The sequence below is a fragment of the Balaenoptera musculus genome, chromosome 20, assembly GCF_009873245.2.
Source record: "Balaenoptera musculus isolate JJ_BM4_2016_0621 chromosome 20, mBalMus1.pri.v3, whole genome shotgun sequence".
Lineage (NCBI taxonomy): Eukaryota > Metazoa > Chordata > Mammalia > Artiodactyla > Balaenopteridae > Balaenoptera > Balaenoptera musculus.
The window spans coordinates 49,158,587-49,229,118 of NC_045804.1; the positions used below are offsets into that span (position 1 = coordinate 49,158,587).

A 70,532-nucleotide genomic window follows, 5' to 3' on the forward strand; every position below is an offset into this window, starting at 1 on the left:
GGCTACTGAGAACCATCCACACACGGGGCCTTAGCACCTCCTTACCCAGCATCTGGGAGCACGTGCCAGGGGTCAGGGGCCTTGCTGGGTGGAGTGACTCAGCACAATCTGGATGCCCCCTGATCCCATCATTCCACTCATCTGCATGCCTGGCTAAGGTGCAAAGGAAACTACAAGGCCGTTTGAGCAGGTGACCCTCCACCTGGAAGGAGGGGAGGTTTCCGGGTACCTGGCAGCCGGGAACGGACTCACGCATCTACCAGGAAGAACGAGCCGGTGCCGCTGTTCTCCTGACCCCTGGGGTGATGGGGGAAGCCCAGGGGGCCAGGCCCTGGCTGCAGTCCTGGTCGGTCCTTCAGCTACTCCACTGCCCTTCACAGACTCCCTGGCATATGAGTCTTCTCCCTGGAGGTCATCTGGGTGGCCAGGACAGTGAGGGCCAGAGCCAGGAAGCCGGTCTCCGGAGGAGGCCAGCTTCCCTATTCTCCATCACTCAGTGCTACGGTCTCCTACGAGACTTTAGGTTTGCTCTGGGATGCAGGTATCCCCTGGCCCCCTTCCAAGGCGGTGTGGAAGCTCCTGGTGGGTTTCAGTTACACCTACAACTCAGGAGAACTGGCCTCGTCAGGGGCCGTCACAGACTTGGCCACGGAGCCATGCTGTATCAGTAATTGTTTATAAAGACCCTGGCGTTTCCAGCTTTGAGCTGAGCCGAGTGCTGCTTTAGGAGGGTCTAAAACAGCGTCGGCATCAGTGTGGGTCTGGGGGAAGCCTCAGGAAGAACTTGGAGGCCACCAGGAACAGATACTCGAGGCCATTCACTGGCAAAACCGAAGGCGTGGGAGGCTTCCCTCTGAGGAAGGGCAGCTCCGCCAGGCCTCTGGGCCCTGCCTTCCCCACTGGGAGTGGCCCTCAGCTCCCACTGCCAGCCAGGGAGCAGAGGGTCTGCCATACCCATGCCCGGCTTTCCCAAACCCCTCACCCCCTTTTCTCCTCCTGATGCAGAGGTCAGACCAGCAGGCCCAGCGCAGGCCTGGAGAAGTTGCAGAGGGGCTCAGGGGCTGCCCAAGTTCAGGCCCGCCCACGTTCCTCCCTCGCAGGGGTCAGTGTGCAGCTGAGCTCTCCACAGCCCGCCTTGGGTCTCAGCTGTCCTGGGCTGTGCTCCTGGGCTCAACCCCACCCTCCAGACTTGAGCCCCTGGTCTCCGCAGCCCCATTTCTGAGCCCCAGACATGTAGCAAAGGGCGACCCAAGAAGGTAATTAGCATCAGCACCTCTGCCCCTCCCAGGCTGAGCACTAAGTGGCTGTAAGGAGAGTCCCTTTCGGTGTCCCCTGCTCTGTCCTCACCCACCCACTCCCATCCTCCTGCTGCACAGACTCAGAGAGACACACGCCCCACACCCACTCACCTCTTCTGCAAAACATACAAGGGTTTTCCAAGCCTCTGAGCCTTTGTACATGCTGTTCCCTCTGCCTCAATTACCCTTCCCCTCTGCGTGGCTGGAAGAATTCCTACAGGTTCCTCAAGACCAGTTCAAAGCCACTGCGATGCATTCCCTGACCCCCTGGGAGCCCGCACAGCACACACGCTCCTCTGTCACTGGGTTTCTCACTCCCATTTGTGACAACCCCTCCCCAGTCCCCACTAGACAGTGAGGGGAGGGGACCTTATGAATGCACCTTCTCAGGAGGCCTGTAGGCTTGTACACAGCAGCAGGCGTCAGCGCCCGGGAGTTCCCTTCCCCTTCTTGGATGAACGAGTGGCAAAGATGTCAGCCTCACAGAAAACAGAGACAGAGGGTGTGACAAAGAGGCCCAGTGACAGGAAGTGGTGGGTGAATAACAGAGAGACAGAGAGGGCTGGGCCAGTGGGGGTCAGACAGAAGTTGCAGCCTTGTTGACAGGCCATGCCACCCCCCTTCCTCATGAACCCAGGGGCGACCCCGTGGAGAGCAGGGGCCTGTCAAGACAGGGGGGACCACCAGCCCCAGTGGCACCCAGACTCATCCCTCCCAGGTCTGCCCATGCCCACCCCAAGCCCCATCCTGCTGGCATTGCTGGCATACAGGCCCCTCAGGTCTAGGGCTCCCCTGGAGGCCCAGCCCCTTCCCTGCCCTGCTGTCTCCTCGCCCCCACACCCTGCTTCTGGGACATGGCACGAACCCCCAGCTTTACGGGGACAGTCGGAGAAAGAAGCCAGGCAAGGAGGCGCCCACTCCAAGGAGTGCTGATATTGGACGGGGGGTCGGGGGTGCACAGAACTTGTGGCCGGTCCTGAGGTGCGGGGTTTGTGTGGGCAGCTCCGCTCTACCCGTGGTGCCACCAGCCCACCCCCGGCGAAGGGAGAGGCAGGGCTGCAGAGTTGGCGGCGCCTGGCCATCACACCACACACGCTGTGGGATGCAGGCGCGCGGTCAGGGCCGCCTGGCCCGGCGGACACAGGCTGTGAGCCCGCCTCCAGGCCGGGGTCCTGGCTCCTCAGAGCACTAAGCTCACCCAGCCCAGTATCCCCCATTCAAAGCCCCTGACCAGCAAGCCTGCACTGGGCTGGAAACAGGAAGCCCGGGGCCTCCGAGAGCCCAGGGTGCACGCGTGTGTCAGTGCGTGGGGGAGACGGACAGGCAGCCCCTAGGAACGCACAACCTGGCGTCTGCACGCCTGCGTGAACGTTCGCGTCTGCAAGTCTGGGCGTGTCTGGCACAGCCGGGTGGTGGCGCAGGCGCGTTAGGGCACCGTGAGCAGCGAGCGGCAGGTCTAAGCGGGTCTGGCTAGGAGTGCGTGTCCCTTTGCGTCCATCCTGTGACATCGGGTCCGCCTGGCCGGGGCTCACGTCCAGTCTCCCCGTGCGGGAGGCAGGCAGCCCCGGGGTGGGGGACCTCGCTGCAGGTGGCATCGGCGCCCGAGCATCCCAGGGGGGCACCCGAGCGTTTGAGCACGTGCGTAGCCCCGCGGGGGCGGCCGGCTCCCAGCGGGGTGGGCCGAGCGGGCCGGGGCCTATCATCTGGGCACGTACTCCCGGGGCAGCCCGGCCCAGTTGTGGTCACGCAGGGCCCGGTCCACCGTCCGGATGTAGCCGTTGATCAGGTCCTTCATCGCGGGGGTGAAGGGCTCGAGGTCGTGCGGGCGCCGGCCGCGCCGCCGGAAGCTGCCCTCCTTGTTGTTCTCCACGCAGAGCAGGCGCTCCTCGCTCACGGACACGTTGAGGAAGGCCACCACCTCCCGCAGCGTGGGCACCAGGCTGCGCCGCAGCTCCTCGTAGTGAACCACCAGCAGCCGCTTGCCGTACTTGAGCCAGTCCAGCACGTGCGAGGACCACCATGACGCGTAGCTGTTGACAAAGTCCGGCCACTCTGGGTGGGCGAGAAGGGGCGCCGTGTCAGGGCCCGGCCCCGGGGGGGCTGCTGGCCTCCTGGAGGCCAGGATACTCCGTCGTCCACCGCCCGGGGCCGACCTACCCGATCTCCCCCGGAGGGAGACCCTCTTGGCGACCTCGTGTTGGGGAGGGTTATAGCAGGCTGGGCTCTGAAGAGCTGCAAGCCCGCCTGGGAGCTGTGACCCCAGGTCCACCTTCCCCCAGCAGTTTCCTTGGAAACACACCAAGTTAAGACGAACGGGGACTGTGTGTTCCAAGAACTGGTTCTCTCTCGGGTGGACCTTGACCTCTGGGACTGTCCCTGCATGGCGAGAGCCCAGGGTCTTGGGCCTATGGGACATGGTGGAGTTAAAGACAACCAAGGCGGGGCCTCTCTGTCGAGATGACCCTCGGTTCACCTTGATGTTGCCCTGGCAGCTCTGCACATCCAGTCTGGGTAATGGGGGCCGAGCAGTGTGTGGGGGGCAGCTGCTGTGCCTCCCAGTCAGAAGAAGACGCTGTGCAGGCCGGATTTCCTGTCCCGGGGCCTCCTACACAGCTACGTGAACGGGGTGCCTAACTGATGCTTCTTGTGTCTTGTGGGTGCGATCGCCGGTTTAACCAGTGACGCACAATGAGGCCACAGGCGGGGCAGCTGCGATCTCTGGCAGGTGATCTGCTCCATGAGGTTTTTTTTCAGCAAATTTAGAAATTTGGTGGGTCTTCTTTTTAAGTGGGGAGAAGGGTGCAAATGTCAAGAACCACCCCAACAAAAATAGTTTCCATAATTGGGCTATTAAGACACCTCAAATGCTGTGGGAAGCATCTGCTTTCTCTAATCTTCACAACAACCCTATGAGATGGGATCACCCTTGTTTTTAAGGTGAGAAAACCGAGGCTCAGAAGACAAGGTCTGCAGCTTGCCTCGGGTCACTGGGCTGGTAAGAGACCCAGGAGGGGTCAGAGCTCAGCCTGCCTGCGTCCTCAAGGGGAGTCAGCAGGAGGGCAAGGATGGCTGACGGGGGCTGGTCTAGAGGGAGGGTGATAGGGAAAGGGGGGGACACCCACCAGCCTCAGCTGATCCGGAGTCACACAGGGACGGAAGCACAAGCCTGCCCAGCCTCAGGCCCCGCGTCTCATCATGCCACCCACTCTGCTGGACACGGCTGTATTTCTGATGGCTTCATTTTATATCACTCACTCTCCTGACTTGCGTCTCTTTAATTCATCGCCCAAAGTCTAAACTGTGCGTGCCTTGAGGGCAGAGACTGTGACCCCTGTAGCCTGGGCTCCTGGCGCCTTGCCCAGTGCCTGGCACATAGTAGGACTTCAGTAAGCGTGTATCAGCAGACTGACCCCAAGAATAAAGTTGCAACCGTTCCCCCACCCCGCCGGCCCCTTGTGCTCACCTTTGCTCTTCCAGTTGCGGTCAGCTGCGTAGCCCAGGTGCCCGGCGCACTTCCTGTTGAACTCGGCCACCAGGGACCTGTACGGGTTCCGGATCAGCAGGATGGCCGAGTCGAACATCTCAATCTCCCTCCTGCCACTCTCGTGGGTCTTCACACAGATGGTGCGCCGGCTCCTCCAGTGGTCCTTCTCGCCCTTGAACCCTGCCCGGGAGAAAGGCATCGTGGAGCCCCCGCTGCCACGGCAGCAGACAGGTCTGAACGCCAACCTGCACCCCTGAGGGAGAGCCGACATTGGGGGCACAGCAGAGGGCACTGGGATGGCCTATGGATGGCGGATAGGGCCTGACCCTGCCCAAGAGACAGTGAGAGCAGGAGGCATCTTAAATGGGGAAAGATGGCGTCTGCAAGAGAAAGAAGATACTGCACCTCCTGTAGATCCCAGCAGTCAGGAGGCAGAGCCTGACCATGCCCTCTAGACGCTGTAGCTGCATCCATTTGGGCATCTGCATGGCTGTGTCACCTGAGCATTGCAGATAACCCTGTGAGTTGACCACAGCGGCAGGCATAGCCAGATGAAGAGACTGAGGCTCAGAGTGGGTATGTGACTTGCTCAAGATCACACAGCACCACAGCATCAGAGCCAGGGCTCTCTCCACGTGGCTTTGTGTGTCCCTGTGAGGCCTCCGTCTTCTACTCACCTCCCCACAGAAGGGGCAGGATCCCCATCATCAGGCTCAAGGGCAGTCAGCAGCTGTAGCCCCACCCTCTGACCTTATGCCACAGTCCTATAACTGGGCTCCAGCCTCGCACCTGTGGAGACTCTACCCATCCCTACACAGAGTCACACATTTACCAACAAATATCATTGTGTGCCCGTTCTGTGTTGGACTTTACACTGGGGATAAAGGGGTAAGACTCAGACCCTGTCTTTAAGCTTACAGTCTAGTGGGGGGTTAGCCCAAGTGTAATACAGAGCATAGGGGCTTATGGGAACAAAGAGTAAGGGGGACTAGTTTGGGAGTGTAGTGGGATGTCACAGAAGGCTTCTTGGAAAGATGTCCCCTGAGCCTGGTCTCCTGGCCACATCTCAACATAGCCCATGCCATCCAGCTCTGGCGACAAGCTCCAAAATTGCCCATGAGCTTGCCTCGGGCTCTTGGAAACATAAATGAGTCCTATCCCCCCACCCCCCTTCATGAATGGTTGGGAAGTATTTGTATCTACAGCAAGTCTTTGATGCCTGAAAAATGCAAGTGTCCTTTGAGTCTGTAAGTCTGGGGTCACCAGCTGAAACTCAACACGTTTCAAATTCATCTCTGCCATGGGCCAAACACCAAAAGTCTTTGCTTTGATTCATTGTGTCAAACAGCTGGGAAGTTCCAGGAAAGAATGAGTCAAACCATGAGCCAAGTAAACATGAGATCTGGTCTTTGACACCCTGAGGCCCAGGGTGCCTTTTGTACTGCCTTGGCCTATTTCAACAGGCACCACTTTTCCTTATAACTCAGACCACGCTCACCCATGACGGTTTGGCATTTTGGCATCGGAGCTTCCTTGCGAATTTCACGTGAGTGCACGTGTGTGTGTGTGACTGCTCTGACAGTGCTCTGAGGCCAGCGGCTACATCTAACCAGTCTCGTAAGGTTCAAAGATGCATCGGGGATCTCTAAAGCCATTCTGAGGCAGTGGCAACCCAATCCTTATTATGCCCAGCTATCGAGCCATTGGGCCACTTAGCCATTTGTAGACTGAGACAGCCAGCTGTTTGAATAAGGTAAAGGCCTTCTTTCTAGATGAACACGGTGGGTAGCTGCAGCCTGTACACATTAGGTGGTTCCCAGGGGACTAGGCCAGAGTGGGCAGGTCCATGTGCTTCATCTGGCCACTTCACCTGTAGCTGCCATAACACTCAAGACTCCCAGGGGTGATGAAACTGGGTTATATGGACACCCTTGGCTTTTTCCCAACCAGACCAAGATTGCTGTGGGTGATTCTAGAACCCGCTGCCACCTCAGGAAGTTTGTGTTTTCTCTAGGATGTTACTGATAGTATCCTCTTTTCCTCAACCAAACTCTAAGAATCCCAGAGAAACTGTTGTAACACTTGACAACAGAGAAATATATTTCACCAAATATAGATCCCACTTGGCTTATCTGAGGTTCTTAGTCTTAAACAGTGCACAGATTTGAGCCATTTTAAAGTTCATTTACTTGACATAATGAGGCCTCTTATTTCTACAAGAGAAATATTAGAAATCATTAAACTCGGGCTTCCCTGGTGGTGCAGTGGTTGAGAATCTGCCTGCCAATGCAGGGGACACGGGTTCGAGCCCTGGTCTGGGAAGATCCCACATGCCGCATAGCAACTAGGCCCGTGAGCCACAATTACTGAGCCTGCGCGTCTGGAGCCCGTGCTCCGCAACAAGAGAGGCCGCGATAGTGAGAGGCCCGCGCACCGCGATGAAGAGTGGCCCCCACTTGCCGCAACTAGAGAAAGCCCTCGCACAGAAACGAAGACCCAACACAGCCATAAATAAATAAAAAATAAACAAATAAATAAAAATTAAAAAAAAAAAAAAAGAAATCATTAAACGCTTGAAGATTTTTGGACCTCGTTTTAAAAAACCGTACTTTGATAAGCTACACTTGCCTCAAAGAAAATGAAAAAAGAAAAAAGAAATGAACACATGAAGTCAGTTTCCCCTAATTATTGAGGGTTCTAAAAATTAAGGAAAATTCAAGAAGTGTTTACAGAGAGGGAATCTAAGCTACTAGGCTTTCCCTTTGAATCCAGAACAGATCTTGTGAACTTTCTCTCAAAGTGTGGTCCTAGGGCTGGCTGTGTCAGCACCACCTAGGAGCTTGTTAGAAATGCCAATTCCTAGGCCCCATCTCAGATCGACTAAATCACACTCTCTTGGTGGAGGGGGGTGTGCAAACCAGGAAGCTATGTTGAATTAATAAGCCCTCAAGGTGACGCTTATGCACGTTCAAGTTTGAGAAGCACAGCACTAGAGCTCCGGGGAGGAGCTGGGCTGGAGAAGCTGCAGTCTGGGCGCTGGGAACTGCCCTCCTCCCTGCCCTGCAGCCTTCACTAACCTTTGTTGTAGAGAGTGCCATCAAAGTAGTAGCTCCCTGTGTAGAAGCCGGTGGCGTGCTCGATGAGGTGCCGCGCCCATGTGTTCCCGGCTCCCGGGAAGCTCGACAGAGCCACGAACACTTTGGATTTGGTGGGCAGGAACCTCCGGTCCGTGCACCGGGTATCTGAAAGTCCAGAAGTCGTCTCAGGGTTACCCACCTCCACTGCGACTCCCAGACTCTCTCTCAGACTTCCCTAGATAGGAAATGCCAACCCAAGACTCCCACTGGGAGATGAATGGGAAAACTGAGGCCCAAAAGGGGGAAGGGATTTGCCACCTGGACCTTGGCTGCTCGGGTCCGCGGCTGGCCAAAGAAAGCCCCAGTGATGATGAGACCTCCCAGTGTAAGAGTCTGGTGGGAATCAGCATCCTGCAGACTCCCAAGGTCAGCTGGGGCAGACCTGCTTCTCACACAAGGAAGATGCTGGAGCCTGGGCACACAGCCTGGGTGACTTACTGGTCCCCAGGTCCTGGACTGGCTCAGGGAGGCCCCCGTGGCCACTGGGCTGCCATGTCACCCCGCCCCACCACCCTGCCACTGCTATCCCTCTGGACCCTGCCTCTCTGCTCGTCCTCAAACCACCTTCATCCCCAGAGAGACTCAGATGAAGGTCAGGTGCTCTTCAAGCCGAGCCCCGCATCCTGTGTCCAGCCTCCAGGGATGGTGGAGGCCTCCTGTTCCCGTTAGCCCAAGATAGGACCACCCACCAAGACGCCTTCCCCGCCCCAGGACCGCATACTCAGTCCAAACCCCCAGACCAAGTGCCACAACCAGTGGTAGACACAGGAGGAGGGCCCCGCACGCCTGTCCACCTCCGGGGCAGAACTCACCCTGCACGGGCGTCTGGTAGACCTCGCAGTACTCCGCTAGCCTTCGGGCCTCAGACTCCTGGCCACACAGCGAGCTGTCCACAGCATCCCGCAGGTTGAACTGGGGCGTGGGGTAAGCACAGTAGCACTCCCAGCCCCTGAGGATGGCCAAGGGGAACTCCTGGAAGAGAAGCATCCTGGGTGAATGCAGGGACCACGCCCCCGCCGCTCAGGGACCAGGGTGAGCGCGGGGGATGTCCTGCCAGCTGCATGGGATCTACAGGGGTGTCTGTCCGTCCTTCCAGCGCTGGGCTCTGGGCCCAAACCCAGGGGAGACAAAGCTCAATGAGACGGGACCTCTGCCCTCTGGCAGCTCACTGCTGGCTGGTGACGAGCCCACGGTCTTTTGTTTGTTTGTCTATTTGGTTTTGTTTTTTATGATAATTACAGTCTTTATTTATGTAACTGGTCACATAGTCATAGCTGGTATTTATAACTACCTTCTTCTATTACCCATTCTTTATATATATGTGTGTGTGTGTGTGTGTGTGTGTGTGTGTGTATAAATTTTTTTTTTTTTGCCGCACCACACGCTATGCAGAACTTCCCCGACCAGGGATCGAACCCGTGCCCCCTGCAGTGGAGTCTTAACCACTGGACCACCAGGGAAGTCCAGAAAAGTCCACTGTTAATAGCACCGGTGCTATTACAGAGGGGTGACTCCACTGGGGGGACTGGACCTGGATTTTGGAGACATCTAGGGGGTCGTCAGGAGTGCTGGGGAGGGAACGGCATTCCAGGTGGGGAAACCACACGTGTCTGGGTTAGAATGGGACAGAAAGGCCCACCCAGGGCAGCTCAGCATTCAACATCTTTAACCAACAGACTGTGAGCCCCCAGTGAGGTCTGGAATTCCCGCCAGCCCTCCCTGGAAAGAGACAGACCTAACCCCTGCTTCTGCAGTCCTGCTGCAGGGTGGGGTGCAGGGCTGGTGACAGATTCTCACACAGCATCTCTCCAGGACAGGACGGGTGGGCACGGCCAGGCCTTTGCCGCTCCGAGGTGCTCAGGCTGATGGGGGCTTCCTTAGATCGGAGGGGCCCTGCCAGGGTTAGAAGGCCAAGCCAACTCCTGGCAGTTTTTTACCTATGTTTTCTTGGTTCCCTCTGGGGAGAAGGTTGCACCCACCGCACAGCAGCGACAGCTGGGGCGCTGGCACTGGGAAGGCCTGAATGTGAATTCAGGTTCACAGCCTGGGTGACCTTGAACCTTCCTGAATTTCGCCATTGAACAAAGGGAATAAAACCCACCTTGCACATCGGTTGTGAAAACTAGATGAGAAAGGTCCAAATTGCCCAGTGCTGGGCCCGGCACACAGTAGGTGCTTTCTTCACAGAGGAACGGGCCATCCTCGGCCTCCTTTCCCTGGTGGGCAATTCCTCCACTCACCTCTCCCACACATTTTACTTGAGCACCTACTATGTACCAGGCACCAGGTAGGACACTCAGCCCCATTTCCACTCTGCCTCTCCGTGCATCTTGCAAACAGGAGATGCGAGGCCCCCTGGAGCACCGAGAGAGGAGAGGAGTCAATTGAGTGTGTGCTTGGGGGCGAGGGAAGCAGTAGGCAGAGAAGACTTCTCGCTGCTAAGGGAAACGCTGAACAAACCTTTTTGTTTTTTGCCCACAGCAAAAATCTCATAAAAAAAATAAATAAAGGAAAATCAATAGCGTCTTCTGAGAGTGGCTTGGCAGAGCCCAGGATCTCGGCACTCAGAAAAGACAGTGGATGGTGTCCCAGCCAGGGGAGGGCGATGCAGAGCCTGGGGCCGGGTGGTCCCTTAGGAGGTAGGAGGGGAGGCTGCCCCCAGTGGAGGGCTGTTCTCCTAAGTGTAGGTGGGATGCTCTCCCAGAGACCTCACAGCCCCCACAAAGGCCTCTTCCCACCTCCCTCCTCCTTCGTCAAGGCTCGGGGCAGTTTTGCCTCTGCCAGCCCCGCGTCCCTCTCTCAGGGCTGAGCTGCCATGTGGGGACAGGAGAGAGGATGTTTTCACTATTACACTACACACCCCTACACACACACACACACACACACACACAAAATCTGCTTCCAGACCTCAGTGCTCACTTTGGCATTAGAAATGCCCTTAAACATTTTATGGGACCATAAGCAAATCACCTCCCCTTTTGGAACCTTAGTTTCTCCATCTGTAAAATGGACATATTCCTTGAGTTGTCCTGCCTGGAAGAGTTGGAGGATCTCATTTCTCTCCCTCTGATCCACCGTGAGGGCCAGTGAGACTAGGACATTTACCCCCATGCCTTTCCTGGACGAGGCTTGAGTTGCAAATTTCTCCCAGGACAGGGGGCTAGGGGTAGGCAGTCATTCTGGGTGTCCACGGGCTCATGTCCAGAGGCACCAGGGAGGAAGCACCCAGTAGGAGAAAAAGCACCAGGTTTACAATCCAACAGACCTGGACTCGAATCCCAGGGCCACGGTTGAATATCTGTATGACCTTGGACCAATCACTACCTGCCCCCCAAGTCTTGGCTGTCTCATCTGTCATCTGGGGGCAATAACATTCACACCATAGAGTGCTGGGAGAATGAAGGGAGGATGACGCATGAAAAGGACCCAGCACATAGTAAGGGCTCCCTTACTCTTAACTCTTAAGATCTTAAATTGTACTAGAGACGGGCCCCAGACCACCCACCTGACACTCAGAGTACCTGAGAGTTTGGTTCCTAACATTCCTCTTTTTGGCTCCCCCTCCAAGGCCCCAAAAGCTCAGGATCAAGCAAAGGTTGGAAGTCCCTCCCCCAAGCAGCACTTGTGATTCTTAACCTCGATCAGACACATAGAGAAAAGAATCGCTGGGACTTCCCTGGTGGCACAGTGGTTGAGAATCCGCCTGCCAATGCAGGGGACACGGGTTTGATCCCTGGTCCGGGAAGATCCCACATGCCGCAGAGCAACTAAGGCCATGCGCCACAACTACTGAAGTCCACGTGCCTAGAGCCCGTGCTCTGCAACAAGAGAAGCCACCACCATGAGAAGCCCGTGCACCTCAACGAAGAGTAGCCCCTGCTCACCGCAACTAGAGAAAGCCTGTGCACAGCAACGAAGACCCAATGCAGCCAAAAAATAAATTTTAAAAAAATATTAAAAAAAAAGAAAAGAATTGCTTTGAGGGCTCAGTGGCCACAATGGGGCCCTAACCCTGGAACCAGGACCCACTCAGCCACAGCTGCCGTCACTGTCAGAGTTGCGGTGACGTCCAGCACCGGCAGCTGGGGCTGCTGGGCTTGGAGTGAGGAGACAAAAGGCTGGACAAACCCCATCAGTACCTCTGGCTAGACTCCACCCACCCTGGGGCCCCCATGTCATTGCTCAACAGAAAGCGAATCTGTGTCCTGACCCTCAATCAGAATGCCGTTGGCTTTCTGGAAGCAAGTTCTCCTGCTGATGTGAGTTAGTGAAAAGCCACCACAAGAACTGCAACCTCTGGCCTCTCCCACTGCTATCCATCCTCTCCCGAAAAGCCCTCATCCCGCCTCGTCCCAGATCAATACCTTCATCACAGCAAGCGGCGGGAACAAGCAGCCTGGGTACCACGGCAGCAGCAGAGAGCACGCAGCTGTCTGCGTCTGTGTCCCCCACACTTCCATCCACACTGGCTCTTATGGGCTGAATTGTGTCCCCTAAAATTCATATGTTGATGCCTTAACCCCCAGCACTTCAGAATATGACTGTATTTGGAGACAGGGCCTTTAAAGAGGCAATTAAGTTAAACTGGGGCCATTAGGATGGGCCCCCATCAAATCTGACTGGTGTCATTATAAGAAGAGATTAGGACCCAGACACACAGAGATGGAGGAGAAGGCCATTGGCAAGCCAGAGAGACAGGCCTCAGAAGAAACCAACCATGCCAACACTTTGATCTTGGACTTCTAGCCTCCATAACTGAGAGAAAATAAATTTCTATTGTTTAAGCCACCCAGCAGTCAGTCTGTGGGTATTTGTTATGACAGGCCGAGCAAACTAATACTAGCTTTCTTACCAGTCCTTGGCCACTGCAGTCTCACTCCCACCTCAGGGCCTTTGCACTTGCTGTGCCCTCTGCCTGGAATGTCCTTTCCCAGATACCCTCACGGCTTTCTTTTTTTTAATTAATTTATTTTATTTATTTATTTTTGGCTGCGTTTGGGTCTTTGTTGCTGCGCGCGGGCTTTCTCCAGTTGCGGCGAGTGGGGGCTACTCTTCGTTGCTGAGTGTGGGCTTCTCATTGCAGTGTCTTCTCTTGTTGCGGAGCACAGGCTCTAGGCACACGGGCTCCGTAGTTGTGGCTCGTGGGCTCTAGAACACAGGCTCAGCAGTTGTGGTGCACGGGCTTAGTTGCTCTGGAGCATGTGGGATCTTCCTGGACCAGGGCTCAAACCTGTGTCCCCTGCATTGGCAGGTGGATTCTTAACCACTGCGCCACCAGGGAAGCCCCCCCAGATACCCTCATGGTTTTCTCCCTCACTTTCTGCAAGACCTCTTCCGTGAGGCCTTCCCTGGCCACCCCATTTCGAGTTGCAACATCCCTCCCGCTATCACCGACACACCCAATCCCTTGCTGTGTTTTCTACTTCTGTTTCAGTGGTATAACTTACCTCGATGGAACACTCTGACCCTGAATGTGCCACCCAGTCTGTTCTGATGAATGCCTACCAGGACACACAGCATTTTCCTCACACCAGTTTCCTCGGCCCCTTCCCACTCATACCCCCCTCCCCCAGAGCAACCCCTAGTCTGACTTCCATCACCACAGATGAGTTTTGTCTATTCTAGAACGGCCTATAAATAGAATCACTCAGCACATATTTGTGTGAGTCTGGTTTCTTTCAGAAAAATATTTGTTAAGTCCACCCATGTTGTTTTATCTGGCAGTGGATTGTTGCTTTTTATCGCTGAGTACCATTCCGTGTGTGGACACAACAATTTGCGGACTCCTTCACTTGATGAATCCCTGGGCTGTTTCCCGTTTTTACCTATTACGAATAACGCTGCTATGAACATTTCTTGGGCAAGACTTTCAGTGGATACACATCTTCATTTCCAATGGGGAAATATGTAAGGTTCCTGCTTCATTTTTCTCCACTGGTGCTTGTCACCATTCAACATACTATATATTTTACTTATTTTCCCTGGTTTACTGTCTGCCTTTACCCACAAGAATATAAGCCGGGATTTTTGTGTGTCTGGTGTGCTTTGCTGCATTCTCAGTACCTAGAACAAAGTCTAGAACATGGTGGATGCTTAATGAATCTTGGATGGATGCACCAACGAATGAATGAATGAATGAATGTCCCTTCCAGATCCCAACTCCCCCCAGAGTTGTTGGCAACAGACTTGGACATGAGTCTTCCGTTGGTCACTTGTGCCCGGCCATGAGTAAAGAGAAGAAAGCCTGTTCCATCTAAGCAAACCCTCCTTGACAACAGGAACCCCAGGGGACTCTGCCATCCTGAGATTCCTGTTCAGACAAGAACATTTTACCAACACAGTTACAAAAAAAAAAGTCTGCTCAGGGCAGGCTGGGTCTGTCTCCCTCCCCGGTGGTAACGGCTGATGCCTCACGATCCTGTATCCCAGGGCTGGGGCCAGGCTGCCCCCACCAGTGACCTGAACCTTTTTGCTTCCTTGAGTGGATTAAACTGTCAAGTTCCCGGGTGTTTGCAGAGCAACGGGAGAGCTGCAGACAGTAATGTGGTTTTCTTTACAACATAACCTCTTCAGGAACATCATTGGATTCCGAAAACACAGAACAATTTTCAGCCCCTTGGGGATTTCTAAGACATGATTTCCATAAAAATTAAATATTGATGGGTCTTATCTCTCTGCCAACCTTGCTGTTCCCCGGTACCTCCACCTCAAGCTGCAGGGAGAGAGAGAGAAGAGGAGAAAATGAACCAAGACAAGGCAGAAAAACAGGAACACAGATGTGATACCGCTTCAAACAGGTGAGGAGTCCCGAGGGCAGGGTGGGTGCACGCCCTGATCCCAGTACTTTCTCTACAGCCCGAGCCTGGGTGTCCAGGATGGGGGCTCAGGCGGGGACCGGGTCTGCAGTGCGTCTGGGCATTCAGCCTGGAGCCGGGTCACGATACAGCCAGGGCTGGGCTCTCCGGGCGGCGGGGATCCACACGCCAAGGCCTGGCCATGGCCAAGGGGTCACGGAGCGGACATTCCAACAGGCGAGGAGTGAGGGCTCAAGAAGGACCCCCTCTGGGGTCTCCTCTTCTCCATCCTCGCTCCTCCTTGGGCACCTTTCTCAGGATCTCCAGGATTACACAGAATTACCAAAACTTCAGAGATGAGAACTTCCGGTTTCAGAAGGCGAAGCTGAGGCTTGGAGGCCGGCGGCAAGCAGCCCACGACCTCAGGCCATCAGGGTGTGTGGCAGCAGACGCCAGCCTTCGGGACTCCCAGTCCGGGGCTTTGCCACACACCACACTCAGCCCCTGGGAGGCAAAAACGTGAATGCGGTGGGTCTGTGACGAAATTCAGGAACCGGCATGGAGGTTGCCTCTGACCAGTCTCTTGCCTCCAGAGGCAGAACTGGGGAACATTCAAGACACAGAAAGGAGAGGCGAGGCCCACGAAGGGGGATGTGGGGATGGGGATGAAAGGACCGACTCTTGCTTTCCGGCAAATGTCAGTTTGAATGCAAACCCGTCCGCTGACCCTGTAACTGAGAGCACGTTTCCCTGTGATCTGACTGCAGGTGCGGGGCTGTGCGGTTTGGAGGGGCAGCTACGGGAGGTGGACCCAGTTTGAGGCCTGTCGTCAGGAATCCTGGGCTTTGAATCTCATTTGTGTGATTGTCGACAAGCTACCGGGCAGCTGTGAGCCTTGGTTTTATCATCTGTAAAAGGGGCATAGCTTAATGATTAAGGGCTCTGGTGTGAGTTAAATTTAGACGGCTTGAGTCTTGATTTCTTCAGCTGTAAGGGGGATTTTAGGATGCAATGAAATACGGTCATCTCTTGGTATCTGCAGGGGATGGGTTCCAGGACCTGGCACAGATACCCAAATCCGCGGATCCTCAAGTCTGTGGTTCCGTGTTCGTGGATTCAACCAATGGCTGATGATGTATACTGTGGTACGAATTTATTGAAAAAAATCCACACATAAGTGGACAAGTGCAGTTCAAACCTGTGTTCTTCAAGGAACACCTATACTATTAAGGGGCCTTTCAGAGAGCAGACCCTCAGCAAGTTGGCTGGTCCAAGTCCGGAGGAGGCCAAAGGCATGGGGTGGGGGCATTAGGCCATCTCTCTGTATTCAGTCTTCTCCACAGGAAGAGCCAACTCACCAGCCCTCTTCCACGTGTCCAGCCTCAAAGGTGCTGCCTCAGGATAACTTTGAGCTAAATGTCAGAGTGTCTCCAGGGGCCCCTAGGGGATGTCCCCTTGGGCGATGGCTCTCCGCAGACTGGAGCCCCAGACAGCAGACAGAGGTAGTAATTCACAAAACCCAGACCCACGCAGGATGGACTGCCTCTATCGAGATCCAAGGGGACGTGGCCAGAGCCACCGCCCAGCAGAGAACAAGCCGGCTCCGCGTTAATGCGTGCCTTTCCATCCCGCAGGCAGCTGGGTTAGCGCCTCCTTTAAACGGACAAAGGGGAAACCTCAGAAGAAATGTCGATGGGAAAACATCCAGGTGATCACTATTCTGTATGAAGAACTTATACACCCCAAAGAGGCTAAAAGAGGGCAGGCAGAAAGGATAACACCTCTCTCCCTGCGATGCCTTTCTCAGTAGGACCACTAGCAGCTGCTGGGAGAACAAACCTCAGAACACAAGGTGTAATAGCCGAAGCTTCAAACGTTAGTAACCTATTTGCAGATGGTGCCAGATTTCACCCATCAGTCCCACCGCAGGAACGCACACTCCCACAAATGGCCTATCTACTCGAACACCAATATGGGGCTTCAAAATTAAGGACCCCACGTCCGAATGGGTAGCAATGCAGACACCTAAGATCATTTTCACCTTCTGTTCCAGTGAAGGAGGTGATAACATCTAGAGGCCTGAGAAGGAGCGGGTTTTCTTCCATCCCCAACACGATCGCAGAAAATTAGACAAGATCATTTTACTGTGTTTAAAAACACATTACATGGGTCAAGTCGCCCTTGCTGGCAGAGAGTGAGATCATTAAGATGCTGATGTGGCCCAAAATGTTCTTTCCCTGTCAAACTACACTCTGGGAGCTCCCCAAATCCGTTGTAACTCACTAGCAAAAAACAGTAGAGATTTTTATCGGGAACCACAGATAAATCTCAGATGGCGCTCGAAATTGGGGCATGGCACAAAGAAGGCTCTCCCTCTTTTCCTGCTTGCATGCCCCACCTCTGGCATCTGCTGTCTCCCGGCCCCCCTGCCCAGCCAGCCCTAATTAAGCCTGTTGTCCCCACCCTCAGGTTTAGCTCTGCCCCATTTAACAGTCTGCTGTGAGCATTTTCCATCATAAAAGTCGTTGAAAACATTTTCAGTGGCTGTATTATAGTCCACTGTATGGCCGTGGCGTAATGTAACCATTCCCACATCGTGGGACATCTGAGCTTGTCTTGCAGCCAAATTAGGATGAGATGAAGCTGCCACTGGGACGTCTCTGCAGCCTCGGTGCCACCAGCCTTTCCGGAGAGGAAGTGCTTGGCACGTCGGTCAGGAAAGTACAGCCAGAAATCTCCAAATTCACCTCTCTCACTCACCCTCAACATCCAGGAGAGGAGAGAGAAGACCCTTCCTGCAGATAGATCCCCTGGCCTCTGCAGGCCTGGGTCAGCTGAACTTCCAGCTGATCCTGTATCCACCAGACCTCAACGCTGGAGGCGGAATTTGCTTCTTCATCTTCCCTAAATAGTTGTAAAAGACACTCGATCACCAGGATTCAGATGCGTGGGGAACGTGAACCGGGCCTGGGTATGGCTGAGCCCACACATTCCAGGTGGCCCTCTGGGACAGTGGTTCCCCTGCAGGGGACCCCTGGCTATGTCTGGAGACAGTCTGGGTTGTCACAGCTAAGTGGGGAGTACTATTGGTATGTAGTGGGTAGAGGCCAGGGATACTGCTAAACATCCTACAATGTACAGACAGATCCCCAAACAATTATCCAACTCGAAATGTCAACCGTTGCAAGGATGAGCAACCCTGCCCTAGAGTGAGATCAGGGTCCCAGCCCAGCTCCCACTGGGAACCTGAGAGCTGATGGGGATCATCCAGAAGGCTTGAGTCCAAGTCATACCAACAACCACAGAGCAGGACGAGAGATAAGGGAGGAACAGACATTCTGGGAACCAAAGGCTCACTCTGTCAGGCAGACGGTGGTCTTACTTACAAGCATGACATCTGGGGCACCATCCTTGCCCTACCTGGAATTCCTAATTCCAGAGCCAGGTCACAGGTGGACTTCAGTCACAGTTTTGCCAAGGTGTCTCTGGGGGTGGCCCTGAGGACTGCTGTCTCCCAAAGGGATCCACAGAGAACACCCCTCACCCCAGAGCATCCTACGCACAGCTATGAAGTCCCACGCCAGTCATACGCTCCCTCCCTGCCACACCATCAGTAGCTCCCTCTTACCCGCCGAAAAACATCTGGACTTGGAGGCGGGCATCCAAGGCCTGTTGCAGTTTGTCCCCGTCCTACCTTTCACATGGCACCGCGGAGCCCTGCACTCTGGGCGGGCTGGCTGCCTTCCCACTACCTCACCCCTGCCCAGCCACTGCCTAGTTTTACGATGCACTCCTCATGCCCTTCCTCTGCCCGCTGACACGGCCCCACATCCTCCAGCTCTAACCCTTCCAAAAAGTTGCAGCCCTCCTACCGAAGCCTCCCTCCAAGCCTCCTTCATCCCCATCAGGCACTGACCTTCCTCTGCTGTATGTCAGAATCACCCAATTCCTGTCTTAGCCCTTCTTCAAGGGTGAGCTCTATCTCATGGGGGAGCTGGCACCCCCCCATAAGTGTCAGTGCACGTGTTTGGCCCCCGTCCCACAAGTATGTCCTGCCAAGACCTGCTTTCAACTTGAAAGCTGGAAATCGTGACTCTACTCCTTACAGCTGCAACATTCTGTGGATCTAAACAATGGGACTCGAGGAAACAGCCACTGTCCCTGCCCCACCTGACAGTACAGGGGAGGCCAGGATAGGAGCCAAGCTGTCAGCACGGATCCTGACGCCTGTAGGGCAAAGGCCATTTCTGAGAACCCTGGACGCCCTTTCATCCTTGTTCTGACCTCAACAGTTCGCAGCATCACTGCCCAGAGCCAAGCAAGGAACCTGTCCTTGAAACGCATCTCGAGGGGAGACGTACAAAATGCAAAGGTGCAGAACGGCATAAGCTACCAACAACCCTCAGGTATCTTTTGGCACATTGCAGCGACCTGCAGCGAACTCACATTGTGAGATGTGCAATCTCACATTGCAGCGACCTGGATTTCTGTCAGTAAATATGAAGAATGGCTGGAAATAGGAGTTGAAGAGTTTAAAATCTTCAAGTTCTGTGTCTGTAACCACAGGGCAGAATTCTCTGGGCCCTTGTGGGCTGCCCCAGGGGAGGCCTCCCCAGAATAGCGGGCCGTCTACCTGGGATGCTGCTTTGAAGTCATCCTCTCCAAAAGAAGAGGCACGAGGATGCCTTGCTTCCCTCTCATGCAGAGCTGGCGGGGCGTAAAATTAACACAACCTTTGCCGAGGGCAGCATGGCGAAGTTTACCCACAGGACAAGGACAGACGGCCTTTGACCTGGCACCTCCTAAGAATTTGATCTGGCAGGTCCGCCACCGACACAGAACGACCCACCCACAAAGACAGTCATCACAGCCTTGTTTGTAAAAGCAAAAGACTGGAAACAACCTAAACGCTTAACAGCGGGGCGTTGGTCATAGGACATCCATGTAATTGAATAAAAGAGTGGGAAAGCGCTTTCTGTGCCAATGTGGAGCAACGTTGTGGAGAGAGAGGAGGGGATTGTGGGGCAGAGCAGTGCGTGTGGCTCGTTACCATCCGTGGGGTTTGTACAGGCATCGTGACTCTGTAAAGGAACAACCACTTGAATATTCATAGAACCTCTCTGAGAGTGGCTGGCCGAGGTCAGGTCCGTCAGCTGCGTCCAAGGAAGGACACTGAGTGGACGACACACAGGGGTGAGAGGAAGACTTTCCCCTCGACCCCCTTTGGTGTCTTTTTACTGTGTTCCACGTGAGCATGTTATCTATTGAAAATAATTTAAAGCATCAAAGAGGCAGAGCCGTGATGCTGTCCGCTCCCTTTCCTCTTGTTTCTTTTCCTGTCTCCTGTCTCCTCCGGCTAACTCGCCTGTCCCCTTCCCCCGCCGATGTCACACCGAGAGGCAGAAGCATGAAAAGCACGGGGCGTGGTGTCGAGAGTGGGATGTAAAGCCCGTCGCTCTGTGCCTGCATGTGAGAGCTCTCGCTCCTGCAAACCTGCACCGGCTCCGCAGCAAGCAGGGTCAGACTATCCCCGCCCACGGAGCGCTGGGAGGATCAGAGCCGACCACCAGCGGGAAGCCTGCAACCCAGCGCCCGGCACGCAGGAATATGCCTCTGTGTCTGCCAACCGGGAGGCTGGCCTTCAGCAGGCCCGGACCAGCTGAGTTCCTCTGATTCCAGCGGGCGGCTCTCCAGGGAGCCGCTCGGAACTGCAGGTGTGAAGGAAGCCCAGACCGGGCGGCTTGCTTCCCTGCTGGGCAAGCAGGTGTCCCTGCCATCTCTACTGGCTCTGCTCCCACCAGGGGGAGAGGGGAGGAAGGGGTCCCCAGGCCAGATGTCTGTGAATCAACAAACAGTCTTTTCGGCTCCCAGAATTGTGTCTCATGAGCCCTGATGCCTAAGACGTCCTTGGCAGTGGCTTTGGAAATGCCGGAGATGTCAGAGAGCCACTTCAAAGGCCGCGACTGTGCAAGAGGGAAGCGAGTAGGAGAAAGGCTTTGTCTCCCCCCGCCTCCAAGGGAAGCATCTCAAGAGGGCTGAGAGCACGGCAGCTCCCTGTAGGTCGGGGCCCCATGGAGGGAGTGCTTCTTTGTGTCCAACTACATGTGCTTTCACTGAGGCCCACGTCCTATACCCGTCTAACAACCAGCAGGCTACGGAGCTAAGCAGAGTTCAAATCCTGGATCTCCCCCTTCCTGGCTGTGTGACCTCGGGCAGAATGCCCAAGCTCTCTGTTTCCTCACCTGCAAAATGCAGTTAAGCAGAGCACCTATGGTTGTCAAGAGGATTAAATGGGTTAACACATGTAAAGTTGGAACAGAACCTGGAATAAATGATCAATACCTGTTAGCTTCTGTTGATAAATATCATCATCGTTGCCAAGGCCCTCCTCTCTCCTAGCCCTACTCTGTTACGCTGCCACGTACCACAGTCCCATCAAGGCTACTGAACCCCAGCACATCGGAGCAGCCCCAAATCCCAGCCTACTGCCACCCGGGGCCATTTCCAGGGCCACAGCATCCAGCCCAATCTGGAGACCACGGGTCTCCAGCCCCAGCTCTCAAAGCTCTTTGGGCGGCCCGCCGGTCCCACCAGCCTCGCTTCACACCCCATCCCCGGTCCTGCTTTGTGCAAGCCCCACGTGGCCTTGATCAACATTTCCCACCCTGGAGCTGGCATGCAATGCAGGGACAGTGGCCTTTGGTGCCCAGCCCGGCCCCTGCACAGAACCACACTCCACTCCTCAGCCCAGGCTGAACCAAAGGTACATGAGTGACTACAGCCCCCGAAGTCAGATTCATGGCCCAACGCTGTCAGCGCAAATAACAGAAAATCTGCACTCCCCAAGTCCCGAGCCAGCATCTTCCTGCTTCCAAACCAAGCCAATTTAACATCTGACACTTGTGCCAAGAGCTCACGTCGGGAAAGGCACGATTCTTTCAGCTTTACAACCTTCTCTGACAACTCCCCACCCAGCCCCGGATCACCTCGTTAGCGGGCTCCCTGCTGGCATCCTCGGCGGCTCTGCTGCATCATCGCCTGCCGCCCTCCCGGACCCCCCTCCTCGGCTCCCACCCAGGCTCCGAGGACGGACAGCCGCAGCCCCACACGGGCACCTGCCCCTCCCTGAGACCACCACTCCGGCTGGATGGTTAAAGGGCAGGGCTGTGAGATCATAATTGCTCTTACTTTCTGGGAACAAAATCCTGAACACGTCTCCACGGTCACGTTGGCCTGTACCAGGGAGTCGGGGAAGGCGTGTGTGACGTTCTCCAGCAGTCGGAAGCAGCCACGGTACGTGACGGTCCTTCCTGCGGGGAAGGAAATGGGGTTCCGGTGAGAAATGGTGCCCACCGTTCTTGGTGCCTGTCACAGAGGAAAACGGTGGCTTCAGATGCCGAAACAGGTGGAAATACACTCAGGAAAGGCAGATTTCCAATCAGAGAGGGCAAACTGCCCGTAGAGGCTGTGGTCAAGCCAAGCTCCCGAGAGAAACCAGGCACCAGAGCTTTCGTTAGCCTTGGTCGCCAGGGTCACTGACAAGGGACCATTTGGCTGAAGCTTCTGAACTCATGTCTTGCTTCTCCCGTCAGCCCTCGGGGGACAGTATGCATCCTCTCCTCCTCCTTCCCTCTCTCCCTTCCCTCCTTCCTTCCACAAATCGAGATTGTGCATTCATTCTGCGCTAGATTCTGCACTAGGTGACCCAAGAGATTGTCACTCTGGAAAACTCTGTCCTACCCACGTACACACGAAAAGAAAAGTCGATTTGGAAACCTGAAATCCTGCCACACTCCCTCTTGCTGTGCCGTCGAGTCACACCACTACTTTGCTTTCTCTCTGATCTTGAACTCCCGCCAGATTCTAGGAATACTCCTCAAGCCCGTGGTACACAGGCTGCCAGGTTGTTCTACAGACCTTCTGGTGGAGAAGTTTAGTTCCCTAGTTGGCTTCCTTGGTGTGGGGACAAACCTTCTGGAATGTTCTGGCACCAACTGTTCCTATTTCCTCCAGACTCCTCAGAGTTTCTCTGGATGGCGTCCTGATTCTCATCCCATGCTCCTTTTAGCACAACATCTCCTGGGGCTCAGCATCTCTCCTGGTTCTCTCCGCCTGCCACACCTCGTGGAGAGAGCAGAAACCCTCTCGCCAGCCGGCACCATGGCGGGAGGCTCTCTCCACGCAAAACTGCAAAGCAGGACCAAACTCTGGGCCCGGAAGCCCATCCTATCGACCATGGCACCAGTGGTCTGGGCGTCAGGGCACGGACCTATCAGGGCACAGATGAGGGAAAGCAGCCTGGTGCTGGGAAAACAGTCCAGGCGGAGCATCCTAACGGCCTGGGATCAAGCCCCGGCACTGCCAGGGACTCAGTCAGCAATCTGGGCATGTCATGGACTCAGAGACTCTCCATTTTCTCACCTAAGTAACGCCTGGCAGCTAGAGTTGTTCTGAGGAATGACATGCATCCACACGCCAGCCCCCATGGGGCTGCATCTCCCAGAGCCACCTTCCTGCCCTGGATTTTGGTGCCAGGGCCTGGGGTGATGACTTGTGCTGGACCCACAGAACTCTGTCCTGCCCTGTGGCATGACCGGGCCCCCAAAGGACAAAATATCTAGACGGACTGGGCCGTGGTCCTCAGTCAGCTGCACTGGGGTGGGACAGGCTCCAGGGAGACAGGCTCCGGGGCACACGGCAAGGGAGGTGAGCAGGACAGGCAGGGCGAGTGGGGTGATAGTGTCCCGGTGAGTACCTCCCTGTGGCCTGGGTCACCCCAATGCTCCCCACACCCAGCCCTGACCCTGACACACAGCAGGTGCCCAATATGTGCTGACAGAATAAGGAATTGGACACGACAGGGCAGGTGAGGGCGTGGCATAAGCTGTAACAGGTCAGTGATACAAGACGCTGCTAGAAGTGCAGCGTCAGCTGCCTCTAGACTTCACCGCCATGACTGTCGGGGAAGAGGCTGTCACCCAGGGCAGCCCATTCCACTCCCTTCTCCCCCGCTCCCCAGGTGACAGCTCCAGGGGCACTTAGGGCAGAAGGACACCTGCGAGATAGAGCCACTGATGACTTGCTCTGCACCTCCCTCTGATCCCAGCCCGCGGAGCACCTTCACGGGTCTGACCCCTGTGAGAGCTCCTTGCCAGTGAGAAGCTCAAATCTCAGATGGCCGGTCACCTGGTCACCTCTTGACAGAGATCCTGTCGGTTCATGCCCTCGAGAAGGGAGCAGGCAGGCAAAGGTCAGCCGTGCAGCCTCCACAGCCTGCCAGAAGGGGAGGCTGTTAAACCGTTTCAACATTAACTACGACAACAGGTCTAGCCGACTTGAGATCTCAAGCTGGCTTGAATGACTGGACCATCTGACCCTTAACCAGTGGGCAACCTAGAGCCAAATACTGATCTCTAAGAGTCAGTGGCTGAGCAGGCAGGACGAGCTGCCGGGGCAGCCCAGAGCCCACATACAGGCCTGATCCTCCTGGCGGGCAGGGCTGAGGAGTCAGGGGGGCTAATGTTGTTTGAACCCAGGAAAGTCAAAGGTCCAAGAAGCCCTCCTGGAGCAGTTTGGTCCTCAGGAAGCCCATGTGGATGCCCAGATGACAGGGCAGGACTTGATACATCCATGTACCATGGCAAACTGCTGAGCCCGGACAGGGCCTGGCACAGAGTAGGTGTCAATGAGTATCTGTTGAGTTAATGGCTCATTAGTGGATCCGTAGAGTGTGTTGTCAGGGTCTCCACCCCTGTCCCCATTCCCCCATCTGGAGCCCTGGTTCCCAGACAGTCCTGTCTGAACATAGGAAGCACCGGAATAGCCTAGCTGGCCGGGTCTGAGCACTGAGCCACTCTCCCCATCACTCTGACCCCATAGATGGTAGCCAGTGTTGGCTTTGAAGCTCACCCATGCTTCTCTGAGCTGGGCTTCTGGACTGCTTAGCAAACTCCTTCGTCACTAGGAAAGCTCTCCCAGAAACCCCTCTGCAGTCTTCGCTTCTGACCTGACACCTTTCTCTGAGCTCTGTCCAGTTCTTGAACTAATCCATCAGCTCTCCTGGAGCCCTGGTCCATGGCCAGAGGTGGCTGAGTTGATGAGTTGACGTTCCTGGATGCTGGGCTGTGCCTCCATCATCTGCAGTGTCACACTTGCCAGTGGTGGGGGGAGGTCTCCCATGCTCTGACTTCTTCCCAGCCTGGCCCCTCCCAGTCAGGAAGAGGATGGCTCCCCACATGTGCAAATGTACACAGCCGTATTATTTTATAAAAGGGCCTTTTATAGTTACATCAAGTGGATCTCCAGCTCATCTTGCAATGAGGACAGATCTGAGTTTCACAAACATCTAGCTGGGCCCCCTCAGTTGTCATCTCTGTTTGATAGCACTTTCAGGTGAAATCCTGGGAGGTTCAGTCTTGCTGCTTGGTGCATCAGCTTACTCTCCCTCGTGGTTGATTATTTCCTCCTGAGTTCTATAATTTTGAATTGTAAACTCATCTTCAGTGAGAATTTATCTACAGGAACTCTTTACACCTGGGTTGGTGGCACAGCTCCCAAGAGAGAATTTTGCATTTGCCTCTGTTGGTACCTCCAGATGGCCCAGAGCCAAATTTCATGTCGGAGCTTTCAGGACCAGGCAGACAGCAGAAATCTGAACCTCAAAACTCAGACAAATGCAGGCCTGCAATTATAAACTCTTAGGTTATAAATTCTTAGGAAATTTTTTTTTCACCTGAAGCTCAGGTCAAAACAGACAAGTTTTTCTATTTCTGGTAGGTGTTTTTTTTTTTTTTTTTAATCTAAAATTTCACTGATTTATACTTCAGTGAAATTGGATCCAACTATACACAGAAGTTTCAATCCAACTCCCTACCCTGACAGGCTCAAAGCCTCCTTTTCTGTCCTCTGTGGACATGAAAACCTAAGCCGTGTGATCACCAAGACCAGCAACTTCCCCTGGCGGAGACCCAGAGCTACACAGCATCCTTGATTACCTTCATCTCACCACTGTGATTCCTAGTTCCCACTTCTTTCCTGGAGCCAGGGATTTCCTTACTTTCTTGTTAGTTCAGCTGTGCCTTTAAAACAATTTTACCCAGCATTTCTAGGTGTTTCATAGCTAGGAAACATTCAGACTACCTGGTCTGCCCCATTGCTAGAAATCAAAGTCTGCCTCTGCACTTCACAAACTAGACTGGAACCCAGAGAGGGGAAGCAAACTGCCTGAGGCCACACAGCATGTCTGAGACACACCTAGACCTAGGCCCTGGGCCTCCTGATCAGTTTCTCTCTCCTGTAGAGGATAAGGAAAGATGTGCCTCGGTCATGAACTCGCGTGAACTTTGGCTATAACCCCACACCCCTGCCGCGAGCCTGTCTGGGGAAGGTGGTGAGGAAGGGAGAGCACAGGTTCGGCCCCACGTGGTTTGGATGCGGGGCTGCAGATGCGGGGGTGGCGGCAGAGCAGGGGACAGACGGGCACACTCACGCTTCCTGGAGCCGGGCTGCAGCTGCTCCACGCGGTACACGGACAGACGGCCCACGCCCCCGCACACGGAGCTCTTCTCCCCTTTGCACTCGTGGTTACACTCTTCTGGCCCCATGCTCACTGCTGGGAGCCGGTTTCCACAGTAGCATTCGGCCCCGGCCTCCAAGCCAGCATAGACGTAGGACCTGCAGGCAGAGCGGGGCCTGGGGTGAGTCCCGACCTTGGCCCAGGGCACTGAGGTCTGGATCCAGGAATGGCGGCTGGGTCTGGGGCCAGGCTAAGGGTGAGTCCTGGCATTGCAGGAAGTGAACCCCGGGTCTCCTGACACTGAGCCCAGAGCTCTTTCCATAACCCCCTGCCGTCCCATCAGTAAACGTTCTTTGTTCCGGACAACTGGGATCTGATCGGTCGAGCTCTGCTTACACTATGACAGCCAACTGGAAGCCGACGCATCACCTCAGGGACACCACTTCCACTTTCTGGACCTTATTTCCAGTGGAGCTGATGGTCAGGGTCCCACACTTACCGCTCAGCACACGCATTCTGGCAGTGGGAGACGGTCATCTTTCTCAAGTCAAAAAACACAGCCCCCTTCAGAGTTCTCTCCTGGCCGTCGTCACTGAAGCATCCCATGTATGTGCCTGCAGGCGGGGAAGAAGAGCGGAGACTCAGAGGCCCCGGGGAGAGGGAAGATGACCCTTGGCATTGCCCTTCCTGCCTAAGGCTCTTCGCAGAGAAGCCCAGGGGATGAGGCTGTGGTCCAAGCCTCCCTGAAGCGCCTCTGGACACTCCCACATTGTTCTCTTCCTCCCCCTTTCCGTAGTTAATGGCCCACTGTCCCTCCAGACACCCTGCCGGGAGCCTGGCATCAGCCAGAACACAACTTTCTTCCACTGACCCTCACCCACCGAGTCTGGCTGGTTTAATTGCTTCCCCTGGACCCCTCTCCTCTCCATCCCTTCCCTTCCTAGGCTGGAAGAGGCCTCTCTGCCTCCACAAATGTCTCGATAGGCAGGTTCTGTCACCTCCTTGTGATCCAGAGGGAAGAAATGAGTTATGGAAAGTCTGATCTTAGCTAACATAAAGATCTTGCAAACAGGGAGAGTTATTTCAAGAAGAAAATCTGCCACCCCAGGAGGGAGTAAGCCCCCATCACTGCAGGTGTGTAAGCAGCAGCTGTTAACATGTAAGAGAGCTGTCCTGTGTGGGAATCATTAGGACCAGGGGACAGCTGAGCCCTCCCCAGTCCGGGCATCTCTGGCACATCCCCGCAAAGGGACACTAGGGGACAAGACTCCACAAAGCAGTGACAGAGTTGACCCAACCGTGCACATGTCAATGGGAAACAGCCCTGACCTGTCACCCCAAGAGAGGGAGCTGCCTCCCAGAAATGCACAGCGAAGCCTGGAGAACTCGAGCACTAAGCAAGTGTGTCAGGTGTGTAAATGTCATGTGCATCGCAGCGCGTCGAAGGAACTGTGCGTTGGGAGTTTGCAAACACGCCATCACATAGTCCGAGCTGTGAATGCACACCCACAATAGCTGTGCCGAGATCTGGATCAGGCACCCGTGATAAAGATGCTGCTCGTCTCCAGGGGAACGTCTACACTCAGTTCCAGGATGTCTCAAGTGGCGCCTGAGCAGTACACTGCAGCCTCCGGAAATTAGGCTTTCTCTGGGAAGCAGCACGCCCAAGGCCTCCCAACAGCCTGCCAGCTCCCAGACGGCTTTGCGGGGAGGAGTAACGATCTCATCCACCAGTCCAGGAGCTCCCTGATCCGGCAAGACTGGTTTTTACTGCTGCCAAGAACCTGGCCCAAAGCAGAAGCTCAGGGCCGCCTGCTGAGTGGTTTGGAGGAGTGGGTCTGCCAGCCTTCATTCCTGGGGACCAAATCAGGGAGGGAGTGATTTTCCTGGGTGTGAACACCACACTTAAATCCATCTCTGACCTTGACTAAATCACTTCAACATTCTGTGCCTCAGTTTCCTCAACTTTCAAATGGATAAATGCAACCCACCACCCCACCCAAGCTCATTTCTCTTGCCACATGTGGACATGTCCCTGCTCCCTCCCGCATGTCCACACTTGACTTCCTACCCGTCCTTGACAACCTACAGCCCTGACCACTCCAGCCCACCATGGCCTCTCCTTTCTCTGAATTGTCACATTGAGCGTCTGAAAAACTTGCTGTCACTCATATCCTTATCATTAACTGCTGTTGTTAAAAATCGTGTACACTTGTGTATCCTGTCTCTGTACCATGACTTAAGGCTCATTGAGGGCAGGGACCACACCTTCCCCTTAGCTGGTGACTCACCAGGCAGGGTCAGGCACGATGCCAACAGTGGGTTAGAGCTCCTAAAACCCACACTGACATCCTGTGAGGGTGCGAGAGGGGGAGCAGAGAGCGCCAATGCAAGGAGGGGCCGGTCCCATTGGCTGCACCAATGTGCAATTCCCAGGACCCCAGGTTAAGAAAGGCAAGGCAAGAGGAAGATGACCAAGATGGCGGAAGATGGGACTCTCCGCCATGCCAGGAATGGTTGAAGACCCAGAGACCTCAGGTTAGAGGACCTGGGGCTGAGGAGAGAGCAACAGTCACCTCCTTAATGTCTGCCGAAGGGTCTCTCCCCCTTCCAGGCTCTGAACCTCTTGAGGTCGCCTTCATTGCAGATGCCCGTCAGCACACACGTGGCCACACCCAGTGTCTGTCCGTGGACACAGGCTCCACTCCTCTACTCGGGACCCCAGACACCCAGTCCCCACGAGCTTCTCTCTCTTTATATAAATCTCAGGACTACCAAGACCAGAAAGCCTTCACCCAGGTCAGTGAGAATCAATCGCTCTCCTTAGCCTGCCTACTTAGTAAAAAAATAACTAGTATTTGAGAAATTTCTGATGTGTATTACTCAGCAAAGAAGAAATTCTATATAGCTTTCAAGTAAACATCCAAAAGAAGCTCAGGGGTTGCTAAACACTTATCAGCGGTGATGGGAAGTTAACCAGAAGGTTCTAAAGGTGCCTGGGCTCAAGACCCCTGAAGGCTGAGACCGGCGCACACACATTTTGCGGGGAGAGTGGGGAAACAGCCTTCGGGAACCGGCTGCCTTAGATTCAAATCCAGGCTCCACTACTATCTGACTGCGTGACCTGGCATGTGCAGCTTCCCCTTCCTGAGCCTCCACTTCCCCATCTGTAAAACGGGGATATGGTCTCATGGAATTCATGGGGTGGTTGTGAGAATTCCACAAGATAACGTAGAAAGTATCTAATGCAGGCATGGCATGTAGTACGGGCTCAGTGGTGACTGTTTTTATTGTTTATATGTCATTAACAATAAACATTTTTACCTGACTTTACTTCACTGAAATGCAAAATCCTTCGTCATGAAAATGGTGATAGCACTGCTGACATCATAAGGCTGTTCAAAGATTAAATTAAATGAAATAACAGATGTACATCTAGGCACGTCACAGATGCTCGGATAAGTAACAGCTATTATTATTCTGATCCTACACTTTAACCTGGGGGCCGAGTGTGACGATGGCTCCGTAAATTTTTTCTTTTTAATTTATTTATTTTTGGCCGTGTTGGGTCTTTGTTGCTGCGCGCGGGCTTTCTCTAGTTGAGGTGAGCGGGGGCTACTCTTCATTGCGGTGCATGGGCTTCTTATTGTGGTGGCTTCTCTTGCTGCAGAGCACAGGCTCTAGGCATGTGGGCTCAGTAGTTGTGGCTCCCAGACTCTAGAGTGAAGGCTCAGTAGTTGTGGCTCACGGGCTTAGTTGCTCCGCGGCATGTGGGATCTTCCCGGACCAGGGCTCGAACCCGTGTCCCCTGCATTGGCAGGCAGATTCTCAACCACTGTGCCACCAGGGAAGTCCCGGCTCCGTAAATATTAGCGGAACACATTAATAAGAGAGAAAGAAATGGTTTTGAGCAGTCAGGCTTGGGTTCTTCAAAAACAAGAAGAGGCTAACCAGCTACCAGCTGGCCATCGGGTGGAACTGACCGGTCTGGAGGGGACGCTCACGCCCCGCTGGTCCCCTCTCAGTTTGTAGCAAAGGCCTGAGACGCAGGCGCCTCCCCCTCTGCTTGTGAGGAGGAGGGGAGCCCTTTCTCCTGGAAAAATAATGAATGGCTTTTCTAACTCCCTGACAGAGTTAGAAAGAGAGAATGTGCAAAAAGAAAGGACTTCCCAGGGATGCACTGGGACACATTCTGAGACGGATTTATTACTTTCGGCTGAAACGGAGGCGATATATTATTGTCTGTGACTCCGCATCTGCTCATTTGCACATCAAAATGGACATGCCGTGAGGCTATTAACGATGGCTTTGGAGATATTGCAATGTCTTTGCAAATTACTATCAATAAAAAACAAACTGGCTATGGAGAAGTTACTATTTTTCCCCTAGTAAACTTACTGACATTTTATTCCATTATGGATGTTGTCCAAGGTATAATGAAATGCTGAGTGATTGATAGGGCCTCCTGCGGCTTCCAAGCCCTGCCTGCCGGATCCCCTTACAGGGGGATGGCGGGCTGCCCGGCCGCAAAGAGACGCTCTCTTTGTCTGCAACCCCAGCAGCTGTCCCGAGGGCTGGCCTGTGAGCTACTCTCCCCCAGGGAGGCCCGCCTGGCTGTGCGGGGCCCACAGAGCCCCAAGAAGGGAAGGGGGCCCCCAGAGGGTCCTCAGGCCAGTGCCCGCCTCTCCCCACTTTCTCTGAAGATCTCCAGCCAGGATACCACGGCCTCTCCCAGAGGGCGGATTCTTCCTCCAATCCTGGGGGATATTCAAAATACTGAATAACCTATTGGGGCGGGGCACCAACCTGTCAGAATTATCACCATTCAACACCAGAACCTGACTGTTCCCACTGTACCAGGCATTAACCCTTCACTTGCTAGGTTTGGGGGTCACCAGGGAGGGTCAGCTAGAGCATCAGAGTGTGGAGGGCACTCAGGGGCTCAGGGCAGAAACTGGTGGTGTATAATGGGTGACGATCGGTCCTGTTTACATCACACCATGATCTCCTCAGCGTTCACTGCAGCCTCTTCCATCGCCTCTCTAAATGATGACTTAAGGGGTACCCACTGGTTCTCCTGGATATACGTATTCTATACACAGGGCTATAACCAGGTCACCCTGAGTCCTCCCCTCTGCTGCCCAGTCACCCTGAAGCCAGGTTACAAAGAACTTGTCACTTCTGTCTAATGAGCCCCAAGCCCTTTGCACGTGCCTCTATGATGCCTCGGTCACACTGTGGGGTAATCATTTGCGTGCATATCTGATTCCACCACCAGACTGAGCTCCTCAAGTGCACAGTGATAGCACACATGGAGACTCATACGTGGGTCCTCAGTAAGTGTGGATTGAGAGAAATAAAAAGAGGAATCACGGCTAATTTGCCCAAGGTCATAGAGCCAATAACTGGCAATACCAAGAAAGAAACCCAGGTCTGTTTTCAAAACTTGTGCTCTTTCCATGCCTTCTTTCCAAGAAATCCATGGCAACTTTGTTTAGTCACTTCCACTTTAGTCTAAATGAGTTACACTGGTGTAGCCTGCATAGACACCGAGCTTCTAGATGTGTTGGGGGAGAGTTTACAGAAATTTTATCTATATGAAATGAGCTACAGAACCCGTCCCTCAATTCTCCCTCATTCTTACGTGGAAGCCTTGCTGAGGAATCCCACACGAGGGCTATGACCTAGAGGATTTCAGATGAAACTTCATTCCAAGGAAGTTTCTTTCTTGTAGAAGGCAGAGTCCCCCAGTCTTCATTGTACTGGGCCGCCAGACTCATCCTCCTAAGGCTCTTGCCTCATCTTCTTCTATATCCTGCCACTGAGGACTCTAAGCTCCAACTACACTTCTTATACTCAGGATAGCAGTTCTCCTGTGATTTGTGGTACAGGACCAAATGGGGTGGTGACAGGGATGCTGAGACACTGACTGAGGTCAGTCACCGCCCAACGATAGCTATGACACTCCCTGGGTGCCCACTTCACACAGGCTCAGTTAACTGGGCCCTGCATAGTCTGGATAACTTGGTGTAAAGAGTCGCGACCTGGAACCAGGCTGACCCCATGATGGAGTCCCAGCTGCATGACTCTGGCGGTCTGATCAGTGCCCCGTCCGTGTCCCCGCGGCCTTGCTGCCTCCAGGCTGCACCCTAAGATGCATGTTCTACCCTCGCTCCAAGCCCCCACCTGCTCCATAACGTACCCTTTACTGACCACCTTCTCTTCCCTGTCTCACTTCCCACTCCCTACCAGTGTTCCTGGGATCACATCCCAAATTAACCAAGTCCATTTGAATCCTGGTTTCAGGGTTTGCTTCCGGGGAACCCAAACTAAGAGAATGACCTTGGGGAATTTAAGTAATAATAGCTGCCAGTTCCTGAGTGCCGGTGAATACATCAGGACCCCTAGCCCAGTGGTCCTCAGCTTTTGCGTGCATGAGAACCACCTGGAGACCGCGCTGCTCCAGGCTGCCCGCCCCGCCCCAGAGTCCGGGACTTGGTAAGTCTGAGAGAACCTGAGAAGCTGCACTTGCAACAAGCTCCCAGGTGATCCTGAGGCTGCTGGTCTGGGACTCTGCTTCGCAAACCGCTGCTCTATATTATCACATTTAATCCTCACCATAACCCTGGGGCAGGTATCTCAACCTCCATTTCCAAGGAACCCAGAGAAATTAAGAGACGTGGTCACCCAATAAACCTGGGGCTGAGCCAGGATTCAAGCCGAGGTCTGTCTCAGCTCTAAGATGCTCGCACATCTCAACCTCCAGCCACATGCGAGCCCAGCTGGGGAGCGAGCAAAACTCCAAAGGGCTTCCCCTCCCAGGCCCCTCCTGTCTGCCTTGGAGCCGGGGGAAGGGGCGGTGTGGGAAGGCCATGGGCTCTCAGTGCCTACTTCTTGGGCTGCCGCCAGGGCCAGGGAGAGGGGACACCAGTCCTGTGCCCCCGAATGGGGCTCCTGGGAGTAGCTCCCATATAGGCAAGGGGACCCAGGGCTGAGCACCTACCTTGGCTGCTGGCGGCTGGCCTGGGGGCCTCGGGGCCCAGGGCGGGCGGCCCCTGGGGGTCCCCCATGAAGTGGTGGAACCAGCGGCGCCGCAGCTGGCGCAGCTCTGAGTTGCGGCTGCGGAGCCAGCGGGGGCCGGGCCGGGGCCGGGCCAGGGGGCCCCGCAGCACGTCCACGCCGAGCAGCAGCTCTGGGCTGACCCGGGGGTCGTGCAGGGCTCTGCTGTCCAGCAGGCCCACGCCCAGCGCCACGGCGGCCACGGGCAGGGCCTGCAGGGGGCCGGGGGCGCGGGGGCCCGGCGGGAGGCCCACGCGGGCCCGCTGCAGCAGCAACAGGCTGCCGGTCATCAGGTAGGCGGCTGTGAGGAAGAAGAGCAGGAACTGCGTCCGGCGGAGAAACTTCTGCAGTCGGAAGAAAGGTTTGGCCATGCCCCTGGGCGGCAGGGCTCCCGGCTGGAGCCCAGGGACGGCTCCTAGCACCCAGGCGGGAGGGAGGCCGGGGCCTGCGGAGGCGTCATCCCTGCATCCCGGCACCAGCCTGTGCTCTCCCGGGGTTACTCTTCCTCCTGCCTGGTTTTCAGCAGGTGCTCAAATGGCACCATCACTTAACTCCGGCCCGGACCCTGCAGCTGCAGCTTCTGCCCAAGTGTCACAAACTCTGCCATCCCTGGGCTCTAGCGACCCTCGTCTCCAGCTTATAAATCTGGAAAAGAAGAGAAAGGGCACTTAGATGCAATAGGAGGGTCCACTTCTCCCACTGCCCCAGGGTCAGGCGCCCTGCACTCCTGGGCTCTGTTTACCAAAGGGAACAGCCGTGTTGCAAGAGCACACGGCTCTGCCACTGCACGACCGTGTGACATCAGGTGGGTTACTTCACCTCACTGGGCCTCAGCTTCCTCATCTGTAAAAGGGGACTAACACTCTTTCCCGGAGCGGTAGGAAGATCCAATAACGATAGCAGTAAGGAGGAAAAACAGCAGCAGAGGTAGGTTTAAAAAGGATAACCAACAAGGGTCTACCGTATAGCATGGGGAACTCTGCTCAGTGTTATGTGGCAGCCTGGATGGGAGGGGAGTCTGGGGGGAGAAAAAAAGAAAGAAAGAAAGACCTTCCACTCCCATCAAAAACAACCATAAAAAAACCCACAGCAGTGTCTTTGTACTGAATCCTTACTTCACGCCAGGCACTGAGCTAAACGCTTTATGCATCATCTCATTTAATCCTCACACCAACCCAGCAAGGTAGATACTGTACAGTACTATCCCCATTTTACAGATGAGGAAACTGGGGCAAAAGGAGGCAACGTAACTTTCCCAAAGTCACACAGCTGGTGAGCAGAGGAGCCAAGGTTTGGAACAGTCTGTATTCAGAGCCTGGGCTCTGAACTGACACGTGGCCCAGCCTATAATGAGACCCCACCACCTACGTGTGCACCCGGCCCAAGGCATGAGTATACAGCAGGTGCTCAATACATGCGTGCAATCTGCTGACTCCCCGGGTGCCTTGGGGCTGCAAACTGTCTTTTGGAAATGCTTCTGCAGACGTGGGTCGGTTTTAACACAGGAGAGGGCACACGGGGAGAGAGTGGGCTTGCATAGTCTTTCCAGGCTTCCTGAAGGCAGGAGGCCAGGGCAGGAGAGTGCCCCAGGCCATGCACCTGCCAAACGGGGCTGGGCACCTGGTGAGGTGAAGGGGGGAGGGCTCTCAGAGCAGCCTTCCCGGGTGCCCCTCTGCTCCCCAGGACTCAGCTCTCACGCTGGGCTTTGGTTTCCTTTGGCGGCGCCTCTGAAGTCCACTGTCAGGGGTTCGCAGAGGGTCCCACAGCTGCTGTGAGCCGGGCTGCTGGGTGAGGACGGCCCTTAACACAAGGACAGGCTTGTCCCGGGGAGAAAGACTCCTAGGAGCGTGACCAAGCCGCTGCCTGTAACAAGGCCCGGTACCCCCGCCAGGGCCCCACGGCCCCTCAATGGCTGCTCTGTGCCCTACGGACGGCGGCTGGGTGTGAGAGGAAAGACAACGTTTGGGCTCTTGTGGCCTGGCATTCCAGGGTCCTGGGAGGGGCCCAGACCAGCATGACCTTTTCTGATTCAATGCTGAGAGCTGCCAGGTTCTGAGGCTTCTGGGGAGGGCAGGATCTGGGAATATGGGGGTCCGGTGGGTCCTTTAGGCTGGGGCAGGGGTGGCTGGCTAGGGAATCAGCAAATGAAGGTGGAATTAAACCCTGAGTCTGGGAGCCCTTCCAGACGGGTCTCCAGAGCTTTTATTTCCTCTCTAAGCTGATGTGTGCCAGGCCCACCCCAGCCAGCCTCGTCAGATTTGTAGAACCGCAGAGAAAATCCCAAGAAATCCTGACTGATCTCCCTGCCTCTAGCTTTGGCCCCTCCAATCCATCCTCTCCAAGGCTGCCAGGGTGATCCTACTAACACACAAATCTGATCATGGCTCTCCCCTGCTTAAAACCCTTTTCAATAGCTCCCCATGGCTTTGGGATAAACTCCAAGCTCCTTAGCATGACATACAAGGCCCCCTTCCTGATCCAGTCCAACCAGCTCATCTCTCGCCAGGCCCTTTCCTTCTGCTTCCCCATGACGTGTGCACATGTGCATGTACACACACACACACACACACACACACACACACACAGAGTCCAGCAGAGCAACCACACAGCGCATCTGCCCTGGTGCCTTTGTACACAATGCATTTGATGTCTTTTTCTCCCTCTTTGCCTGGTGAATCCTTGTGTATCTTCCAAGAATCAGCTCAGGTGCCACTTCCTCCGAGAAGCTCTCCCTGACCACCACCCACCCACTGGTGTAGATTTCTCTGTCTTCCCACAGCCCGTGCTGACCCCCATCCCAGCATTCACCGTGCCGAGATGATTTTAATTGTCCCTGTACTTGTCAATCATCCTTGCAGGACTGCGACTGACTCAAGACTAGAGGTCATGCCCTATGCATCTTAGTAACCCTGGCCCCCAGCATGAGCCCCAGAAGCATAGATGCTCAGCCATCTCTGTTTCTGAACACATTTTTAAAAAATGAACGAGAAGATACATTGATAGGCGAATCATGGTATCAGAAACCGCCTCCTGTGGGGGTCAGGGCAATGAAATCTCAAATTCCCGTTATCCAGAGCTGTGGGAGCCTCGCCGGAAACACGGGAGATGGAGTAATACGTAAGCACAAAGGACACAGCTTCACCACTTCAGGTCTTACAGATACATGGAAATTAATAAGGGTGCCTGAGCTTTATATGTTATCCTTCTTGTGTGGTCATTCTAGGAAGAGAGGTTTCCGGATCTGCTTGCAAAAGGCTTCTGGTTACAAGATCGGGATTCTATCAGTGAAAAATCCTATAAAACTAAAATATAAGGGGAGAGAGGATGCCTGCTGTGGGAAGAACGGTTCTGATGAGATGGAGCCAAAAGGTGGGCAATGGATCAGAAGTTCAGAATTTTGAAGCCAAGACCCAGCCAGAATTCCATACGCATTTGTATACAGGCTCTGGGAGCATACTACAAAGGACACGGTGGGATGGGGCACTGTCAGGGCTGATCGCACCCGGGTTCCCCAAGCGCCACCCCCAAGTCCTCTCTAGAGCCACCCCTTCCCAGAAGGGCCTCTCCTGGTCTGGGGAGGTGGGCACTGGACGTGGGGGCAGGGGGCAGCTACTTTCACACCAGCGCTCAACGACCCTGGCCTCCTATAAGGCAGGCCGCCACTCTGAACTTCTAACATCGAGAAGCCGATTCCCAGCCCTGAACACCTGCCACATCAGGAACCCGTCCCCCTGCCCAGACTTCCACCCCACTTCCCACTGATATTACATTTGTCAGTCGTCCCCCATTCTCTGCCACGCTCTCCCCCAGGGCACAGATGACACCCGATTTCTCGCCACATCCCCAGATCCTAGCACACATCCGGCCGGGCAGTGCCCGTAAAAATGTTTGTTGAGTGACTGAACCTGAAAGAGGCCTGGGGTGGGGGTGGGGGTGGGGGGCTGGGCCACGTGCAGAATCTGCACAAGGGCTCACAGCCAAGCCACAAGGCAGCTGCGCAGCACAAGCAGCCAGCACCTGGGGGGCGTATGTAGCCGCTGCCCATCAGCTGTGCCGGCTGTACCCCAAAGCCAGGAGGCCCTCCATGAGAGCAAATCCACCTTGAGCAAGTCACTGCACAGGGCAGAGCCTCAGGCTCCTCATCTGTTAAATGGGGGTAAATAGGCATTGTCGTGGGATCGAATCAGGGAGTAAACCTTCTGTTACCTACAGCCTTCAGCTTACAAGTGCAAAAGAGGCCAACATGGAGACGCTGGAGGAGAGGCCTGCAGCAGCTGAGCCGTGGGGGGGTCAGCCACCCACACCTCCCCTCAGCCTCCAACTCCCTGGGGTGGGCGCGCTATCCCAGTCTTACTTGAAGCTGCCCCCATGCTAAGCCAGCTGTCAGCAATTGCTTGCTTTTTCAATGCCACCATTTATGAAGCACTTGCAGCGGTGAATAATCCGGCTAGACTGGGTTGTGTCTTTCACCTGCACCATGTCATTTACTCCCATCTCCCGCCGAGGCAGGTGCCCTGATCACCCCCATCTGAGGGCCCAGGTCTCTAAAGCTCAGCTGGGTGAAGCGCCTTGGCCAAGGCCAGACAAACCAGGACCGGAATTCAGACCTGGCTCCCTGCTCCCAGAGCCCACCCCATGCCCACTAAGCTTCCCGCCTCTCTCCCCACACCAGCTTCACGTGAGGCAAGGTTGATCCCTGAAAGGGGTTTAGTGTGCCTCCATCACCACCTTTTTGAAAACATGCCAGGATGAAGCTCCCAGACATGGCGCCTCACACGGTGTCACCCCCCCTCGCCCCGCCCCTGTCAGACCTCCCAGATGCTGCCATGTGGTTAGTGTATCAGCCTCCTGGGCCCCTCCCCTCCTTGCAGGTCTGGACCATTTTTCCCCGAGGCATGCTTCCCATGTGACACCGCCTGTCTGGGAATCATGCAAAGTGCTTCAGGGGAACGATGGGGGGCAGGGGGCCCACCCTTACCTGAGGCTCCGGCCTTGTCGGGAGGGAGGTGGCACCAGGGAGGCACTGAGCCTCAGGCTGGACAAAGGTGGACACCAGCTGCCCTGCCTGGTGGCCTTCCAGAGGCCCAAGTATCACCCCAGAGGAGACCAGGGCCCAGGGGAGGGAGCCCCTCAGTTTCTTCCCAGGAATGAGACGAGAATATTGGGACAGAGGGGCTTCTGGGGGTCTCAGGTGGGGACTTAGACAACTTGAGCCCTTGGCTGTTACTTTGTTGTTATCTGGGCCCCGGGTGGCAGCTGTGGCTCAGCCTGAAGGGGCGAGGGTTGGGCAGATGGCACCAGGCTGGGGTTTCCAAGGGACTGAACAGGAGAGGGGTGGCGACAGCCGGGAGAGGAGAGAAGGCAGACCCTAGGGCCTGGGGGCTGGAGAAAGAGGTCAGAGACGGCCTGGGCCGGACCAGTGGCCACTGGGGTTCAGTCATGTGACTCTATCACCCCCCCACCCCCCCGCCAGAGAGAACAGGCAGGTGAGGGGAGAACAACACCAGCTGCCCCAGAAGCATTCCGGCCACTGCGGCCAGTGCAGGGAGGGCTGCAACCCTCTGGGGATCCAGAGCGTGCGCTCTTAGCAGGGTGAGAGCCCGAGGCTCAAGGAACAGGGACCGACATGGTGCTCCCCAGACAAGGAGACGGGCGTTCGTGGTCTAGCAGTTCGGAGCCCCAGCCTGCATGATCGGCAGCTGGGGTCGGGGCAGGCGGGGGTCTCAGCCTCAGGACCTCGGCAAAGCCACACCGGGGAGCCTCCAGCTGGGCTCAGTGCTCTGAATTAGCCCTCCCCTGTCTCTTCCCACCCTCAACCCCTGCCTCTGCCCTGCTCAGGCTCAGTGCCTGTCATCTGGACCCCGCCCCCTCTCCGAGACGCTGTCCCCTCCCAGCATCCTAACAAAGAGATCTTTCTAACACCAAGAACTAGCAATGCTATAGCCTGCAATGGCTCCCCAGGACTCAGATGACCAAGTTCAAGTGCCTCGGCCTGGCATTCAGTGGCCCTTCCTGGTTCAGTCTCCCAGCAACTTCCTTTCAATATTCCTTCCAGAACTCGACGCCCCACTGGCCAGCGTGCGACGCTTCATGCCCCCTTACACATACTCTTCCGTCGGCCAGGGATGCCAACGTGGGCCCCATCTTGTGGCTCTGAAAGGCTTTGTGGCTACCAAGGCTCAGGTCTAATGCCACCCCCTCCAAGAAGCCTTCCTGATCCCCGGAGCAGAGCCACTCCCCAGCGCTCGACGGCGAGGCTGGATGCTCTGGGCGACGTGTCCTGCCTTGAGTCCCGGCTACGCTGCCCACTTCTCCTCCCAGCCTGAGCCCCTCATAGACACAGGCAGTGCCTCTGTCCACCTCTGGGTGGGGCACAGGGCAGACCCCAGAAATCTGTGCCCATTGGCCACCCTCCAAGGCTCAGGGCCATGCTGCCCTCATCCCAGGGTCCCACGCCTCTGGGTCTTGGAGATTCAGAAAGAGAGCAAAGGGCCCACTAAATATAGATCTGCTGGGCCCTGGGGTGGGACAAGGTCTGGGAAATGGGAATGGGGTGGGGTCCCTGCCTTTGAGGAAGCAAATCTTTTGATCTTCTGAACTTCAGAACTTAAAAGGTCCAAAATAAGAAATATTGCTAAAACGGTATAAAACATAATAGTAAGGTTGAAACTCCATTCAATGCAAAGGAGGTAGGGGGAGGGGGGAATCCTCCAGCAAACCCAGTGTTGGGGTTCATATAAATAAGAATAAATCTTTATGTACCACATTAGAGATTGCGAGGTACTTTCACACGCTCTCAAGTGTGCTGAATGAATCAACAGATCATCAAATGAATGACTGGTCTTCCCATAAACTCGTGAAGTCAAATCATTATCATCTCCATCGTGGAGATGCAGAATTTGAGGCAGACAGAGGGCAAATTAACTTGACCAAAGACAAATAGCTATTGCTAGACTGAACTCAAGTTTTTGGATTCCAGGTCTGTGGCATCATCTACCGTATCACACGGTCTTCATCTGTTCAACTCCAGGGGTGGAGATTCCTCCAGGCACCCCTCTAGGGGCCGGGGCTGCAAAGAAAAACAGAATACCACCAAATGCACTAAAAGGCATTTCGCCTTTTTAGTTGGTTGATCTGGAGCCCAACCCACTCTTGCAAGAGCCAATCACAGACACTTTTAGGCTATCTCTGGGCCACCTCTTTAGTAGAACCTGATTTTGTTCATGTGTTCGTATGTTTCTCCCATTGAGTGGCAAACTCTCGAGGTTGGTCCAAACCCCACTGAGTGATTTGGATAAATCTGGGCAAGTGGGTGGAGTACCCAGCCAAAGTGACCTCGCCCTTCTCTGGCTCTGTGCCCGCCGTGTCTCAGGTCACTGGGATGGGGGACTTACGCCGGGGGTGGGCCTTCCTGTCCTCAGTACCCTCCTGGCTCCCTCATGAGTTTCCAGGAGCAAGAAAAAGAGAATCAAAGTGGAGGAGGAAAGCCTTAACAGCTACCAAGAGGCACACAGTGTTCTATGATGTACACAATTAATTCACCCCATTCTTCCAACTACTCTCACGTCCGCATTGGGAGATAGAGTTCCTCCCTAAATACGTTCTCCAAAAGTGCCACCCTTCCAACAACTTTCCAGGTGATACGTCAACATGCTGTTTATTAAAACCACGAGGAAGAGAGATTAAAAGCCGCAGTGTGAAAAGAGGCCCAGGGAGAAGGTAGTCCAAAGCCACGTTCAAGCACTCACTCCTCAGATGAGCAGGGCTTGCCTCCAACCCAGTTCTGCCCCTGCTGGTGGGTCTGATCGTCACTCACATCCTATGGATAAAGACCCTGAAGGTCTAAACACTGAGCTTTGCCCTGGCCTCTGTGTAGCTCCGGAGGGAGAGTCCGGGGCACTGGTCGGTCTAGAGGCTCTGGGTTGCCTGTTCAGGCAGACTCTACAGGGAAGCGGCTCTGCAACTCACTGCCCAGCGCTCAGAGGCTCAAGCTTTAGCAGCCGACCAACTGGTGGCCCACGATATCCACTTCTGCCTGGTTAGGCAGACAGGAGGCAAGGGGCAGGGGTCTGGCCTTCTGCCTAATCCTAGCATCTCTTCACTCCTAGCCAGACATGCTGTAGGCCACAGGACAGTGCCCCACAGGGCTCCAGCGCCCACTGAATAAGGGATCCCCTCCCCCCAAAATAAGGCATTCTTCCAGAGGAGCTGCGGTAATGGTCCTGCTGAAGACAGGGGGATGCAGCTGCAGGTGAGGGCCAGGGGGCCTCTCCTGGGGGAAGATGAGGCTGCCGGGCTCGGCGCACCAGCCCAGCTGCCTGCCACTCTTCCTTCAGCAAGTGTGCATCAGAGACGAACACGGCTACTCCTCCCCATGGAACTGCTGGGCTCTGATGGCCCACCGGGGCACCTTCTCCAAGGGACTGGTGAGGCTAGAGCTAAGGGTATGGCGTGTGGGTAGTGAGGGGAATACTCGAGGGAAGCCTCCCCGCTGCCCTCTCTCCAGCCCTTGCAACCAGCAGGCAGGGGCGGCTGCAGGCAGAGTGAACCAGCCAGCTTTCTGCCTCCTGTATTCCACTCGCCACTAGCCCTCACTCTCTGTGCCCGATAACCTAGGCTATTCAGAGGAGAAAAAGAAAAGCCCCCCCCCCCAACTCCTGATCCCAACCACGGCGTCCCAACATGGGATAACCCAAGCGCTCCATAAACTGAAGCACGCCCTTCCAGCGGCAAGAGGGAGGACAGCGTCTACCACTGTTAGAAAAGTAGAGAGGAGTTCCGAGTCTGTCCATCTCGGGAGCAGGTGGGGAGCAGGCGAGCGTGGGCAGCAGCGGGATCCCAGGGCAGGACGGGGGTGGGGGGGGGGGGCTGAAACCCTTACAACCAGCCCTCCCACTGCTCAGAGAAGGGTCAGAGGGCTCCCTCTCCGCCCCCGCCTCCCCACGGGCAAGCCAGCACCCAGCAGGCATCATCCGTGGGCACAGATGCTCAGGAAAACAGACACCCGGGAGGTTGGTCACCCTGAGGCAGAAGACCCCCCTGGAGGCTTCCCATGAGAAACGAAAAACGCAATTAGTAGCTTCCAGTCGTGAGTTCCCGTCTACTCTTAGGAAAATGCAGAGCTCTACCTGGAGTAATTTTCTGGACGAAAGACGTGCGTTTCGCCTTTGCCCGTGCCTCAAGTTCACCAAGAGACAGAGAAAACCCTCCGCTGACCGGAAGCCTGGCGTGGTGGCGGAACGAGAGGGAGCTGCCGCTGGTAAACGTCTCCTCTTAGAAGAGGCAGTGCGCACCCGAAAGCCTGTCCTCGCCCCCTCCCCGGATCCACGGCTCCCTCCGGGGAGACGGACGGTCTCTGAGGATTCCAGGAGGCGGGCGCGGCTTGGGAAACTGCTTTGCGCACCCCCGCCCCATCCCGCTCGTGCCGAAGCGCCCCCCACCCCGGCTCCACGCGCACACACTCCCGGGCGAAGCCGCCGTGGCCCCGCGAGAGGCGCCCCCCGCCAGCGCGCCCCGGAGCCGGAGCAGGTGCAGCCCCGCCGCGCTCCCGGCCGCGTCTACACAAACTTGTTGGCCCGCGGCTGGGGGAACCCTGCCCGCAGCCCGCGCGGGGGTCCCGGCTGGGGCACCCGGAGATCGCACTCACCCCGCGATCGCGGCCAGCTGGGGCGGCCACGCGCCCGCCTCCCAGGGGCGCCGAGCCCGCAACCCCGCAGTGCCCGGAGCCTAGGCGCCCTCGGTGCCCGCACGCCCCCGGGCGGCCCGCGGCGAGGAGCGGCCCGACGCGCCCCGGGCACAGGGCGCCGCCACCTGGCTCTCTGGGCTGCGGACGTCCGGGCTGAGCCGTGGCGGCGGAGCAAGCGGGCGCCGAGCGGGCGGCGGGCGGCGGGCGGCGGGCGGCGGGCGAGCGGGCGGCCGGCTCTGCACATGCTCACTCGCGCGGCCCGGGGACAGCGGCCGGCCGCCGCCGCCGGGTCCTAGAGGCGGCCGTCCTGCCGCCGCCCGTGGGAGGGGTCGCGGCTGGCGGGGCGGGGCGGCGCCCACTCCCAGCCTGGGTCCTGCGGACCAGCCCACCTGGCGCTGTCACTCGCGCTGCTGGGGAACAGAGACGCTGACACTCACTCCCATACACACACACACACACACACACACATACACACACAGCCTCGCTCTCAGTAAAATACACACACCGGGCGAATGCATTGGCGCTCACACCAACACGCGTCTACACAAACACACAGGGCACTGCCACACAGGGGAGCACGCCGCCACACTCGCTCAAACCCTCGGGGACACACGCACACTGATTCAAACACACTGAATCACTGCTTCACAGACACCCTGACACCTACACTCACACACACACACACACACACTGGGCTCTGTGTTGCTGGGGCACTGTGACAGGCACACCTGTACCTCCAGCCACCCAGTCTGTAGCGCTCTGATACCAACTCACAGAAGCAGACACACATTGGGTCACTGTCCCATGCAGAGCTAGAAACTGACACCCACATCCTTGTGCATGCACACACAAACGCACACACACACCGCTGTCTGAGACAGTCGCCCACAGAATCACTACCCCACAGACAAATACACTGACACCGTCTCCTATGCCTACACACTCAGGACTCTACCGCCAGCTACTACACTGCCCCACACAGACCTACGGTGACAAATCCACACCTAGGTATAGCCGCCCACGCACCGGCGTCCACTGACAGACACACTGTTGTACAGAGAGTCATACTGGGCATTGGCCTGCAGGCACACACACAGACACACACACACACTGAGGCGGACAGGCGCTGATACAGACACACAGGTGTACAACCACACTGCTATACACAATCCCCTTCTTAAAATAAGGGCTGGATCCAACCTTGAGGATTTCCCCTCCACGCCCCACCCCTGCTCCTCGGAAGCCCCCAAGCCACAGTGCTACCCCTGCCTTGCCAGGTGCATCAGTGGCCCCTGTCCTCACCCAGGGCTGGCTGCTGAGTTGCTCCGGAGGCTGAGGACCAGCAGAGGCTGCCCGGGCAGGATGCGATGGCATGGCTCTAAACCCGGCTTCCTGAAAGGGAGTTTCATGCCTCCGACTCCCGCTAGGGGCAGCGCAGCTTGGCAAGGCTCAGAGGAGCCCATTTTCAACAGGTGGAGGGCGAGCAGGGAGAGGATTAGCCTGGAGACCAGTTGGAGCCCTGCTTTATGTAGGTCAGTCAAGTGGCACCCAGAAGGGAAAGGGATGCACTTAAGTTTGTCAGGCCAAGTGCCGGAATTAGGAGAATCAGCCCCCCTCCCTGGGACGAAGGTGGGGAGCTCTGGAGTCCTTGGGGGAACTGGGAGAGGGCACAGGGTGTGCGGGGTGTTACTGGCTTGCGGAAAAGCCCCCATGCACATCCCTTTCAGGGTGTGAATGGGTGTGTTGCTATTATTACCAACAACAATAACCCACTGTACATTTTTGATTTTTGAAGCCCTCTCCAGGACCAGCTACGTGATTTGTGGGACCCAATGCAAAATGAAAATGTGGGCCCTTTGATCAAGAATGAGTAAGAACTTCAAGAAACAAGAACAGAACATTGAACCCAGTGCAGAACACTTCTGAGCACGGGCCCCATGCCCTGCGCAGTTCTTGTGCTGGTGAAGCTGGCCCTAACTCTTCCGTGCCCGTGGTCTCACTTAAAACTCACAATAAGTGGTGTGTGCCTTCACCATCTTTATCTGCAAATTAGAGAAAATACACCCATTCTTGGGCTTTCGTGACAATCAAATAAAGTGCCTGGTGAGTTCATAGCACACTGTCTGCCGCAGGGTACACAAGTAACGCCTTTCAGTAAACATGCTACGAAGAGCTTTCTCCCAAGGCTTTGCTACAATCCAGAAATACCACCTGTGCAATGCTCTCTCGATCCACAGGCTTGTGGTGACTCCTTGTCCTCCAAATGTCACCTCCCCGGAGGCCTGCCCAGATGTCCCAGCTGAAGCACCCGCCTCTCTGTCCAGTTCCCAGGCTGCATAAAACATACTGCCCCACCCTCACCTTGTGGATTTATTTGTTTATTGTCTGTCTTCTCTTCCCAGCCCCCTCTCAGCCGCCACAAAGCCACGCGAATTTCTATCTCATTCAGAACTGTTTCCTTCCTGCCTAGCTTATTCTGGGCACATCGGCATGCCCACTAAATATTTATTAAATAAATAATTAATTCGTTTTTTAAAAAAAAATGCAATGTGCCTAGCATGACATATTTTTAATGAACTCAAGCAGTTTCCCAGTGGTCACCATGTGTCTTCCCGAGAACTCAGAGACTGCTTCCTCCTGCTCGGGTCCACAGACAGATCCATGATGGTGTCTGGCCATCTTACAATGGCCCAGCGGGTTCTAGTGACCATCAGGGAGACCAGGAGGGAGAGTGTGGAGGGCTCATGGAACCGCGTCCCCCTGCCAGGGGCCTGTGGTGGGAGACGGAAGCAGGTGCCCCTCCGATACCCGCGAGCGCCTGCATCCGGCGTCCTCCTCCTTTGACCACCTAGCTCTTGGCTGCTGCTGCATCAATACGCTGGCAGGGTGGCACGGACGTGACTGTCCCAGAGTCGCCTGTGAAGGTTGCCTTTCACTCCTGGTGGAACCCTGCTTCATTGGAGCAAGCATCGTTCAGAGACCGAGAGAACCTCTGGCAACATCTGAAAAGAAGGGGATGCAGTTTCTTCCTTCTTCCTTTGCTTTCTTCCCCTGTAGTAGTGCTGTGACTTACTGGTGCCCCCTCCGTGCACTCAGACCTGCAGCTGGCTTCAACGCTTTGCTGTGCTGCCTGTTTAGTTGCTCTCTCCCCTGAGTACTGCAGAGACTTAAATATGCCTTTGTGAAGACGCCAGCCGCACAGATGGTAATTGTTCCCCCTGCTGAGCTGTGCCTGCACATACCAGACCAGGCCGGGGGAGGGCGGGAATCTGTACCTTCCTGGGAGGGAGGACTGGTCTAGTCTGGTCTGGGAGCATCTGGACTTCCTAGGCATGGACCAGAGGTGCCCTGAAAGTTTCAGGAATTCAGAGGTAGCGGAGAGAGACTGGGATTAGAACGGGGAGGAAGGCTGAGTTCCTTTTCTGACCAGACCAGAAGAGCCTGTGTGGCCTCATGCAAAACCTACCTTTCTGTGTCCTGGTTTGCCTTTCTGTAAAATGGGCAGGTTGTCTAATTGATCTTCAAGGGCCTTTCTTTAAGAGAGGCAGGGGAATGAAATGAGGGTGCTTTGAGGTCAGTTCTGCTTCTCTAGTTGGGCAAATTCAATCATTTTCCCCAGATGTAGTTTTTTTAATCTGCAAAATGGGGAAAGGGTCTTCCTTCCAGTACAGAGTTCCTGGCACACGGTATGTATTCAGGAAGTGACCGCAAGGATGATTCTTCCAGCTGCTGGCAGTTATGACGACAACTCCAACTGGCTCTGGTGTGGGGTCTGGTGTGGCAGGTGCTGGCAAAGAGTTTGTGGGATCCAGATGAGAACTGCCTGACCCCGCCACCCCTCCTATCTGCACGGAGGCAGCAGCGAGCTGGGGCTGAGGAACAGAAAGCACTGAGGCACTGCCAGCCGAGCGCAGAAGTACGTTGGGTTAGACACAGAGCTTCTGGGCTCAGTCATCAGCTGGAAGGTGTAGGGGTGCAGGGGCTGCAAGTAGGCTCTGGTGGAGAGGGTGGCAGAGTGGACCCCTGCTCTGCTCCTCCTGCCTGCCTGGTGTGCATGTGTGTGCTTAGCAGAAGAAACACCTCATCTTTGTTCCATTTTTATGAACTTCCCTGGAAGTCATTCATCAAAGACCTTGAACTTGCAAGCTGTCATTTCAGTGAAGCTGCTGGGGCACCTCAAGCAGATGGCAGTGATTAAAGAGGAGACGGGTTCACTTTAATAAACTTCTTATTTTGGAGGAACTTTAGATTTCCAGAAAAGTTGCAAAGATAGCAGAGCATTCGTGTGGACCCCTCACTCAAGTTTTCCCCATTGTTAACATCTTATATGACCAGGGTACCTTTGTCAAAGCTGAGAAACTCACATAGGCACACTGCTATTGACCAGATTCCAGACTTCATTTGTATGTCACCAGTTTTTGCATTCATGTCCTCTTTCTGTTCCAGGATCCACTCCAGGGTCCAGGTTACCACATTGCGTTTAGTTATCCCACCTCCCCAGTCTCTTCTGCTCTGTGACAGTTACTCATTCTTTCCTTGCCTTTCCTGAGAAGTACTGGCCAGGTATCCTGTGGAACGTCCAGGAGGCTCATTTCAAACAACTAAACTAGAGGAGTTTTTAAATCTGGTGACACCATGTGACTAATGACGCTGTCTCTGTGTGTGAACCTACTGACCAAGATCCATTGAGAGAGACCTGGTCAGCATCCTAAGGAAAGGAGACAAGAAAGAGAGGCCACCATGGAAGAAATTCCAACAGCATAGGGGTTGTCAGATGGCTAGTGGCTGAAATGAAATTCTGGAGGAAACATAATGTCAAGTTCCAAGTTCCAAATGTAATAATGGCCGATTCCCAGAGGCGCACCTGATATGCAGGGTCTGCTCATTACCTGTGTTCCTCCTCATCCCAGGTATCCTGGCCACACAGGAAGGGTCACTGGGGAAGGAGCGCTGCTCCCCTGGAACTCCCACCTCCAGCCCTACCCCTTCCGTCCCCCACCCTGCGTGGAGTCCCAGATTCACCCACTTACCCAGTTGGCCCTCTCCCCTCACCTCAGCCTGATAGAAAACAGCACACCGATGGCGGTGGGCACAATAAAGTCTCCATAAACATCTTCATCAGGGGAAATTAATCCTTTGTTTGGAAGTATTTTTAAGAAAGAGCAACATGTTTGGTTCTTTCTGATCCCTTTCCTCTCCCTCCCCTTTGTAGGGATTTCTACTACAGCGCCTTAAACACAGCTGTGCTGCTGTCCTGGAAAGTGGAGTGGCCACTTTGGGACCATGAGATGACAAGCCAGCCCTCTATGTGGGACAGAGCACAAAGACAGAAGAGGCCTGGGTCTGAACCAATGGAAGACCCCCTTTCCTCTGGACGCGTGTTAGAAAAATAAGATCTATTTGTACAGAAACAAATCCTGCTCACTTATGCCCTTTTATGTGGTTTCTTTCCTCCAAATTGTGAGCCCTCAATATCCAGCATAGGATCAGCAAAGTCCTAATAACCAAGTCTGCTAACCAAGTGAGTGGAACTCTAAAAATCTTACATAGTTTGAGTTTCTGCCTTCTGGAAGGTTGGGTGTACAAGCAAGCGGATGAGTGGAAAGTGGGTGGAAGGGCTGTGGGTGTGCAGCTGGACGTAAGGAGTTGCGGGCAGACAGAGGGCAGATGCTCAGTAGGAAGGTTTGAATGTATACATGGTTAGCTCCGCGAGAGCAGGGAGCTTGTTTGTCTCCAAGGTCACGGCTGTCACCAGCACCCTCCTCTCCCCTGCCCTGAATAGCCTTACTGCCTAGAAGCCCAGTCACATGGTAGCCCCTCCCCTACCTTGCCCAGGTTCCCATCCACCCCTCTCCATCCTCCTCTCACATTGCCTGGCCCGTCCCCCTATAGGTCTCCCTCCGGGCGTTCCCATGCTCTCTGTCATCTCCCCCCATCAGCCTGTGTCACTCCATCTCTGGAATTTGCCCATTCTGTTTCCTTTGCCTGGAATGCCCCTCGCCTCACAATCTGTCACTCTTTCAGGGCCTGGGACAAACTCTCCCTCCTCCCTGAAGTCTTCCCAGATTTCATGTCCAAATTTAATCTCCTACCCCCATCAGTGTTCCCACAGTTTTGTGCTTGGGATAAAAGCCAGGATGGGGAAACACAGGAGCCAAGTAGGAGGAAAAAGCGTGTATGTATATATGTGTGTGGGGGGGGGGGTGTAGAACTATTCAGAGCTTTACTGCCCCAGAAAGTACTTATGTCACCACCTGTCTGCCCCAGGGGAGCATGGCAGGAGAAGGTGCTGTCACTTAGGAAGAATCCGTGGTTTGCTGGGTCCTACGCTAGGCATTTTACGTTTGTTAATTTAAGTAATCCTCCTCCCAACCCTATGAAGTCTGTACTGTGTTAGTTCCATTTTACAGACGAGAAAACTGAGGCTCAGAAGAGTTAAGTGACTGAGCCAAAATCACACACCCAGAAAGTGGAAAACCTGAGTTGGAGCTCAGATCTGGTTGGCCTCAAAGAGACCCGTTCCAGTGGGCTCTAACTTGGTCACTCATGTCCACCCACCTGTCCATCCCCCCCATGCCACCCGTGAGGCACACAGGGACAGCCTCTGGCCTCCTTCCCTTGCACAGTCATCCCAAGGCCAACACACACATGCTTGTCCTCCATCTCAGATTGTGAAGGAATTCTATGGAAAGGATGATTGCTGAGTTGTTACTAACAGAGGACATGGCCAATGTCATTGCCAGAACCCAGGGGATCATGGGAGGGAGGGAGGGAGAGATGTTATTCTCTTAGAGGTTCTTGAGCTGTATCAAGGGATCCTCTCGGGAGAAGGAGAGAAAAGAGCTGCAGAGGAAAGGAATCCTCAGCCCTGCCCTGCATGTACCCCAGTGCCAGGTGCCCCAAGCATGTGGGCTCACCCTCAGGAGAAATCTATTCTATTACAGGACACACATGCGAGAGGAGCAAAGTCACTTGGATGAGTAAAGTGTTCCCCCATGTTTCATCTAGTTCCTTCTGCTTCCTTTTATGCGTGTTCCCTGAGGGGAGCCGAGGGATAGAGGGAGCGGAAATGCACTGGATCGAGAAACTCACTGTTCTCTGGAAGTTCATCAGAGCAGACAGACTCTGCCATTCGCTAATCACGTGACTTCACCTCTTGAGCAGCACCCTTCACCTCTCGGAGCCTCAGTTTTCTCATCTGAAAAATGGAGAGAATGAGAGTGAGAGGAGATAAGGTGTTGGGGGCGCCTCAGGCCTGTGCTTCCCGCCTTACATGCACGAAGTTAATTATTTCTTTTCCGCCCGATGTGTTCTCACAATTTGTAGTTATGTTTTCTTTTGGGTACCTATTGGGTTAATGTCTGCTTCTGAGACTAGACTTTGGAACCCGAAGGCAGAGGTCATTCTAAAGTTCATGAAGGCTGCTTCCCCAGGAGTAGGACAGAGGCTGCCATGGGGCGGGGCTTGGGAAAGATGAGAACAGTGAATGATGCTTCGAGCTCCCTCTCCATTCTTGCTTTGTCCACCCCTGCAGGGATTGTGCCTGAGGCTGGGGCATGCACTGGTGCCTGGGGCTGGGGTAGAGCGCTGGAGGATGGTGGGTGAGGGCTGGGTGCTGGTGGGGACCTGGGGATTCGGAGACTTGTGTGTCTAATTCAGATGGGCCCTGCCAACCCTGCTTTCACCAGTTTGGGCAGCTCAGGAGAGCAAGGAATATGCTTTGGAGGAACAGGAGTAGAGATTGAGAAGACTTCAAAGAAGAAATGTTGGTGGATGGAGGGGAAAGATACTTTAGGATGAGGAGGGGCCGGTGCAAGTCGGCAGCAAACATACCTGGAGTGCTCAGGGGAAGGTGAGAAATTCTCTGTGGTTGGCAAGCAGGTGGGGGCAGGAGGCTAGAAGTGTATTAGGAAAGCCTGAGGGATTTGGCCTTTATCCTGGAGCTAGGTAACGGAGAGCCAAGGAAAGTTTTCCACCCATGGGTAGAAACAGTGGTATGGGGAAGGGAGGGGAATAGTGGGTCCTGACCATCCTGACCATCATCCCCAGGCCTGCCTGTTACCATGGCAACCAATGGCGGGGGGCGGGGGCTCGTGAGAGGGATCTATCTTCCTGTTTCTATATGTATGAGTTTGACCCTCAGCATCTCAGGCTGAGTCTAAGACAAATAGCCGTGGCCACCTACTCCCCTTAGAGCCCCCAGGTGAGGAAGGCGTTTCAGCACTGTCCCAGTGAGCAAACGCCTGGCTTGTGGCCCCTGTGCCCCTCCTGGCCCCCCCTCCCTGACCACCTGAGGGATGACAGGGCTCAGGTGTGCGTCAGGCTCTCTGACCAGCTTCCACCCAGTCCTGACCAGGCTCTGAGGAGCAGGGAAATGGGAAGTGACAGCAAATGCCAGGAGTCACTAAGTCTCTGTCACCTCGATTTCCAGGCAGATGCAGCAGGTGCTGAGCAAATGCGGCGCTTCAGAGACACCCCTGTCCCTGCAGGAGCCGCCTGAGCCGAGCTGAGGCCTGGCCGCACCCCATGCCACCCGGCCCCTCCCTCAAACCGGCCTCCCTGCCCCAGACCCTGCACCCCTGTGTCCAGCCACAGCCCAGCCCTGGCCCGGAACCATCTTTTATAAAGACAGATCTGGCTCCTCCACACCCAGCCACAAGCTGGTGGGCTTATCTTTACCCATCATCAGGACTGTCTCCTCAAAAGAAACGACCTTCCTAGGTACTTTTTAAAGATAACCTCCGTGGGAGTTCCCTGGTGGCCTAGTGGTTAGGATTCCAGGCTTTCACTACAATGGCCCAGGTTCAATCCCTGGTTGAGGAACTGAGATCCCGCAAGCCATGTGGCAGGGGCAAAAATAAAATAAAGATAAGCTTTGAAAGGTTTGCTTACGATAACATCCAACAATTCTGGAGCCAGACTCCCAGGAATAATTAATTATTCCATCTGTGTTCAATGTCTTTGTCTTTTTTTATTTGTACAGACAGATTGAGGGGTTTCCGGCTACCACGTCTTTCCCCAAACAGCCCTGCTTTTTGAAACAATCTAGACAGTGTCCTGTTTGTTAGATGACAGACTTTGGAAGGAATCTTTTCTGAGGGAAATACTGGAGAAAAATAATCGCATCTTACACGCAGGCATTTACAGGCTCTAAAATGCAAATCTGGCCAAGTCGCTCTCCTCCTAAGGATCCTTCAAGGCTCTGTGAGATCAGGTAGGAGCTCGTTTACCAGTCCAGTCCGGATCCAGCCAAATGTGCCATCAGCATTTTGCCAGCCTTCGCCCCAAACTTGACCTTCAGCCCCTGCATTAAATTTTCTGACTCCCCCAGGTGGGGTTAGGTGTCCCCAATCCCCACACAGATACACGTGTGCACCAACAAGCATCACACACATATCCACGCACACAGGTGCGAACACAGATACACGCACACCTGCAAACAACGCACACCTGCGCACATGAACATGTGTGGGCATGGCAGCACGTGCACACACAAGTACATGCATACACACAGATGCACATGCACACACACACACACACAAATGCTTTTGTGTGTGTGTGTTTGTTTTTATCATAATACTGATACTTGGTTCTTTCCACGGTGTGTTTGGGTCCTCCTGTACTGGACCGTCCCTCCTCCTCACCGTCAGCTCCTGACCCTCTGGCAGCAGAGAGTGCAGCGCCCGGTGAGAGACGAATGAACACACTAGGCGGTCGGGAGGCACGGCCCTGGGACTGGCTCTGCCACTGCCCTTTAGTGGGACCGTGGATGAGTCCCCATCCTTCCCTGAAGCTCGGTTCCCCACAAGGACGATGGGAGGGGTCCATGTGGACCAGGTGGGGTCGGGGGAAGCTGAGAGACCAGTCCACAATCCCCGCTGCAGCCAGCACAGCTGGCACAGCCACCCAACCCAGCTTATTTATGATGCTTTTAGCTCCAAGTGGACCCATTTCCGAAGTCCTCTCCGAGATATGAATTACCTTAAAGGGCTGATTTGTATCACTGTGGTTGCACAATGCTTAACCAGAAAGCACTCCGGCCTTTCAGCAGTTTCAATCCAGGGAGAGCTATGGATTTTTTTTTTCACCCTAATTGAGCACTTCAGAAAGGGGGGGTGGGTTGAAAAACCTTCAATACGTTGCATTTTTAGGAAAAGCAATTTTGACTTATTAGGCATTGTTGGCTTCGGAAATATGCTCGCTAATGACTTCTATTTAAATATTTTCCTCCAGCTGAGAAAAAAATACTGTGTTAATGGATTTGACATCCCCTAGATGAGTATTTTCCCACCTTGGCCTCTGAACTTCCTTGGCCAGATCCCTCAAACAGTCAAGAGGTCCCAAGCAGGCTATGTGAAGAAAACCCCTGTCACAATTACCTGTAGAAATGATGATTTCCAGCGCCATTGGTGATCTGCTAGGTGTAAGCATAAACTTAGCTGGAATCACTGGTTTCTCAAAATCTTTCACTGGTGCCCCAACCCCTACAGGACTAAATCCAAAGATTCTAGTCTTGCACAAAAGGCCCACCCTGCCCACATCTGACACCACTATACCCACCCTGCTCCCTTTTGAACCCCAGGCAGGAAATTCTAGGTGAGCGAGTGGCCTGTGTAGGCACACACGGCCCAGCTTCCAGAAGGGCTGCATCTGCTTTAAGGCTTTGCTGTTGCCATCTTGAAATTCTTAATAATTTTTGAGCGAGGAGCCCCCATATTCTCATTTTGCGCTGGGCCTTGCAAATTATGTAGCAGATCATGCCCAGATTCACCACACTCTCCCACTCCTCTCTACCTTTTTTTTGTACAAGCTGTTTTCTCTACCAGAGGCATCAGCCTTCAGTGCAGCTCTGCCTGGTCCTTGACCATGGGATTAACCTTGGGCACGGATGCCTTGGGTATCAGAGGCAGCACAGCCCAGTGGCTTAACGAAGCCAGAGACCAGGGTACAAATCTCAGCTCCACCACTTCTGGGTTACACGACCTTGGGCAAGCAACTTAGCTTCTCCGAGGCTTAGTTTTCCCTTCTGAAAAATGGGATCACCATTGTCCCTACTTCCCAGGTTGCTGTGAGAACTAACTTAGAGATAATCACGGAGCACTTAGAAGAGTGTCCGGTACAGTGTTCATCCCTTTGTGACTGTGATTGAATATTGATCCTCTCATGAAGCCCTCCTTGGCTGGCCTGACTCCTTCACCTAGAGTGAGATGTCCGTCCCTTTGTCCGAGCTCCTACAACCTCTTCTCTTCCGTAGGACCAGTATGCCAGTATATTGCCATCTGTCATAATAGTTTACAAACACTTCTGTTTGCAAGCGTCAGGAACTGACTCAAGCTAGCTTAGGCAAAAAAGACGGGCTGGTTGTAAGTATAGGGGGTTGTCTCACAGAACCCCCAGGGCAAGAATGGAGCTAAGCCTCAGGAAGTCCTGGAATATAAACTTGAAAACATACCAAGAACCCATTTTCCCCATTTTACTTCTGCTTTTATCTCAGTATTGGCCTCACTCCTATCTCTCTCTCCCTCTCTGTCTCTCTCTTTCTCTCTCTCTCTGCAGACCAGCATCTTCCTCAACTTAGCCATAAGGTAGAAAACTATTACCTGACAGCATCTAAACTGTCCATGGTTCTAGCCATGGGAAGGCTGGGCCGTTCCTGATTCAGTTTCACAGTTCTGCGGACACAGCCCCAGTTGGCCCCTCCAGGGTCAGGCTCATGAGTGGAGCCCAAACTATGGGATGATTTTACACTCCAGAGTGGCCTAATCCTTTCACACCTGTCTACCACACATGTCTATCTTTCCTGAAAGGGCCATAAAGGATCCCTAAAGGCCATGTGTTTCTCAGCTTTGCCTCTCCTCCAGTTTGGTGCCTGGAGCCTAAATTGTTGTTGAGTAAAGGAAAGCGCGAGTGGTAGGGGAGAGGCTTGCATTTCCAGCCTCGAGCACCATGCACTCTCACAGCTATTCTGTCCCCTGCAGGGACTTAGTAAAGGAGCCTGTCCTAGAACCAAAAGCATCCCAGGCGGGCAATTCATCCGAGGGGCGCTGCAGAGCCTGCCCTCCAGCCCCACACATCCAGGCAGGGCTTTGCCTGGTTCCCCAGCCTGTATCCAGAGCAGCTCCTGCAGCCTTCTCCTGCTTGCGCCCGAAACAAAGCAGGGCTTGGTCTTCTTGAATATTCAGTGTGCAGCTTCAGGATTTACGTTGATTTCTGCAGGAGGGAACCTGCTCACTCAACAGATTCTATTCTATTATTAAAGGAGCAGAATTAAATTCACAGGGGTCAGAGGTCAGGGAACACTGGAAACAAGGCAATCCCAGCAGAACCTTCGCTAATTGCCACATTCGAATGTGCTGGAAGAGCAGAAATGCCGCTGAATTATTTACTGGGGTCTTAATATCAAAGCAAATCACAGAGAATCTGCTCCACGGCCAGTGAGCCCGTGAGCTCAGGGTGTGTCGATCAGCGAATCACAGTACCTAAGGTGTCTCCGGACTGCGCATCCCCTGACCCTTACTGACTCCTGCCTGGTGAGGATGCAGAGGAAAGAAAAGAATGCGCCTATGCAGGAGTCCCCAGACTGAGCAAACCCACATACTGACTGTTGAATTCACAGCTTTCACAGGGTGCAATATACGCTCCTTCTACGACTCCAGCTTTCATGCTCCCCTTCCTGGGTCCCCATCTCGAAGAACGGTGTCAGATGGGAATGCCTGGTGTCCATGTGGAAGACTTTTCCAGAACTCCTTCTGGTCTCTCTTTGTCTCTTCGTCCTCTTGGGAGTGAGCTGGCCCCAGCAGGTGGGATTGTGCTGCTCTCCCCCTGCAGGGGGACTGCCTGCCTCGGTCCAGCCAGCAGACCGGAAGTCATACCCTTCAGCCTGGCTGATGCAGGAGTGAGATAAGATTTGTGGGCCTCCATCTTTATTCTTTGTTGGCTCACCTTGTTCAAAACTTAGGTAGGGAATAGTGGTACCAGTTCTTAGAGGGGGCCCGGAGCCTCCAGTGTTTGTTGCATGCATCAGGTCACCCTCCAAAGCCAATATGCCACTTGGCCTGGGACACAACCTTCCTGCCCACCCCAGAACTGTTAAAAGATGCCACACAACTGTAAAAGCAAACAAACAAACAGACAAACCCATTTGGCCTAATCTAAGCTTCTAGAAACCACCAAGGTCAAAATGCCCTGTCCATACACAGAAGCCCAAGGTCACAGCAGGCTCTGGCTGCCCCAAACCCTTTCTATGTATGTATTTGGCTTTCTGAATTCCATTCTCTTGTTTTTATAAATTATTTTTTATTCGTTTACTTTTGGTTGCGTTGAGTCTTCATTGCTGCGTGCAGGCTTTCTCTACTTGCGGTGAGCGGGGGCTACTCTTTGTTGCGGTGTGCGGGCTTCTCATTGCAGTGGCTTCTCTTGTTGCAGAGCACGGGCTCTAGGCACACAGGCTTCAGTAGTTGTGGCTCGTGGGCTCTAGAGCGCAGGCTCAGTAGTTGTGGCGCACGGACTTAGTTGCTCCGCGGCATGTGGGATCTTCCCCGACCAGGGCTCGAACCCGTGTCGCCTGCATTGGCAGGCGGATTCTTAAGCACTGTGCCACCAGGGAAGTCCCTGAATTCCAGTCTTTTTTAAAAATAATTCCCCATTGCACCAAATATTGAGAATCTTTGAGGGGACCCCTAATAAATGGTACCCCTCCAGGTTTTGAACAAACTGAGAAATAAAATAAAAAGTAAAGACAGAGGGCCAAAATATCAGGTTTACTACTGGTTAAGATGAGGTAGAAAATGTGGCTTTAGGCCAGTTAGGCAAGTGGCTTGCTGGTACTAAACTCCCAAATCTGGCAGCTGTGTCCACCTGGACTCAGACAGTATCAGACAGACTTCCCACATGGACGGTCCTGCCCAAGTGAGGCTTAGATCTTGGAGGAGCAGAGGAGAGCTTTTTTTTAAATTTTTATTTATTTATTTATTTATTTATGGCTGTGTTGGGTCTTCGTTTCTGTGCGAGGGCTTTCTCTAGTTGCGGCGAGCGGGGGCCACTCTTCATCGCAGTGCGCGGGCCTCTCACAGTCGCGGCCTCTCTTGTTGCGGAGCACAGGCTCCAGACGCGCAGGCTCAGTAGTTGTGGCTCACGGGCCTAGTTGCTCCGCAGCATGTGGGATCTTCCCAGACCAGGGCTCGAACCCGTGTCCCCTGCATTGGTAGGCAGATTCTCAACCACTGCGCCACCAGGGAAGCCCCGGAGAGCTTTTTTTAAAAAAGAAAAATAGACTTTAATTTTTAGAGGCGTTTTAGGTTCACAGCATAATTGAACAGAAGGCACAGAGAGTTTTCTGATACTCCCTGCCCCCTCCATATGCATAACCCCCCCCACTATCAACGTGCCCTATCAGAGTGGCAGGAACCTGCACTGACACAGCATTATTATCTCCCAGAGTCCATAGTTTATATTAGGGTTCACTCTTGGTATTGTACATTCTATGGGTTTGGACAAATGTATAATGACATGTTTCCACCATTATAGTATCATAAGAGTAGTTTCACTATCCTAAAAAATCCTCCGTGTTCCATTTACTCATTTCCCGCTTCCCCCAACCCCTGACAACCACTGATTTTTTTTTACTATCTCCATAGTTTTGCCCTCTCCGGAATGTCATATAGTTGGAATCTTACAGTATGTAGCCTTTTCAGATTGGCTTCTTTCACTTAGTCATATGCATTTAAGGTTCCTCTATGTCTTTCCATGACTTGATAGCTCATTTCTTTTCTTTTCTTTTCTTCTTCTGGTTGTGTAAACTGCTTTTTTAAAAATTGAGGTATAATCGACATATAAGATTATGTTCATTTCATGTGTACAACATAATGATTTGATAATTGTATATATTGTGAAATGATCACTACAGTAAGTCTAGTTAACATTGGTCACTATACATAGTCACAAAATTTTTTTCCTTGTGATGAGAGCTTTTAAGATCTACTTGTTTAACAACTTTCATATACGCAATACAGTATTTTTAACTATAGTCATTACATTTCATCATTTCTTTTTTGTCCTGAATAATATTCTGTTGTCTGGATGTACCACAGTTGATTTATCCACTCACCTACTGAAGGACATCTTGGTTGCTTCTAGGTTTTGGCCATTATGAATAAAGTTGCTATAAGCATCCACGTGCAGGTTTTTGTGTAGATATAAATTGTCAACTCCTATGGGTAAATACCAAGGAGCACAATGTTAGATCATACGTTAAGTGTATGTTTAGTTTTGTAGGAAACCACCAAACTGTCTTCCAAAGTGGCTGCACCATTTTGCATGCCCACCAGCAATGAATGAGACTTTCTGTTGCTCCCGTCCTCACCAGTACTTGGTATCATATGTGTTCTGGATTTTGGCCATTGTAATCAGAGGAGAACTTTTGCCCTTTGAAGTCTGACTTGACCCCAAGAGTAAGTTTGAAGAGTAAGTTGAAAGCAGGTTGCCTCATTAATCTTCCCAAGTTCACCCATCAGATGAGTCAGCGTGCAAGGAGGTAAAGAAAGGTCATATGTGCTCAGCGAACACACTTACCTTCATAGCACTTATCCCAGTACTTCCTCCTTATTTTATCTGTCTTCTTGTCTGCCTTGCACATATTAGATGCTCAATAAATTAACAAATAATCATTAAGTGGGTGAATGAGTGAAAGGTAGGGACCACATCCGTCTCGTTTTCTGTTGCATCTGCAACTTTGGGCAGGGTGATTGACACAAAGATTTGCTGAGTCAGTGAATTAACAAAGCAATGCATGAATGAATCAGTGAAGGCCAGGGTCCTGTCTATTGTTGGGTTCATCCACTGTGTCCTTTGTTCCTAGCAAAGTGCCTGATACCTGGCAGGCACTCAGTGAAGTATCTGTTAAGAGAACAAATATGTGAATGAATGTATGAATGAATGAATGAATGAATGAATAAGTATGGTGCAGAGTGAGGGAGATTAGGGTCCCACCTGCCCAGTGGTGGTCAGCACTAACTCAAGAGTTAGGGCCACACGCCAAGAGCAAGTCCAGAGGAAGTGAGCATTAGATAGAAGATTTCTGAAAATGTTGAAGGAACTGGAGATGTGACAGTCTGTCGTCATATGTCTTTAAACATCTGCCAGGCTGTCATGGGAGGAGGAGGTGGGTGTGCTCTGGGATCCCCAAGGAACCAGTGGAGGAAGCGTGAATAAGGCAGATTTTGGCACAATTTAAAAATGAAAAGAACCTACATGCTTTGTGCACAAATCACATACGAGGCATTCTGCAAGTTGTTGTTTAGCCTGCGTTCAGTTACATTTCACGCCTTCCTAAACCAGGCGTGATTTCCCCATGCTTAGACGCAAGAGACAATGTGACTCGCTGAAAGTCGCACAGTTATAACACGATAAACCAGGATGCAAACTCAGGACCAGCTGATTCCATAGCCTACACTGCTTAGAGGAGACCAAAAAAAAAAAAAAAAAAGTTTAGGCTGCCTTGTAAGATAGTGAGTTCCCCGTCACTGGAGGTGGTCAAGTAGAGGCTTGGTCACTCACTTGGTTAAGCCAAGAGAGACTACACAAAAGAGCTGAAAGGACAGACCGAACTGGAGTCTCTCTGGTTCTCTGCCTGTGGTTTTGCCCACTCTTGTATTGGGCCCACCCTAGCATCATAATTGATTTTGAGACAATGGTTTTGGTCTAGCAAGCTTACTTTAAAGAAGTACTTTACCTGTCCTGTAAGCCACACCTAAGAGGCTTAGAGTGCACACCTGACATTAAGTGTGAGGATGGCAAGTAGATTTTATTTTATGTTTCAGCTTGATCCAGTTGGTAGTGGCTGCCTGGAGTGCTCTCCAATTCTAAAGCTTTGTTTAGCCTCGGTGGGAACGGTATTTTGATTGATTAGTGATGTCTGTCCTGGGAACGGGATAGTAGCTGGCAGACATTTGCCACATATATGCCAAACTTACTCCAGGACGTGCATTTGAACTCTGGAGAGCCCAAGTGGTTAATAGTGGTAAAGCCACATTCATCTAAGAAAATACCAATGTACATCGTCTTAGAGCCAGAAAAGGGATTAATTTTCAACACGAAGATTTGAAGCAGTCCATATTCCAATTCCTAAACATCACTCGACTTGCTTTTCTGTGAGCCTGTCCTTTAATTAGGAGGTTCTGCAAACACTTCAAAGCCAAGCAGTTCCCTGGCCAGCCCAGCCCAGTGGCTGTCCCTGCCAGCTCCCCAGTTCCCTGCCAGCTGCAGTTTCCCCTGAGCACCACACTGGGTTTTGATCATGCAAATAGAAATCGATGTTTCCCACTGTGCAGTAAATAGCCTGTCTCCATGCTCAACCACATCTTTATCCCCGAAGCCAATTAGAGGTGTGGCTACCTCCCCATGCAGAACTGGGAAAGCACCTCTGTTCATTCATTCCCTTCTTGGATGCTGGGGGGTTGCTGTGCTCCCCCATCCCAGTCTTATCCAGAAAATCTGAGAGCCTTTCTTGGACAAGTGACTTAAGGAGGTCTGTGCCATCCCTGCCAATTCACTGTGCACACACCTTTCTGTAGGTGCTGCAGTGGTTAAAAAAGTGGGGGTGGAGCCTGACCATTTGGAGTTTGGGTCCAAACCTTGATTCCGCCGTGTATTTGCTGTGTTCCTTTGGGCAAGTCACTCAACCTCTCTGAGCTTCACCTTCCTCGTTTCTAAAATGGGAATAATGCTTTTGTCAGGAGGTTTTCCCTGCCTTATTCAGTCCACTGTCACTTATGAATACCCATCACGTGCATCTGTACCTCGCCACCATCATGGTTTACATTCAGATCTCATCAACTCTGCCCTGTCTAGGCGTTGTCCTTGGTTAGGCAGAAATTATTATTTTTAAAAGCCAGAGAAGCTGCTGTTTGAATTTGTCAACTTCTCTATGAAGGGACAATAAGTCATCTTGGAGCAGATTTTCTCCTTCCTGGGAAGAATCCCTGAAGGAAGCCCCCTTAGTCAGGGAACAAGGGCCAATATGGTGCTCACGATCCTAGAAGAGAAGGATGAAGGGGTCTTTTCTGAAGTTTGCCCAAGGCTGCACCTCCCAGTATTCCAGAGCTGGTGACTGGGAGGAAGGTGGGCACATTAGGGGCCTCTTGGGGAAAATATTTCAACAGCCCAACTTCTTCCTCACATCTGAAGTTCACTGATACAGTCTGAGATGGTCCTGATTCAGTCTGTGAGCAGAAAAGGACACCAACGCCCCAGAGAAGTCACCTTGAGGGAAAGTCATGAGCTGGGCTCAACCTCAGAGCCATGGGTCCATCTGACTCAGATTGCGGCTATGGCTCGAAGCCCTTCTTTCTAAGCCACTCTTCCCAGAGGATGTGCTCCGGGGGAAATCATGGAGCTGGAGAGTGTAAACTAAGGAGTTTATCCTCAGGAACCGAGGAAGAATCACTATAGCTTGCTGAGAATGTAGACCTGCTCTTTTCAATACAGTGGCCACTAGCTACATGTGGTGATTGAAGATTAAAATTAAATTAATTAAACGGAAGTAAAATTGAATCTGATTCCTCAGTCACGAATAGCCACATTTCAAGGGCTGGGTTGCCACATGTGGTTAGTGGTTACATTAGCTAGTGCAGAATTATAGGCTGTTTCCATCACTGCAAACAGTTCCCTTGGATGGTGCTAATCTACAGAAGGCTTTCTAAGCATCGTCACTACTGACATTTTGGGCTGCTCACTCTTGGTTGTAGGGGGCTGTAATCTCATGCATTAAGCAGAATCTCTGGCCTGTACCCACTAGATGCTACTAGTAACCCACCCCCAGTGTGACAACCAAACTACCTCCAGACATTGCCTAATATCCTTTGGCGGTGGGAGGGGCAAAACTGTCCCCACTTGAGACCCACTGGACTAGACCATATAGACCATCATGGGCATCGCCTAAGGGCTGGGGGCACAAAGATACGACTGGGCTGGACAAGCTTTCTTCAGGCTGGGATAGAAGCAGAGTACCCAGCTGGCCCCATCAGAATGAACTGGAAAAGTGTCCAGAGTTCTTAGACAATACGAAGGATGCAAAGGGATGGGGAGGGCTGGCCAGGAGGCCATAAGGATCACCTGGGTCACACAGGTGAGATCTGCATCACTGCGGTTGCCTCCTCCAGGGCCTCCCAGCCTCCTGCTCTCTCCCTCACGATCCCCTACATGCTGGCTGCAGGAGGGATGGGTGAGCAGAAAAATCTTTGACTGTTATTTCCCTTTTTAAGTGCACCTAGCAGTTTCCCATTGCTCTTAAAACCAAGGCACTTTGGCCTGGTACCCAGACCCCTCATAGCCTGTTTCCTCTGATCACACCGCCCTCTAATTTCCCATGGACCGCACTAGTCTCTGCCCAAGCCATGCCCTTTTATGCTTCTGTGAGTTTGCATCTGCTGTTCCCTATGCCTGGAATGCCCTCTCTCCCTCTCTCCATCTTTCCTGTGTCAGGGGCCCCTAAGACCATCCACCCGCTCACTGATTCATTGGAGGAACTCTTGGGACTCAGCGTGTAGTGGTCCTCCTGGCTGCAGTTCGTTACCGTGAAAGGAATGCACAAGATCGACAAGGGAGAAGGACGTCATATGGCCTGGCTTCCTCTGCTCTCCCTCCCACGAGGGGCCACACTGAACATGCTGCCTTCCCCAGCGGTGAAAATGCAGCCGCAGGTGTGTAATGTTTCTGCCCAGGGAAGCCTGTTTGAAACTCCCAGGGCAGGGTTTTTATTAGCGGCTGATCACGTGGGCATTCTTAGTCTAGCAACTACCAAAATGTCAGACTCGCAGAAGGAAAGCGAGGGTTCCACATAAAACACATTGTTTGTAGAGTTTAGTCACAACCAAGCAGCTTTATCAGTTAGGGAATATTTCAATAGCCGAGTTCCCTGACACCAGCCAAGGACCAATCTTGCAAGCAAGCTCTTCTAAAGATAGCAGCTTCAAGCTCCATGTTAATTCTTTTCTGCAGATTTCTTTTCCCAGATCAAAGGCCACACTCTTTGTAAATCCTTTCTTTCCTCCCGGGTAAAGCTAGTTCATGGTCTCTGGGTCTTTGCGGCTTCCCTGTATCGTAGAAGAAACCATGAGGGTTTTGTAATGGCCTGTGTGTTTCCCCTCCAGACTTTGAGCACGTTGAAGGTAGGGCCAGCATGGGGCCCAGCACCCATTAAGGACTTGCTACATGTTTTCTGAATAAATAGGTGACTGGAAAGCATTAATGTGCCAGAGACCTAGGATGCAGAGGATACAGACCAGAAAATACCGTGTGTGGGGAATGCCCAGGCCCGGTGAGATGGAGCAGGTGAGCCCAGCCAGAAAGAACTCCCGTCCGCCCATCCTAGCCCATCACCCGCAGCCAGACATGGTGATCCAGCAGCCAGGAAAGCCAATAGCAGCTGAGCTTACGTCCCCCCTCTGCTGCCAGCCAGGGAGATCACACCTTTCCCAGGTGGCAGCTCATTGTCTGGGAACATCAGGTTTGGAGCAGCGAGATCTGCTAGACACCTGGCAAAGCATCTTGAGGTGCCCAAGTGGCTCAGGTAAAGGAAGGAGACATCACTGGCTAGGGAATAATACTCAGCATCCCTTTAAGAGGAGGACACTAATAGGATGCTACCAGGGAGGAACGAGGCAGAGGAGGGGCTGCCATCAAAGTTCCAGGGCCTTTTAGTTGGAAAATGCAGCCCATGTGCCCTCCCTGGACTTTGGAGTCCAAGTGACCTGGGTTGGAATTCCAGCCCCAGCATTTGCTGGGAGATCTGGCAGGTGCCTTAGATACCCTGAGCCTCAGTTGTAACATGGGAAGAATACCTCCTTCGTGAAGCTGTTGTAAGGGTCAAAGGACATAAAGGATCTAGCGTAGTGCCTACCCAGTGCCCAGAAAGTGAAGGTGATTGTGACTGCCGTCCTCGTGGTCTCTGTACAATTATTGTCAGCCTGTAGGGCTCAGTTTGCTCTGCCCCTTCCATTGAGGAGCAGACGAAAGCCCTCCTTTGAGTCTCAGACCTTCCCCAACCTGGCCTGTCCTTTGGGCAGTGGCTCCAGCTGCCACAAAGGGTGTTTGGGCCCCAGAGATCACCCCACCCCTCCAGCCATTTTTTTGGTCAGCCAGGCTCACCTTGGGCAAACATCTCGTGCCAAAATGAAAAACAGCCCCAGAGACTTGGGGGGGTAACCATGGCAACTGCCTCCTGAGTGGGATTATTGTTACTTTATCAGAAAGTTCTCTTTTCCTTCAGCTTTCAGATACTCCAAAGTTCAGTGAATTTTTAAGTATGGTTTTATTGTATCTTGGAGCTAAATCTTTTTGCAGCAGAAACCCTTCCCCAATTGAGTAATGCAAGTTGACAGGAAAGAGTCTAGAAATCGGCTCCAATGACAACTTTTTTTCCCTAAGTCGCTCACAACCACTGTCTATTTTTACCCCCAGTGAATATGATAATCGGGGCAAGGTGATATGGCAGTCATGTTGATGACCAGTTTTATTTCCCCGGGTCTCCTTCAAGCTGCTCCATCCATCAGAGGGAGCGGGAGGCTGGGCTCCTCAGGGCAGGGACCCTGCGGATTCAGGTCTGTGGCAGAGCTCCTGGGCACCAAGCTGGGGTAAATGAAGAAGTTCAACTTTCCAGCAATGAGAGTGTAGGTGAGACCTTTTCCCTCTTGGGTCCAAGGTTCCTCACTGTAACGGGGGCTCATGATACTAAACTATCTGCCCAGCATATTGTGTGGCATCTAATAAGTGCTCTATAACAGAATGAATGAATGAATGGATGGATGGATAAATAAACGGACAATCTAATTAATTAATTCCTTGCTGCGTCTCTTGCAAGGCTCAAATGAAAGAATGATTACGGAAGTTCATTATAAGCTGCGAAGCGTTCTTAAGCACGTGGATTGCTGTCATTGTGGTTAGTAATGAAATTACTGCCGGCACGGCCGGCAGAATCACCTCCTGCCCATCCTGCTTGGCTCAGGTTGGCTCCTCCATGCCCTGTCTCAAATATCTTCACTCCTCATGGAGGAAAGTGCACAATCTTGACAGTGAAGACACCCACAGTTTGGTTCCACTCTGACTTTCCAGGTGAATCCCTTTGTGTCCTTCTGTGCTCCAGCTGGTCAGGATTCAGACTGAAAGCCACCTCTTTCCAGGGAGGGTGAAGGAGGGAAAGTGAATGCCAAACTCACTCCATCTTGTCACTCTCGAGGGAGAAAGAAAATCCTGGGGGTCATTCCATGACTTAACCTGTTCCCAGGAAATGGCCATGCCACCCTTCACCCCCTCGAGCTTAGAGCCTGCAGGACACCCTGAGCCAGAGGACTGAATGGGCCCCCATCCCACCACCCACCATGTGGCCCGGCAAAGCTGAGCCCATCCCACGGCATTTGTCTGGTGCCCAGGACTTGCCTTCCTGCTCCGCCCACCCAGTGCGGCTGCCTGCAGAGCAGGGAGGAAGAGTAGGTGAGGGTGGTTAGAAAAAAAAAAAAAGCAGAAGAAAACAAGCACCTGCCAAGTGCCTAGCATGTTCCAGGCACTGCGCTAGGCTCTGTGTACCCTCTCCGTAATATAAATCCTGCCCAGCCGAGATTGTTGGGACATTTGACAGATGAGACCCAAAGAAGGAAGAAGCCAGCTCCTGGGCCTCAGCATCAGTCTCTCTCATACTCACTCCATCTGGACCCGGCCGGGAGGCTGCACCCCGGGTGTGCTGTGGTCCCACGTCTGGCTCTCTCCACCTCTGGAAAGCACCATAAGCCTAGAGCCTGGCCTTAGCAGAGCCTTAGGGAAGGAGCTGCTGAGGGGAGAGTGGGGCCGCCCTTGGGACACAAGATGTTGAAGGAGCCAGGTGAGGGCAGGGGAGTGGGTAAGGCCACCTGGAGCTGATGTTCCGCGAGAAGAAAGCCCGGACCAGAATCCTGAGGGCCACTGCCTTTGAAGGGGCGCTTTCTCTCTGCTGACCTCCAAGGACAGACTATTTAAACCCACAGCGTCGGCACCCTGGCTGGACCCAAAGCAGGCACCCAATAAACACTTGCTTCGTCCGTGAGCAACGCCGTCTTGGGGAGGCACCGTTGCAGCAGCTCTGGCCAGGATGTCTTTCCCCCGTTATCCCACTGATGTGAGTGTCTAAAATTAGCTGGTCGATACTGTAAATACTGCTGAAAGGTCAGGCCTCCCGCAGCCCATGGCGGGGAAATCTCAACACTGAGTGACTTTGACCAAATGAGAAAGCACAGCTGTTTAAAACTGTAAAGCTGGCCTGGAAAGAGCTCAGGGCTGGATCATCTATGATTCCTCCCTTCCTCAACCACCCAGGACCAATGTCACCTCGTCCTGCTCATTCTACCCCAAGAACGGCTTCTCGTGCCATCCACCCGACCCCTGCCCCAGTTCTGGCCTCACCACTTTCACCTGGAGGGTCGCTCAGCATCCTTCCTCACTGAGCTCCCATACCCTCCATCCACCCCCCAAACTGGCCTCTAGAGAAACTGCCTAAAGAATACACATCATCATCATCATCATCATTAGTTTAGCATTTACTAAAGGAATAGTATCTGCCAAGCCCAGTACCAAGCACTTTACACATATTAATTCACTTATTCCTCAGAACAACCCTGGGACAAAGCTACTATTATCATCCCCATTTTACAGATGGGAAAACCAAGGCTCAGGGCAGCAGAGCGCATTGCTTCAGGGCCACAGCTACTAAATAGCAGATCTGGGGCTCCAACCCAGATTTGTCTGCCTCTGAAGTCCTCATTCTTGACCTCTGCACCATGCTGAGTAGCCAGAGATGGATGAGGCCCGGCTCCCTAGGGGAGCTCAGAGTCTCAGGGGAGACAAACAGGCACAGAGAGCACGTACCAAACAATGAGGTAGGTGCTTTGCAGTATGAATGAAATGCTGTCAGAGATGGTGGAATTTAACTGGCTGGGGCAGCTGGAGAAGATTCACTGCCTGACTGAGGAACTGGCCTTGGAGCTGGCTGCTGGAGGGTGAACAGGACGAAAGGGCATTTTATGCAGAGGGAACAGCATATGGGGCCTTTGGTACACTGAGTAAGACAGAGTTCTGACCTGGGTATCAGAAGAAGTAATAGGGACGGATCAAGAGCACCCGGTGTGACTAATAATCATCTTACACCAAATACGTCCCAAACTGAGCCCCTGCTGTGTCCCCTGAAGCCGGTCCTGCTACAGCCATTCTTATCCCCCTCAGGGGCAGCTCCCTTCCTCCAGATGCTCAGTCCAAGCATCTGGGTGTCTTCCTCGACTCCTCTCTTTCTCTTCCATCTTCCATCTGGCCCATCAGCAAATTCATTCCAGTCTACTTTCAAACTGTGTCCAGAATCTTCTCACTCCCCTCCCCCCGCTGCTCCTGCCCCTGCCCAAGCTCAGCTCCCCTTCTCTTGCCCTTGGATCATTGCCGTAGGCTCTGAACTTGTCCTTGCCTGACCAGTCTATCTTCCATCGTGGTCAGAGTGACTCTTTAAAAGCGAGTCAGATCATGTCACCTTTCTGCTCAAAACCCTCCAAGGGCTCCCATCAGAGTAAATCAGAGGAAAGGACCAAGGCTTAAAGGGAGAAGAGAACCTCCAGGACGACAGAATCCAAGGCACCCTGTGTCTCCGGCCTTTCCTTTTACCCCCTTTTCCTCTCCCCTCTGGTCACACCAGCCGCCAGCAGTTCCTGGAAACTCCCACCTGTCACCTCCAAGTCCCTGCATTTGCTGCCCCACAGCCTGGCAGCCTCATGACTCATCTTCTCGCTCCCCGCAGGGACTCACTCAAGTCACCTTCTCCCCGAGGCCACATCCTCTCTAAAACGTCAACCTTCCTCCCCCACCATATTTCAGATCCCCTTTCCCTGATTTAATTCTTCTTTTAAATGCAATTAAATGCCACTATTTAACATCCTCGATATTGGACTTACCTGGAGACTTGCCTCTTTGCACCACTAAAATGTAAACTGCATGAGAGTGGGGATTTTATTTTATTTTATTAGCCACTTGGGGCTGATAGACAAGGAGAAAGAAGAAGGGTCTGGTGGAAAGGTGGGAGAAATAAATTTGTGGTCAGGAATTGTGAGCCCCTGGCGTTTGCTGTTCCTAAAGGGGAGCCCTTCTGGGGAGAGACGAGGCAAGGAAGGAGGGGTGGCTGGAGTGGATCTGGGAAAGGAGAATGTCTACCATCTGAAGCTTCATCACCTCAGACACTGAAACCACCTAGGATGCAGGCAGAAGACAAGGAAAGGAGAAGCAGTCGCCTGGGAAAGCCACAGAGCTGGGTGGATGAGAGATGGGGGCGGGTACTTCCACCAGTGATGTGACCTTGAAGCAGGAGCTCATTGGTCTGGAAGTCACATTGTGATACAGTTACCTCTGACCACCGTTAATGCCTTTTCAACAAGGCTCTTGGTCACCTCCAGGTCGAACGAAGTCTAAGCCTCCCAGGGGCATCAGAAGTCCCTGGTCATTTGCCTTGGCCTGCCACCCAGGCTCGGTCCTTCTAACATGGGCTTTTGAAAGGGACACAGACTTTGGAGCCAGAGGATCTGGGTCAGAGCCCTGGTTCTACTATGGACTCACCCCTCTGAGCCTCGTTTTCCCATCTGCAAAATGGGGATAAAAATGTCTACTACAGGGCTTCCCTGGTGGCGCAGTGGTTGAGAATCTGCCTGCCAATGCAGGGGACACGGGTTCGAGCCCTGGTCTGGGAAGATCCTACATGCCGCGGAGCAACTAAGCCCGTGCGCCACAACTACTGAGCCTGCGCGTCTGGAGCCTGTGCTCCGCAACAGGAGAGGCCGCGATGGTGAGAGGCCCGCGCACCGCGATGAAGAGTGGCCCCCGCTTGCCCCAACTAGAGAAAGCCCTTGCACAGAAACGAAGACCCAATACAGCCAAAAAAAAAAAAAAAAAAAAAAAAAAAATGTCTAATACACAAGGTTCCTGTACGAATTAAACGTGATATGCATATGCAAACAGAATACACGACATATACTTAGTGCTCGACAAACAACAGCTGCTGTTTTTACCACTTGTGTCTCTGAGTCTCAGTCTGCCCATGTGTATCATGAAGCCAGTGTTACCAACGCAAGGGTTTGTCTAAGGATTAAATGATGGTAGGTTGATGAAAATGTTCGCAAAGAGCAAAGTCTTGGGTAGTGGGAGTTACACCATGTAACGCCAATATACCTCCTCTTTCTCAAACGTTCCTTCTCCTTTCACACCCCCAAGCCTTCAATCAAGCCCTTCTCTCTGCCTGGGAGGCCTCCCTCGCTCTGCTCACTCTGCCCTTGCCTGGCCTTCCCTCAGCGTTCTGCTCAGCCCGTCTAGCCCCAGAGCTATTTATTACTTACTTCACTTCTGTCTCCCGTTAGGTTGTGAGCTCTTGTAGGGCACAGGGTTGGAGTTCCCACACCAGGGGGTCTGCAGCTCCCTGCTCAAAGCTGTGCCCATGATGGGCACTTGATAAATGTGGGTTTAATTGGATTACGATAAAAGAATCAAGGGGAGCAGCTATCTCTCCTTTAACTCCTCTTCCAATCAGATGTCTCACTGCTTCTCCAGGATAGGAATTAATGGAATCAAGGACCATTTTCCTAGAGAAAAGCAGCCAAGTTAGGATTTTAGAAATAATTGTGGTTCTGTGTTATGTCCCATTTGAGGGAGGAGAGGAGACTCAGATAAACAAATTCACAGCAAGCAGGCAGAGGTATCCCCATTGCTCTTAATAAAGGATGCACTTAATCTCTTAAGATCACGTACGAAGTGCCCTCCTGCCAGCTAAGATGCTTTGCAGTGCCTAAGCATTCCCATCGCCACATGGGGGCTCAGAGCTGGAGCCACAGGCCTCCTGGCTCTGCTTCAAGTTCTGGCTGCCCGCACAGTCTTCAGGGTGGCGTTTGCTCAGCGTTTGCTCGACTCCAGGAGGCCTCGCTTCTCTGGAGCTCCAGGTCATTGGCCGTTTCCCGCTGCTTCCTTCACGGTCCATTTCCCAGGCCTTGGTGCATCTCCAGCCTGGACCATCACGTTGGCTCCTTTGCCAGGGTTCTTGCTCCCCCAGGCTCCCACTCCAGTGCATCCTTCACACTATCTTTCTGGAGCACACGTCTGAAAATGCCCTGTCCTCCTTTTTTACTTGGAAAACTCCTATTCTTCCTTCAAAACCCAGCTTAAATGTTACCTCATCTCTAAAGCTCTTTTCTAAACTTTCTATACAGAAGCCTACTCCCTTAACTCCCGTGTATCTCTTTTAACACTTGCCACATTACAGAAGCTTGTTTTGACATGTCTCTCTTCCCTGCCATGTGCCCTTAAAGAACCTGAACAATGTTTGAGGAATTCTCTGTGTTTCTGGTGCCAGCGGAGGTGAGAGGATGGAGGGAAGGCTCTCTGCATCTTGAACATGACCCAAGTTCCCCGGGAAGCAGCTTTCTCTGCCATTCACGGGGTCCTCTGCAATTCCCTGGCTTGGGGGTACAGGTGGTGCTAAGAAGGTTAGTGGTTCTAGCTAAGCAGACAGAGGTCAGCGC

At 53.5% G+C, this 70,532-nt stretch overlaps 1 protein-coding gene across 2 annotated transcripts; it reads right to left on the reverse strand.

The window, feature by feature from the left end:
- Positions 1 to 2,218: 2,218 nt before the first annotated feature.
- On the reverse strand, positions 2,219 to 44,341 carry WSCD1 (WSC domain containing 1). Of its 2 annotated transcripts, none has more exons than XM_036837312.1 (9): positions 44,275 to 44,341; positions 33,232 to 33,932; positions 26,728 to 26,842; positions 26,202 to 26,386; positions 21,902 to 22,023; positions 8,732 to 8,891; positions 7,860 to 8,024; positions 4,762 to 4,962; positions 2,219 to 3,350 (listed from the first exon to the last, which is right to left on the reverse strand). In XM_036837312.1, the coding sequence occupies exons 2-9, from the start codon at positions 33,656 to 33,658 to the stop codon at positions 2,998 to 3,000; spliced, it is 1,728 nt and encodes a 575-aa protein (XP_036693207.1). In that variant the 5' UTR covers positions 33,659 to 33,932; positions 44,275 to 44,341; the 3' UTR covers positions 2,219 to 2,997. The 2 variants fall into 2 exon arrangements, with proteins under 2 accessions (XP_036693207.1, XP_036693206.1); XM_036837311.1 differs by lacking the exon at positions 44,275 to 44,341 and adding an exon at positions 42,934 to 43,000.
- Between the last annotated feature and the right edge of the window lie 26,191 nt (positions 44,342 to 70,532).

What these genes read in the sequence shown, in the direction of transcription:
- WSCD1 (XM_036837312.1), bottom strand. Translation starts at nt 33,658, where the DNA reads ATGGCCAAACCTTTCTTCCGACTGCAGAAGTTTCTCCGCCGGACGCAG. An exon ending in GCCAGCCGCCAGCAGCCAAG is followed by an intron (nt 26,843 to 33,231) that starts GTAGGTGCTCAG and finishes CCCCGCCTGCAG; the next exon opens with GCACATACATGGGATGCTTC. An exon ending in GCAGCCCGGCTCCAGGAAGC is followed by an intron (nt 22,024 to 26,201) that starts GTGAGTGTGCCC and finishes CCTTCCCCGCAG; the next exon opens with GAAGGACCGTCACGTACCGT.